This window comes from Camellia sinensis, chromosome 7 (genome assembly GCF_055761805.1).
Source record: "Camellia sinensis isolate YWXY chromosome 7, ASM5576180v1, whole genome shotgun sequence".
Classification (NCBI taxonomy): domain Eukaryota; kingdom Viridiplantae; phylum Streptophyta; class Magnoliopsida; order Ericales; family Theaceae; genus Camellia; species Camellia sinensis.
In genome coordinates this window covers 154,529,732-154,601,820 of record NC_138967.1, presented here as the reverse complement: position 1 = coordinate 154,601,820, position 72,089 = coordinate 154,529,732, and the positions used below count along the sequence as shown (strand labels likewise).

The window sequence follows — 72,089 nt, the reverse complement described above, 5'->3', positions numbered from 1 at the left end:
ATTAGAACTTCTAATCATCTCATCAAAAGGCTACCATTGGGTTATATTAAATTTTCGTTACTTTCCCACCTATTAGTCAGAATAGTTGGCTAATCAAATACAAATACTAGTGAAATTAATGATCACAAAGTGCCTATTAGTCAGAATAGTTGGCTTATCAAATACAAATACAAATACTAGTGAAATTAATGATCACAAAGTGCAATGATTTTTACCCAAATAATGTTATATGTATCAATTAATATATACAGTAGTGTACTAATAGATAATATAACATCATTTGTATGGTTTTGAATATTTATAACTTATATAATAAATGTGATCAATAATAATATCATAACACTAGTTAATACACTATTGTGTACACTAATTGGTGCATATAATACCACTGTTTTTACCCTCTACATTAAATCTCTCCTACTCTAATTTTTTTTTTTTTTTTTGGTCTTTCAACTTCTCACAAATGAAGTGGTTGTTAAGTTCATTTGGTTGTAGTTATGAAGTCAATTTATGGACTAAATAAATTATTTTATTAAAAGCTCATTTTAATTATTTTAAAAAGGTTTTAGAAAAGTCAAAAAAATTAAAAATATGCCAAACAAACTAATATTTTTAACATTAATTTTTTTTTTTTTAAAGTTTGTTTTGACTAATAAATTAACTTCTTAATTAACTCTCCAAACAAACCTTAAGGCATAAACTTTAAAAAAAGAGCTTTGCTAGAGAGCTCTAATTAGAGCTGCCCTCAAACACTCTAATGAGCTGGCATCATTTAAAAAAAAAAAGAAAAAAAAAAAAAGACAAAACATGAGTAAGAAAAAAACAATTTAATACCTGTTTAGAGCTAAACTTTTAATGCTCTTACTCATTTTTGTTAAAAAAAAATGTGAACTCCATTACTCAAAATAAAAGGTAACACGTCTACTTGATGGTTAATTCCAAGTTCCTCTTGTTAATAACAACTAATTGGGAGGTTCGAAACTCAAATATGCTACAGTTAAATGTCTACTTCACTTAGCCTTCATTTGGAAAGTGGATTGACTTTTTAGTTTTTTAATTTTTTTTTTTGACTATTTTAACCTGAGGTTAATAAGTCCCGTTTGGAAAGGCCTTTTGATTTTTTTGACTTTTTTGTGAGAGAAAGAATGTAATGATTATGGGTTAGATGTGATGTTTTGTCTTATTAAACTAAAACCCTGTTTCGTTTTTTGTGGTTATTTTAATGATGTAACATTTATTAGTAATTGATTGTATCTACTTGTTTACATGGATTGTATGAAGACATATATATCTATACTATATATTAAGCAAAATGAGATTTTTAACCCCCAAGGCCTATAGGAGATTCAATATCCCAAACTGAATTTTCTAAATTATTTATTATAAAAAAAAAACCAGCATTTATTGATTTAGTCAAAATCCCCTAATCAACATTTATTAACTTTTTTCAATCCATATGTCTTTCTAGATACCTGCATTTATTGATTTGGTCAAAATCCCCTGATTAGCATTTAAAATCCCCTCATACAAATAATTATACATACAATCTATGTATAGTTACTGCAGTATCATTTTCAACTCCTCTTACACACTATGGTTAGTGATAAGGTTGTTAAATTATTTTTATAAAAAATCTTTAAAAACATAATTTATATATTAAAAAAAATCTAAAACAAATACAAATATCTATAATTATCCCGTGCATAGCACGGGTGATAGGCTAATATATATATATACAACAAAATTAATTCTGGTGTAACTATCTTCATAGTTTTGGGGAATTATATATATATATATATATTTTTTTTGAGTAATGCTAGAGATCTACAAATCCGTCCACAATGATGTATTACTGGAGTTAGACCCTACATCATTGATTGCGTAATGAATTAAAAGTTCACATATATCATATCACATCATTATAGATACAACTGTAGGAGTTTTTTTAGAATCTCAAACATTTTATTTATTTATTTTTTAATATCAGAAGCCGTAATTAAGGGGAAGGATCTTGCCAGACTTCCCTTAATCATAATGTGTAAAAAAAATTATCAATTGGCTGATACCATGTTTTGATCCTCTATTCACAAGGGGGAGTCTTGATTGACTTGAACCCTGATCTCTTATTAACAGTTACGAATTTTGATAAATTAATTTTGGTAACTGTGTTTGTTGAGTTTTTAAAATTTCTTTTTTTTTTAATTAAAAATTAAAAATTAATTTGATAAATACAAATCTCAAAAATGTATTTTAAAATTTGTTAAAATTGTTTTCACCTCAAAAACTAAAATTAAAAAAGCAATAACAAGCATTTCTATTTTTTCATCGAATTAGGCCTCATTTGAGAACAAGTTTTGTTAGTAACTTTTTGGTTTTTGACTAAAATATAATGTAAAAAAAAATTAGTATATTTGGGATGAATTTTTAATTTTTTACGAAAAGATATGCAAAAAATAGAGAGAAAATGAAATCTTTGACTTTTTAGTATAAGTTATTGGTTTTTTTTATTTTTTTTGTGATTTTTTAACTTTTTAATTAAAATCACCACTTACCAAACGATATCTTAATTTTAAAAAAATTGATTCTGAAAACTCAATCCGATTGTTGCTGCCACGATACCACTACAGTTACAATCCATTATGTATGCAGGGCCTAGAGGAGAAGTTATATGGGTGGTTTTAGAATTTTTATGGTAGGACACACTTGTTTTTGTTGTCTTTTAAAAAAGAGATATAAATGGTGAATTTTATTATTTAAGTTAATAAAATTTTATCAACAATGATTCATCCCACTAAAAACATCACCACTAATAGTACTAATGCATTAAAAAAGTAAAAAATATATATATATATATAACTCCAAGAATAAAACATCACATCATTAATGACGGGACCACTGCCACCTAATTAGTGGGAGCACTAATTAGTGCTCCCAAGCATTTTTCAAATTCTATTTGGGACGAGAACTTATTGGGGAGTACTGAAGCATGGCTGGGTGATTCTGTCCCATGAGTATTGGATTGGTGGAGAGGGTGAGGGTCATGACTTTGTGTTGGGTATAAAAAAATACAACAATAATATAGAGTTTTAATAGAACTTTAGTGATGTGATAAAAAGTAAGATTCACATGTGATGTAATGTATGTATTTTTATTTTTATGTTTAAAACTCTAAAATTAAAACTCTTAATTTTTATTTAAAAAAACAATAGTGGATTTGTCATTTAGTGATTGATGAGAGGCGTGGTGTTGGTGAGTATCTCCAACCTGGACACCCTAATAATTTTTCAAGCTGAGACACACTATATGTATTTATCCATGAAATAGTATCTCTCTTTGGTTTAGTTTTGGAATTTATTTTTGAAATTTTTTCAAAAATTAATTAGTTTAAAAGATATCAAAAATTTATTATTTTTATATGATTTTATTTTTGCTTTGGACCATGATAATTTTTTAAAAAGTTAACAATGCAACTATCTATCTAATCTTTTATAAAGTGAAAGCTTTTGGTGGTGTTGACACAAATGTGTCTCATATTTTGAATTTTCCCAAAATATCTCTATATTTAGAGTTTTCGTAAAAATTATGCAAAGAGGAAGACATGCCTTGAACTCATGACCTTAGGTTTAATATAATATAGATATATATAATAACAATTATGGTTTAAATCCGACCTGTTCAATGTTTTGGATCAGGGATTCCTTGTCTTGATGATTGTTCGTGTCTTATTTCGTCTCATTCCTTATTGAGTATGGTTATTAAAGTGTTTTGGTTACGTTTAAAATAGGCCAAGAGTTAGTTTTTCAAAACTGTTGCTGCCCAGATTTTGGTTTGTCCGCTCGAGTGAACTTTGAGAACTTCCAGTACTTTTGCAAGTCTACAAAAGTACTGGGAGTATGGTAGTTTTCACTCGAGCGGTTTTTTTTGCGCTCGAGCAGTCCTTCTTATGCTTAAGCGGTCTTTTGAAGTTCTCAATACTTTTGAAGATCTGCAAAAGTATTAGGAGGGTGGTGTTCTTCGCTCGAGCGGTACTTTCTTCACTCGAGCGGTGTTTTGATTGCTCGAGCAGTCTGCTCGTATATCAGTTCTGAAAAGTCACTTTTTGAGTCATTTTCTCATCTCTCTCTCTAAACATTTCAAAACCCTAATCTAGACAATCTCTCTCTAAAACTCATCTTCAACCCTCAAATACACTATCATCCATTGGTTTCTACAGCATTGTCCTTTAGAAAAAGAGTAGAGCACACCAAGAGCTTCCATTTGATCGGAACAAAATTCGTTTTCAGTTTTGTCGAGTTTCAACCCTTGTTCTTCATAGTTCTTGTCCTTGAGGTAAGAATTTCTCCACACTTTAGTATGATTTTTAACTTGGTTATTTGTCTTTTTAAAGAAATCTTGATATTTGGAGATTTTTGAACAAATTTAGGGTTTTGGTTTGAAATCAAAAGAGGGATTTTCAAATGGGTTCTTGAAAAGGGTTATGAAATTATAAATGTAGTTAAGTTGCAGTAAAATGATGTATTTTTATCCTTGGAATTGATTTATAAAGAAAAGGAAATTTTGTCATAAAATGTGAATATTTGATTTTGTAAAGAGAAAATGAAAATGATATGGGTTTTATGGAATTGGAATGATGATGATAGTGATAGTGGATTTGGATATGCATTATCACTCCTATCTTGAGATTTTGGAAAGTATATATTTATTAGAAATTATCTATCTGTTGAGAGATATCTGTTTTGGACTATCGATTGAATATAACTATTATTGCTGTAGAGATTGCATGAGAATTAGGTGAATTGAAACTAATTTCTCATCTATTTGCATTGAGCATTATAACATACTTAACACATTGAAAATGTTTATTATTTTGAAAAAAAATGGGTGAATACCTTGGTAAATCTGAGTAGGAGTGTAGTTGTGGTATTATGTTGGCATGTATGTCCTTGGTGAAAGTGCAGAAACCTGCGCGAATAGGTTCCGAGCCTTCCGGTTAGTACTGGTAAAAATGACAATGGGTAGTGCTTGTAGCCTACTTGCAAACACATCCTAGAGATTCTCAATGTTGTATATACTGCCTTGTTTTTTATTGTAAAGGAAATGATTTTATGAATTGTGATATAAACCTGACATTACATGGCTTTTGGAAAGATATATAAAATGTTTTGGCATGAGCATTACATATGCATTCACCTTATAACTCTGTTAAGATTCATACACTGTGTTAGAGTATCTTTATTGGGTTTTGGCTCACCGTATGGGAAAAACCATTTTCAGGTCCTGATGATATGCCTCCGCAAAGGTCGTAACTTGGAAGGACTATGAGCCAAGAGATTTATTTTTGTTATTGTTGTATCTATTTTTGTACAAGCCTAGGGTTTTATATGTATTGAGTTTAAACTCACTTTTGTTGTAATCAAGTACCATCTTAGAAAGTTGTAGCCATCAGGGCATTAATTTCTCTGTTTTTACTTTTATTTCATATGTTTTGTTTATGGCACATGCTATAGATTCAAGATTAAGGTTTATGAACGTATAGTTGCATGTGTCATATTTTGTAACCATTGATTCATATGAATGTAAAGATATCGTATTCTGAAATGTATCGTTAATTGGTAAATATTGTGAGATCGTTTTATTGTTATATTTTTAGGGGCGTTACATATATCAATCTATCAATCTATCTATCTACACTATTATAAAGTCTATTTATCTATCTATCTATATATCTATCTATATTATTATAAAGTGAAAATTGCGGGTGGTGTTGACGCTAGGGATGAGAATTTGGCACATAATCCGTTAACAGGACTTGAATTGAACACGTAATTAGAGAGTTAGGACTAATCATTTTTTTTTACTCGAACTCGAAAATGACACAACCCAAAAATGCGAATATTAAATGGGTCGTATTTGGGTTGAACACACAAAATCTAAAATGGTAGACTATTATAAATAGTTATGTAGACTATAGGCTTTCTCTGAGAGAGATTGAGGTGAGGGAAAAACTAGGGATGTAAAAGGTGAAAGAAAAATTACCATGGGCACTAGGTGAGCGAGGGCTCAACTACCTTTGAGCATAAGGTTTAGGTAGTAGTGTAAGTTTCGAGGGTTTTAGCCATTTCACATATATTCTCTATTTTATTCATAATGAAAGCTTTCTTTCTCTCGTAGATGTAGGCAATTTGGGCCGAACCACGTAAATTTGTGTGTGATTATTTTTCTCTTTGGTGTGTGCGTGGATGTGCTTCTGTTTACGTTGGTTGGATGTGTTGGAAATGGTTTAGAAATTCTGGGTTAATAACAGAATTTTTTCCAAAGTTTGGTCTATTTTTTAAATGGGCCTCATACATCGATTTTTGCAGGTCAAAATGGTAACGCGTTCTATGCCGCGTTCTGATTCACATGTATATTTGGTTGCTCAAAACCATTACTGAGTAAATGGGAAATTGAAGCCAAAGTATGCTCCATGGAAATGGAGTTTTGGTAAAAAATCCTTAAAGGTTTGAATAAGGCTTGTTCCAGATTGATTTGGTGGGAAGTTTTGAATGGGTTTATAAGGCATGGGATTGGAACTTGGGGTGTGCCCAAGGGGTACCCAAGTGTTTTAGAGAGGGAGATTATGGGCAAAATGGGCTAGACCCATTGGACCCAAAAATCACCACACGCGCCACCGCCGCCGTCCGTCCGGTCGAGTAGGCTGGGCTTATGTGTGGTGTGAGGTTGGATTGGGCTTATTCGACCCAATGCCTGTCTTTTTATTTTTTAGTAAAATAAAATCCATAATTCAAATTAATTTCAAAAATAAACTGGTCCGGTTTTACTGTACACCCAAACAGGGCCCTTCCTGTTTTTTATCTGTTTGAATTTTTGAACAGGTTCAAATCTATTTAAATTCAAAACCAATCATACCTGTTAAAACAGGTTTGCACTTGTTTAATTTAAAGCCTGCAGCCACCACTACATCTATAAATAGGACAGCCCTCATTTGATGTTTACATATTCAAAAAATTCGTACTTCACCTCTGCAAATTTATTCTTCAATTTGCTGCATTTAATTTTTGTGAGAAAGAGTATAAACACTTAGCGTGTTCGTTAGGCAAACAATTTGTAGTACTGTTATTGTTTGTAGTTGATCATTTCATCTTGGGAGATAGACTTCCACACGCTGAAAGCACCGTGGAAAGGACGAATCTGTCTTAAGAATACAGTGTCAAACACTGGACTTGATCAGATATTTATTAGAAGAAATTAATCAAGTAAGTTGTTTAATTTATTATTCTGTTTCATTTGTTTATTAAATCAGATTTTAATTTTGTTTTTTGTAACAAAATAAAATCTGTTTTTATTTATTTATTTATTTATTTATAGTTTGATTTTTGTAATCAAACAAATTCTCTCATTTCCTTTATTTCTTTATATTCTTGTTATTGTTTAGTGCACAACAGAATTTAATCTTTTTAAATACAGTGAAGATTGTCCAACAATCTTAAGACAGACAATTTTTTGGTATCTTCATTGTATTTAATTTTCTATGATGTTATAAAGACATATTCTGGTTGGAAAAATAAGTAGTGATTTATGCTATTTGACAGATAGTAGTAATATACTGTCTCTTTTCTTTGACAACTAGTAGTAATATACTGGTGTCATTAACAATTGCAATAATTTTCTGTAACACATATTAATATTCTGTCTCTTTTCTTTGACAACTAGTAGTTATATACTGGTGTCATTAACAATTGCAGAATATTAATATGTGTTACAGAAAATTATTGTGGTATTTTATTTTTCTAGTTTTAGTAACAAGGAAAATAAAATTATTTTGCGTTATAATTTATTTTTTGGTTTTAGTAACTAGAAAATTAATTTGTGTTTTAATTTTTTTCTGATTTTTGTAATAAGAGATTATGGCTACTACAACTGAAACTGTAACTGGTAGTGGTACTCCAATTGTTACACCGACACCGGTCTCTATCCAGAACCATGTTCATGTACCAATAAATCATGGAGAAAAACCAGAAAAATTTAACGGTACTGAGTTTAAGAGATGGCAGCAGAAGATACTGTTCTATCTTACAACTCTTAATTTGGTCCGGTTTCTCCACGAAGAGGCTCCAACACTTAAAGAGGGTGAAAGTGATCGGCAAGTTGTTGCCGCTGTAGATACTTGGAAACATTCAAATTTCTTGTGCAGAAACTACATCCTCAATGGCCTTGACAACATGCTGTGTAATGTTTACAGTCCTTTGAAGTCAGCAAAAGAATTATGGGATTCTTTGGAGAAGAAATATAAGACAGAGGATGCCGGCACGAAGAAATTTGTTGTCGGTAAATTTCTGGACTTTGTTATAGTAGACTCCCAAACGGTAATTTCTCAAGTTCAAAGTTTTCAATTAATTTTACATGATATTCATTCTAAGGGTATGTCTCTGAGCGAGTCTTTCCAAGTCGCTGCTTTAGTGGAAAAATTACCAATGGCTTAGAAAGATTTCAAAAATTATTTAAAACATAAACTCAAAGAGATGACCATGGATGAACTTATTGTAAGACTGAGAATTGAGGAAGATAACCGAAAGGCTGAAAAGAGGAATGGAAAAAATCCCATTGAGTCCAAGGCTAATGTGGTTGAACAAATTCATAAATCACATAACAAAAAGAGGAAGTTTACTGGAGATGGTCCTAAACAAGGCGACAACAATGGCAACAAGAAGTTCAAAGAAAAATGCTATAACTGTGGCAAGACCGGACATCGAGCTTCTGACTGCCGCCACCCTAAGAAGGATCATGGAAGTACAAGCAAGAAGGCTACCAATCAGGCCAATGTAACTGAACTAGATTACATCTCTGACAGGGTGAATGACATCAACCTCTCTGCTGTGGTGTCTGAGGCTAACTTGGTTGGAAATCCCAAAGAGTGGTGGGTTGACACAGGAGCAACTTGTCACATATGTGCGGACAAGAAGATGTTCACTACCTACATTGAGGCTGCAAATGGTGAACAACTTTTCATGGAACATTCTTCTACTTCTACAGTGGCTGGACAAGGAAAAGTGATCTTGAAGATGACATCAGGGAAAGAACTGACCCTCAATAACGTACTGCATGTATCTGAAATCTGGAAGAATTTAGTTTCTAGTTCTTTGTTAAGTTAAAATGGTTTTAGGCTTGTTTTTTAGTCTGGTAAATCTATATTAACAAAGAGTGATATGTATGTTGGTAAGGGATACATGAGTGATGGTCTCTTTAAATTGAATGTAATGACAGTTGTACCAAAAGTTGCTATGAATAAGAATAACACATCTTTTGCTTATATTCTTGAGTCGAATTTATGGCATGGTAGATTAGGACATATAAATTATGATGCTTTGCGTAGATTAATTGGTTTGGATTATATACCAAAGTTTGAAATTAATCTTAATCATAAATGTGAAGTTTGTGTAGAAGCGAAACTAACTAAGGCTCCATTTAAATCGGTTGAAAGGAAAATCGAATCTCTAGAATTAATTCATACTGATGTATGTGATCTAAAATTTGTTCAAACTAGAGGAGGCAAAAAGTATTTCATGACATTTATCGATGATTGCACAAGATATTGTTATGTTTATTTACTTAGAAGTAAAGATTAAGTCTTAAAAATATTTAAACTCTACAAAACAGAAGTTGAAAACCAACTTGGTAAAACCATTAAAATGGTTAGAAGTGATAGGGGTGGTGAGTATGATACACCATTAAATGAATTTTGTGCACAACATGGCATTATTCACCAAACTACAACACCCTATTCTCCTCAGCAAAATAGAATTGCTGAAAGAAAAAATAGAACCCTTAAAGAAATGATAAATGCCATGTTACTAAGTTCAGGTTTACCACAGAACTTGTGGGGGGAAGCAATATTGTCTGCTAATTATGTTCTTAACAGAATACCCCACAAGAAAACCAACAACACTCCTTATGAATTGTGGAAAGGTCGACCGCCTTCCTACAAATACTTAAAAGTGTGGGGGTGCTGGGCAAAAGTTGAAGTTCCTGTTCCTAAAAAGACTAAAATTGGACCAAAAACAGTAGATTGTGTGTTTATTGGTTATGTTCAGAATAGTAGTGCATATCGGTTTTTGACTTATAAATCAGAAATACTTGATATAAATGTGAACACTATTATAGAGTCAAGGAATGCTGTGCTTTTTGAACATGTCTTTCCTTACAAGAAATGACAGGAATTAAGTTCACAGAAAATAACTTATGATTGTACACAAAGTCAAGAGACTAATGACAATCAAACACAAGAGACTAGTAATGATATTGACCAATAAGATTTAACTGATGATGAACGAAGACGAAGTAAGAGAACGAGACAATCAAAATCCTTTGGTGCAGAATTTCTGACATACCTGTTAGAAAATGAACCTCAAAGCTTTAAGGCAGCAATGACAGGTCCTGAAGCACCTTTGGGGAAAGAGGCTGTTAATAATGAAATTGAATTCATTATGCAAAATCATACTTGAGAATTAGTGGATCTTCCACCAGGTTCTAAACCTCTTGGATATAAATGGATATTCAAGAGAAAAATGAAAGCAGATGGTTCAATAGACAAGTATAAAGCAAGACTTGTAGTAAACAGTTACAGACAAAAGGAAGGTCTGGACTATTTTGACTCATATTCCCCTGTAACAAGAATAACATCCATTCGCATGCTTATTTCTATAGCAGCGTTGTTTAATTTAGAAATACATCAAATGGATGTTAAGATAGCTTTCTTAAACGGTGATCTAAATGAAGAGATCTATATGGAGCAACCCGAAGGGTTTATAGTGTCGGGGCAAGAAAAGAAAGTTTGTCGGCTTGTAAAATCTCTTTATGGATTAAAACAAGCACCTAAGCAATGACATGAAAAATGCGTCTATGTTAAAAACACTGACCAAGGATATGTCATAGTTTGTCTTTATGTGGATGACATGCTTATCATTGGAAGTAGTCAAAACATGATCAAATCAACTAAGCAAATGCTTAACAAAAGATTTGATATAAAAGATATGGGGGTCGTAGATGTTATATTAGGAATGAAAATTACTAAAACATCTGACGGATATGCATTATCTCAATCACATTATATTGAGAAAATTCTTGGTAAATTTATCAAGAATGATATGAATTTAGCTAGAACACCTGTAGACATCAATCTTTATTTATCAAAAAATAAAGATGATGTAGTGTCTTAGTTAAAATACTCTCAAATCATTGGAAGCCTAATGTATCTAATGAATTGTACTCGTCCTGATATAGCTTATACTATTAGTAAATTGAGTAGGTACACTAGTAACCTCGGAGAAGATCATTGGAAGGTGATCATTCGGGTTTTTAGATATCTAAGATTCACCCGTGATCATGGTTTGAACTTTACTCGATATCCAGCAATACTTGAAGGTTATTGTGATACAAATTGGATATCGACTACTAAAGATTCAAAATCCACTAGTGGATATGTCTTTACTCTGGGAGGCGCTGCTGTTTCTTGGAAATCCACGAAACAAGCATGCATCGCATAATTCACAATGGAATCCGAGTTCATTGCTTTAGACAGAGCAGGAAAAGAAGCAGAATGACTTCATCACTTCTTAGAAGACATTCTAATGTGGCCAAAATCTGTACCAGCTATTTGCATTCATTGTGATAGTCAATCTGCAATAGGCAGGGCACAGAATCATATGTATAACGGTAAGTCACGACATATTCATCGTTGACATAATACCGTAAGGCAATTGTTGTCAAACGGAATAATCTCAATAGATTATATAAAATCTAAAGAGAATATTACGGATCCGTTAACAAAAGGTTTGACAAAAGAGCTAGTGTATAGTTCATCAAAGGAGATGGGATTAAAGCCTATTACATAAAAGTCGTCATAATGGTAACCCTACTTATATGACTGGAGATCCCAAGAACTAAGTTCAAAGGGACAACTAAGTTATGTGTGGCTTGCCAGAAATCACCAAGGGATTTAAATTCCCTACCCATTCCTATGGTGAGAGTGATATCTACAACATATGTTGTATGTAGGGGTGTAAGGATAAACTTTGCTTTTAATGATTACTTATATCTTGATTTAGGTATAAAAATCAAGACAAGTATAAAAGATACTTACAATAAGAATCACCTATATAAGTGTCGAACTGGGGCCAGTTCTATGAGAATGAAAAGGCTAAATTCTCTAGAAACACTCATGAAAACCAGGAGCGTTCAAGGCCAAAATGAACACAACAGTGAGAACCACGATGTGTTAGAAGATATTTTGTGTGAAATCTATTGTCTTGGCTTACACAAACGGCTACACAATTCAAGGCATCGCGTTCATTGGTTAGCTAGTAAGTCTGATAGGTTATCACTAGGGAAGGTTTAAGGCCGAAAGCTACCTATCCTGATGCAAAATATTTTCGACTTATACTTTTTCGATATAGTTTGCATATTGTTGCATTTCCGTTGTCATCAAATTCCATTCATGTGGGGGATTTTTGGAAATGGTTTAGAAATTCTGAGTTAATAACAGAATTTTTTTCAAAGTTTGGTCTATTTTTTAGGTGGGCCCCGTGAGTCGATTTTCGCAGGTCAAAGTGGTAACGCGTTCTATGCCGCGTTGTGATTTACATGGTATATTTGGTTGCTCAAAACCATTACCGAGTGAATGGAAAATTGAAGCCAAAGTATGCTCCATGAAAATGGAGTTTTGGTGAAAAATCCTTAAAGGTTTGAATAAGGCTTGTCCCACATTGATTTGGTGGGAAGTTTTGAATGGGTTTATAAGGCATGAGATTGGAACTTGGGGTGTGCCCCAAGGGGTACCCAAGTGTTTTAGAGAGGGAAGTTATGGGCAAAATGGGCTAGACCCATTAGACCCAAAAATCACCGCACACGCGCGCCGCCGCTGCTGTCCGTCCGGTCGGGTGGGCTGGACTTGTGCGTGGTGTGAGGTTAGGTTGGGCTTGTTCGGCCCAATACCTATTTTTTATTTTTTGGTAAAATAAAATCCAGAATTCAAATTAATTCCGGAAATAAACTGGTCCGGTTTTACTATACACCCAAACAGGGCCCTTCCCATTTTTTATCTGTTTGAATTTTTGAACAGATTCAAATCTGTTTAAATTCAAAACCAATCATACCTGTTCAAACAGGTTTGCACCTGTTTAATTCAAAACCTGCAGCCACCACTACATCTATAAATAGGACAGCCCTCATTTGATGTTTACATATTCAAAAAATTCGTACTTCACCTCTGCAAATTTATTCTTCATTTTGATGCATTTAATTTTTGTGAGAAAGAGTATAAACACTTAGTGTGTTCGTTAAGCAAACAATTTGTAGTGCTGCTATTGTTTGTAGTTGATCATTTCATCTTGGGAGATAGACGTCCACACTCTGAAAGCACCGTGGAAAGGACGAATCTGTCTTAAGAATACAGTGTCAAACACTGGACTTGATCAGATATTTATTAGAAGAAATTAATCAAGTAAGTTGTTTAATTTATTATTCTGTTTCATTTGTTTATTAAATCAGATTTTAATTTTATTTTTTGTAACAAAATAAAATCTGTTTTTATTTATTTATTTATAGTTTGATTTTTGTAATCAAACAAATTCTCTCATTTTTTTTTATTTCTTTATATTCTTGTTGTTATTTAGTGCACAACAGAATTTAATCTTTTTAAATACAGTGAAGATTGTCCAACAGGATGTTGTATAAATCTCAACAAATGGTATCAGAGCTAAAGGTTACTGATCCTAAGTATAGTTGGCAGAGGGTGTGGTTATTACAAACAGAGGACTTGCACAGGAGAAAGAAATTCTAGTGATATAGAAAAGAAAAAAAAAATTATAGCAAAGTAGATCTCAAAGTTTTCAGGGGTTGATGATTCATCGGTACAGTCAGAATTTTCATATTCTGAACAGATTTAAAGAGATTAGACATATTCAGCGGTGATCTAGGTGATTGGGTTTGACCGCAGGTGATCAAGGGTAATCTAGGAGTAATTTGATTCAATCAATTAGGAAGTTCATTCATTGCAGGGATAATCAGACAGTGTTTTCTGATTGGGCATCATGATTGGCAACTTATACAAGCTCTTAGAGTATGTTGTGACAAAAGGCAAGGTACGGTCAAGCATCAGACGAGTAGTATGAGTTACGGGTGAACAGTTGTGAGCAACAGTTGCAATAATATTTCGTGGCCACCAAGAAGAAGACAAGGTGTTGTTAGATAGTTCACAAAAGAAAGTTTCAGACATAGAAATTAAGATAGTTTTGTGACAAGATAGTATACACCGAGGGAGGACGCGAGCCTCTATTCTATGAAGGTTTGGTTTGTGGCAGTAAAGACACCTTGGAGAGGTGCAGCAGTTCTCATGGGCTTGATTATGAAGACAAAGGAAGCTACAAAGAACACATTTAAGCACTATTGTGTGAGGTGCAAATAACGTGAGTACTTATTTATAGAGGTGCTACATCTTTTAGGTGAAGGTGGAGTGTTTCTCAAACCAAGGCATCTAGGTTGAATGATGCATATAACATTTACCCCACATGAGTGAAGGGGTAATTGTTAGGATTAGTCCACCTTTGTGATAAAAGTGGGTTCTAAACAATTATTTAGTTGGTTTATACATGTATTTGGGTTATGATTGTAAAGTCCAGAATCTACTAGAAAACCTAATATGTGTAGAATTTGGTTTATCTAATTGTAAGAAATTAGGATTATTATGGATAGACTATTATAAATAGTCATGTGGACTACATGGTTTCTCTGAGAGATTGAAGGATTGAGGTTTGGTAAAAAATAGATATGTAAGGGGTGAGAGAGAAAATACTGTGGGTACCGGATGAGTGAGGGTTCAACTACCCTTTAGTATGGGGTTCGGGAAGTAGTGTAGGTTTTGAATGTTTTAGTCATTTCACATGTATTCTCTATTTTATTCATAGTAGAAACTCTATCTTCTATGGATGTAGTTAGTTTTAACCGAACCACGTAAATCTATATCTAATAATTTTTTCTCTTTGATATATACGTTGATGTGCTTCCATTCGCATTGACAAAATATAGAATACACTCCAAAAATAATCAATCCAATCCGAACCATGTTTACCTCTGCTCAACAGTTATAAAAATGAAGCCCATATGGATGTAAAAGAAAAAATTACACTACCATAATAGACTCGTTACATTTTTTTTTTTCTCTCGAGAGCAAGTGATATACATGTACCATTATCTTACTTTTTCCTTTAAAAATAAATAAAATAAAAAATTCCTCTAGTGGTTTGTCCTGTTTTTTATGTAGCTAGTGGAAGCACATGATTCAGCATTCAGTAGCATGAATGCATATCGCTTGCGTTTCCTTTCCCCTTCCTTTTGTACTTCGAAATATTTCCTTAAGTTTGTTTGATATTTTTGGCTAGTGATATTATTATAATGAAGACACGTGGTAAAAGATAATGAAATGCATAAGCAAAAAAATAATGCTAAGTAACACAAAAAAAAATATTATAAATTTTTTTTTATGAAGATTTTTTATTTTTGAAGTAGTTTGTAATGTTTATTGCATGTTATGCAATTATTTTTGAATTAGTTTTATGAAACTTTTCATAATATTTATTTCACGATGTGTAACATTATTCTAATCAAAAACCAAAATAAAATAGATTATCGGATCAATTTAATTGTTTTTATAGATGATATACACAGAAAGTCATGAAAAATAGACGATTCAAATCATTTATTTTTTTTAGACAAACACGATAAAATGAAAATGTTACCATTATTAGATCGATCTAACTTTTTCATTAATGATATAGAAGGAGAGTCCTAAAAAATTGAACAATTCATATTATCAAAATAGGAAGAAGCTTCTCTCCAGTCCATTGTGTAGACTAGAGCATACTGTTAGACTCGTGGAGTCCACTACGGGTCCTGTTTCGATGATCGAAACCTGTGTAGTACTCGTCGATTATTTCATGTTTGCAAAAAATCACGTTGATTGAATATTGGAAGCCTCTTGATCGGAACACATTTTGGTTAACAATTTATTTTTAAAATCATATTTACCATTGACAAAAATATGTTTCGATCAATGGGTTATCGATATCCGCTCAATATGATTTTTTGTAGACATAAAATAATTGACGAACTCTATACATTAACGGTTCAACTTATCTAAACGGGACTCGTGGTGAATCTCACGAGCTCAGCAGTACGCTCCAATCCACACAATGGACTAGAGAAGTCTCTCCTATCAAAATGAGACTTGTGATCGACCAGAGAAATCCAAAAATGACAATCAAATTCAATTTTGAACTTGAAATACATCTAACTTTTGATTAAATATGATCTTAAGTTACAAAATTCTTTCCTCTTTTTCCTTTTTTCTGTTTTCAGGTTTTTGAGTGGTGAAACACATAATTATACATCATTCATAAGACCATACCTCAAGCAACGTACAGGAAAAAAAAGCTAGTTTTTAACTTTAAGAAATGGTTTCATATTTGGTGCCACGAATGCATCTCTTTAGCATGGAGGTACTCATGTCACGTGGGAGCCTTTTTAGCCTTTTATTTCTTTTTTAGCAATGTTGTTCAAAATATTTAATGTATAATCTAAATTCATTCAATATGCGACTAACCACATATTTTTCATGTAAGTATATTTTATGTATAAATTTTGTGCACATAACTCTAACGTTTCTTTTTAGCTGGCTATAATAGTGATAAGTAGTTGTATATACACAAGAATTGATGTGACATTTTATTATTAAAAGAATATATATATATATATATATATATGTATATAACAAGCAAATTTGTTTATTAAAGTCTATAACATTATTAATATATTTTTTAAAAAAAATATTAAGAACGAATCTGTATAATTTGAAAATATTTTAAACTAATATCATTATAATAAGTGAGTTCATGAAATTTTGAGAGATAGTCGACGCTAATTTCTTTCCTTGATATGGTAATAGTGGGATGTAGCTCTTTTATATCTCTCCGTAGTCTCTATGCACACAAAGGACTTGTAGTCAAAGAAGCGTTGTTATTGCTTTAACCAAAGCAGTTATTTTATCATTTTTTAAATTTAAAAATAATTTAGTCACTTAATGATTAAATTTATCAGTGTTAGATGCCACGAAGGATAATATGAATATTGTCAAAAAAATAAAATTAAATTAAAAAGTTAGTGCAATTAGCAAAAGATTAATATTACAAACTCACAATTTAAAATTCACAATTCACTCGCAATGGGATAGTAATAAAATTGAATCTTACCTAGGCAACTGCACAAGTTAGAGGCTGAGCTTTGGAGCATCTAGAGAGGCTTAACTATTATGACGCAAAAAGGAATGGCTAACATTCAGGCCTAGTTTAGAAAGACTAAATGAGTGTATTTTTTGACTTTTTATAAAATATGGGTTTGGTTTGGATTGGGTTTGAAGTGATGTGTTAGAGAGGTGATGTGACTTAAATAAGATGATGTGACTTAAATAGGATAGTGACTTTTTGACTTTTTATCTTTTTTCAATCATGTCAAACTTGACCTCAATTGAGACAGGCTCCCAAAAGGCTATGGAGCTCATTCCAGATGGAGCTGAAGCAAATTCATGATTGAAAGCACTTGTTAAAGATGCCAACTTCCTCCTAAGAAGATGCCAGTGTTCAATTGAAGCCATACCCAAGGAAGCTAATTAAAGCGCAGATGCTATGGCAATATAGGAGCTGACCAACAGGAACACCTCATCTTCCTAGAAGATCCACCTAGCTCCATATCTTCTTTGTTAATAGCTGATATGATGAATGTTGGCTCTAGTAGGAATTAAATTATCCCAGGTTTGTTTTGTTAAACTTTATCTGTGTTAACTCTTTCTTATGAATCAAAAAATAAAAATAAAAAATAAATAAGAATCTTACATGATTAAATTTATAATAAATTAAAACTAATATGAATATGTCATGTCATTATAAATAAACTAAGAGTTAGCACACACGATACGTATACATTTCAAGTAAATAAAAATAATTGTTAAATAAATTAATGTCATTATATGTATGTTGCTCAAATAGAAAAAACTCTCTTTTAAGCTAAATGTTAAGGTTTCAAATCTCGTGCATTTCTCTATATAATTTTTTTTTTATTTTTCAAAAAGAAATAAGATACATCACATATATAAGGAGAAATACGCAAAGACTTGGACTTCTCGTGCACTTCTTTATATAATTTTTTTATTATTATTATAGAGAAACGAGAGACGCGTGGCATAAGGAGAAGGAAGTAAAGGCTTGGACTTCTCATACACTAGCTATATAATTTTTTTATTTTTCATAGAAAAATGAGATATACGTGGCATAAGAATAAACAAGCAAAGACTTGGGCACCATGTCCAATCTCTACTTAGGGCTCATTTGGGAAAATGGTTAAAACTAGCTTTTTACTTTTAACTCATTTTTGGTCACATCACCTTTTATATTTTTTACCCATTAAAAGACAAAAAAGCCAAAACGTCAGCTTTTAACCAACTTTCCAAAACACCCCTTAATATAGTAGTATACTCAATAGGGGTGTTTATGGGTCGATTTGGTTCAGTTTGACACAAAATTTAGAACTAACCCAATCATGATCGGTTTTAAGTTTTTAGACCCAGAATCAAACCAATCATACACTAGAATCAACCCAATGTAGCTCGGGTTAGTTCAAGATGGAACACGATTCCATTATATTAAAAATAAGTAAATTAATCAATAAAAAATAATTAAAATAAATAAATTTTTTACATTTAAACACAACACAAACAAAGAGAAAAAATTTATTTAATTCAAGTCAATACAAATTAAATCAAACTAAAGCATAAATGTAACCAATAAAAATTAAATTCATTAATACGATCAATACAAATTAAATCATTTGTGAAATGTGACTCAAGTTTTTAATACTTCCTTTGTTTATGTGTAATTAAATCCATTTTAATAGAGTAATTAGGTAACCAACCTAATCCTATCAATTTAATGATTGGAAAATCTAGAACCAAATCAACGCTCTCAAAAACTAAACCAACCCAACCCAACTCAAAAATGTCGGTTTAATTCGATTTCTTCGGTTGATCGGATAATTTGAACACCCCTAATACTTAATATCACAGTATAGATTAAAAAAAACTATCAATCTTTTTTTTTTAGCAAAAATATAATACTCATTCCATTTTAAAATATCAGTTATTTATTTTATTTTTTATTGTCTCAAAATATTAGTCTCTCTTCAAAAAAAAATGACTAAAATAACATGAATTTCTAATTTTGTCCTTTTTTTAAATTCATTAATTATGACAATTGATATCCTTAAAAAAAGTTAAAAGATAATTAGCTTGTTTGGTTTTGGTTTCCAGAAAACACTTTTCAAAAAACTCTACTTTTTTATTTTTCGTATTTTTTTTTGTTTTCAATGAATTTTTTTAATATTTTAAGTTTTTTTTTTAAATTTTTTGACACACCTAACATAAATACACTTAAAAAGTATAATATTTATGAAAAAAATCTTTAAAAATTCACTAAATACCAAAAATATATATATATATATATTCAGTATATTTTTTATATTTTTGTGTATTTATTAATTTTTTAAAATATTTTTCATAAATATTAAGATGCATTTAAAAAAAAGTAGAAAAATTGTTTAAAATTTTAAAAATATTCATTATAAACAAAAAAATACAAAAAATAAAAAACTGAAACCAAATACACTATATACTTTTGAAATGTAATAATTATACTATTTTAAAAAATTAATTTTTTTAAAAAAAGTAATATTTTAAAACGGATAAAGTATGTAATTAAAATGTCGACCATTCTAACGGGAAGCTAAATATAAATATATAGTATTCCCAAAATCTTTTTCCACACTCGTTGCATACATTATAAAACTAGAAAACCTATAATAGTTTGATAAATAAATAAATATTTACTTTAGTTTGATAAATAAATAAATATTTACTTTAAAGGGAGCATCTATTTGAACACACCTATTCCACTTTTTATATATTATTCTCAGTTCACACACCTTAAAAATAAAAAATAAAAATTTACTTATTACACACACTTTTATTCCAATTATATCCTCATACACACAATTTTCCAACACTCCCAATCCACACACCTCCACACCAGCGACCAGCGCGCCGGCGCCGGCGACGACGCAACACCACCGTTCCCTTTCCCTTTCACTTCCAGTCGCCATCCTCACCCCTTCCTCCACCCACCGGCGACACTACCGTGACCCCCACCTCATCCCCTCAATCTCTCTCTCTGAGTCACGAAAATGGGGTTTCGGAGGTTGATAGTCGAATCAATATGTTTTGTTCGGATGTTGATGGTTGAACCAAATTCATTGGTTCGATGGTTGATTTCCGAATAGAGACCATTTTTTCGATGGTTGATTTCCGAATGAGTCTTTTTTCAGATTTAGGTTCTCCTCTCTCTCTCTCTCTCTTTCTCTCTCTTTCTCTGTGGGTGTGCAGAATTGAGGGTCACGAAGGGGTGGGAGCTGCAGGGGCAGTGGTGTTGTGTTCCGAAGTGAGGGGTTACAGGGGTGGTTGGGAGGGTGAATGAGCGACGAACGATGAGGTGGAGTGGAGCTTCGATTCGAGAAAAGGGAGGCGACGGAGGGAGGCGACGAAGGGAGGGACGGTGTTGAGGAAAGAGATGACCGGAGGGGAGGGACTGTGTTGGGTATTAGGGTTAGGGTTTTGGTTGAAGAAGAAAGGGATACTTTGGTAATTTTATTTTAGGATGGAAATGTAATAAAAAAAATGTCATTAAGGGTTGGTTTGGGAAGTTAGTTGGCTTTTTAGTTTTTTGGCTTTTTTAGCTATTTTAGCCTAGGCTAAAAAACTTGGTTTGGGAAGCATTTTTTTGGCTTTTTTGGCTTTTTTTGTGAGAGAAGAGTGTAATGATTATGGGTTGGATGTAATGTTTTGTTTGTTATGGCTAAAATAGCCTATTTTGTCTTTTGTAGCTATTTTAGCCAAAAAAGTCCAAAAAGCCTCTTCCCAAACAGAGGCTAAGTGTGTAAGGAAAGGGGAAGTGGTGTGTGTAACGGAATTGCTACGTAGCTCAAATTGTCGAGCTCGAAATTGGCTCGAATCCAATTTCAGAAACAGAGAAGGAGAAGAGAAGGAATGAGGAGAAGGAGAAGGAAGAGGAAGAGGACTGGAGGGGGCATAATCACAGGGGGAAAAGAGAATGAAGGAGGAGGAGGAAGGGGAGGAGCTCGGCTGACAGCAGTGGTGCTACGACGAAGGAGAGGGGCTTGGCGGGACCGGAGGCGACGGCGGTGGTGCTCCGACGATCGCTGATGTTGCGACGAAGCAGAGGGGCTCGGCCGACGGCAGAAGCGGAGGGACCCTCTCTTCTCTCCATTCCCTCTTCCCCTCCTCTTTCTCTTCTCCTCTCTTCTTCCTCTCTTCTTTCCCTCTTTCTCCTCTGTTTCAGACCAACCAAAACGTCCAAAATGACATTCGAGCCAATTTCGAGCCAAGATTTTCGAGTTACGGCTCATTTTCCTGTATGTAAATAGAAGCTCCCTACTTTAAAGGGAGCTTCTATTTATCCACACCAAACTTACTATATACACACTTAATGAAGAGGACGTGCAAAAAGTATCTATTATGTGTTCAAATAAAAGCTTCCTATTTTAAAGTATTTAGAAATCGGCAACAGTGAAATAAGACAAAGCATTCGTCAAAATTACAATATACGACCACCGCTCTCCGTAGACTGCATTACTGTACGCACACGGTAACATACCGTAGACTCTTTCTCTGTATAAAGAAATCAAAACCGAAAACCCCAACAACATTTTCCCCTAAGTCCTATAAAGAACCTCTCTCTCTAACGTCCTTCTCTCTCTCTCTCTCTCTCTCTCTCTCTGATCTCTGGATCTCTCTCCTCCGCCATCAGATCTTCCAAACCCTAGGGTTCCAACCCTCTCTCCCTCTTTCTGTCCTTCGAATTCCTTCTTGGGAACTTGAATAGTTTTCTTGACGATGCATGTGTAGTTGGGAGGAAGAGTTTGAATTTTGTGGTATGAGAATTGGATGAGTAAGGTGGTTGTGGTTGGTGGCGAAAGGTGTGTTGTATGTTTGAGAGTGAGAATTGGGAGAGAATAAGGAGAGATTGCGGTGATTTGGTCATTCGGACCTGTCGGTGGGGCAAATGCGGCTGATTCGTTAACTCTTTCAAGTTTTTTTGCACTGAATTTTTCTAGGGTTTTCTGATCTGATCGGAAGAGGAAGACGAGAGTTTGTTTCTTGTGGCGTTGAATTCAGAGAGGTCTTTGAAAGATGCAGCAAGATCAGAGAAAGAAGGTTACTTTTTCACACCTCTCTCTCTAGAATTTTATATTTGGTTAAAGTAAGAGGAGATCTTGATTTTCTCTCTCTGAATTCGTTTTTCTTCAAATTTGTTGGAAGAAAGATGAGATCTTGGTTGCATTTCTGCATTTGTTTGTTGTGTGTGTGGTTTAGGGTTAGTGAAGGCATATAAGAATCTTTATGTGTGTATATCTTGGAACTTAATATTAGTTTTATTGTAGATTGAGAATTTCGATCTTTTGGTTATATTGATTTGATCTGTTTAGTTGCTGAGATTTTTGTAGGTAATTGGGATTTTGATTCTTTCGCTATAAAATTTAGAAAATCTAGAACTTCTTTGACTGAATTTAATGCAAAAACTCTGGTTTTAAGTTTAGTTAGAGTTGATGTTATTTAACTTTCTCCTGCGTGAATTGGTCCAGAAAAGAGTTGGAATTATTTACTAATTTTGAGTGTTTTTCCAGCTTTCTTGGCTACCAAAATGAGCATAATATATATCTATATATATCTGGTTTGTATTTTTATATTTTGTTCTTTGTCGAATAAAAGAATTATTTATTAATGCAAAATATCCAGTATATATAAGTGGTACCCTCAAATACCCATTAACTGTACTCACAAACACAAAGCGCTCACTGACTGGATGTATTGCACAAATCTTTTGCTCACTTACAAAAGACTAGTAATTAAAAAATACTGTAAGCATTCAAAATTGTGTACACCCTTGGAATCCAAAGTTTTCCATCCTTTTGGAAATAAACTTATAGTGCTTAGTAGTTAGTGCAGTTTAGGGGAGCGAGCTTAAATTTGTTTTGGCTCTTATGAAAGCTGCATATGGCATGATTTGATCAAGTAAATTATCTACTCTATTTGTTCTGCAAAGTGAAAGTTTGGACAATGGGTGTAATTTTATTCTCTTTGGATAATTAGCTATGTTTGAGGTTTATTTCCGTACTAAATAATGTTATGCATTTAAATATTTTACTTGAATTCTCAAAATTACATGATCAACATATTTAAGATGATTTATATTTGCTTTGTGTTTATATGATTTACCTTGCATTATACTTCCCCCCCCCCCCCCCCAAAAAAAAAAAAAAAAAAAAGAAGAAGAAGAAAAAGAAAAAGATTTATCATATATTTTGTGCATATATAATCAATTATCTTTTTATCATATCAAGCAGTGCTTATTAGTTGTTTTATCTAAGTTTTGTGTGACTCACCTTTGGTAACTCGTAGGTGATGGCAATGCATGAATGTGACTCATTTTTGTTTTTTATCATTGTACAGAGCCCAAAAGAGATGGACTTCTTTACTGAGTATGGGGATTCAAATAGATACAAAATTCTAGAAATTATAGGGAAAGGAAGCTATGGAGTTGTTTGTTCAGCCATTGACACACATACCGGGGAAAAAGTGGCTATAAAGAAAATTAATGACATTTTTGAGCATATCTCTGATGCTATTCGAATCTTACGGGAGGTCAAATTGCTTAGGCTTTTACGTCATCCTGATATTGTTGATATCAAGCGCATCATGCTGCCACCTTCAAGGCGAGAGTTCAAAGACATTTATGTTGTTTTTGAGCTGATGGAGTCTGATCTTCACCAAGTTATCAAAGCAAATGATGACTTGACACATGATCACCATCGGTTTTTCCTGTATCAGATGCTACGTGCAATGAAATATATGCATACAGGTGACCATTCTTTTGTAATGTGTAGGGTGACTAGTTATTGTCTCAGCAGCCCATCACTGATTATTCTCACATAATGAACCCATATAGTTTATGCAAAACACATTTTTTAGTTTTGTCCTTAGCATTTAGCACCTCTCTTTCTCTCTCCATGCATGTCTATAGCTCTCTCCTTTTCTGAATTCTGCCCCCACCCCCCTCTTCCTTCTCCTGTCACATCAGTTATTTGTGGGATCTAATCTGATTCAAAGCTGTTTGGTTGCAGCAAACGTATATCATCGGGATCTTAAACCAAAGAATATATTGGCAAATGCAAATTGCAAACTTAAAATATGTGATTTTGGACTAGCAAGAGTTGCTTTTAATGATACACCAACAACAATATTTTGGACGGTATGTTATTTGTATAATTTAAATACCATGTGACTTTGATATCAAAATGTTTGCCTTATTTGTAGGGCTGCAAACGAACCGAACCAAACCTATCCGAGCTTTGTTGAGCTCGAGCTCAGTTCGAGCTCGGCTTGACTCGTTAATATTAATGAAACTCGAGCTCAGCTCGATAAATTTTTTTAAATATTATTTATATTATTTAAATAAAAAATACTATTTATATATTATTTAATATATAAATAATATATTTATTATATAATTTAAATAAAGTGCTTGTTTGGCATGTGCTGAAATAGCACATGCTATTTTAGCACATTGTCTTATTTGGGTCACATCGCCTCTCTACCACATCACTTCAAACCCAATCCATATTTCACGTTTTTTTTGTAAAAAGTCAAAAAGTATATTGATCTAGCACCTCCCAAATAACCCCAAAGATAAAAGAGCTGAGTTTATGTGAGCTCGAATTCGGCTCATTTACTAAACGAACCGAGCCAAGCTTGTTCATGAACAGCTCGGTTCATTTGCAGCCCCACTTATTTGGTGACATTGGGCTTGTTTGACATGCCTGTAAGGAAGCATACTCTTTAATTTTCAAACTTCATTTTGAGAATTCCTCCTGCAGTGTTATATCCTTTCTGCTGTTTTTTTTAATTTTATTTTATATTTTCCTTCTTAATATGCTTTGCAGGATTATGTTGCTACAAGATGGTATAGGGCTCCCGAGCTGTGTGGATCATTCTTCTCAAAGGTATAGCTCACTTAACCATGTCTTGCATGCTTTTATTCAGATCCATTAGCAACATGCTTTGGGGCATGGTCTATGCTGTGTGGTTTCTAATATTTTGTACCTCCTATTGTGGCTTTTCTCATAGCATCAGGCTTTCAGGTCTTTCCTTTGTCCTTATTTAAACTGATTCCTTTCTTCATATTCTTTTTTCTACATGGCAGCCAGCCTCATTTTTTAGAGGCCTTCTTATCCTCACATTGCACAGATAATTATATCCCTGTAATGGTAAAATCTTTTTGTTGGTTTTGTTCCACGTGATCAAACCTTGTAAAACTGCCACTTCCACTTTTTCATTCATGTGTTTGTTGTTTTTAAGTGCCGTCTCTTCTCTTTTTTTTACCTTCCATTGGAGCTACATCTAATTCTTCATGAATGTTTAGATATTAAATTATGTTATTTTGTTGCTGCTGTTCCTGCTTATCATCCCATTTGTTGGTATATTGATGTTCTAGGCATTTTCTTGACTACTTAGCATCGTCTATCATAAACCATTTTCGATCTTGCAGAATCTATATGATTTTTTGTTGACTTGATACACGACTTATTATCGACTGGGTGATTGATCTGCTCTTTTAGTCTAAATATTTTAGGGCCTTGAGGCATACACAGGGAATTCTATAGTTCTGTAAACAAAATCTTAGATGGTTTTTGAATTTCATAATTTATAACATATTATTGCCTTTGTTTGGTTATTAACAAAGTTAACAATTTGGCGTTTTTACCATCTGTCACTAGTATGAGCTATGGCTTGAATACTGTAGTAATGCATTAATTTATGTGTAAAAAGCGTTCTGAGTGCCTTAACGAAGTAGTAATCCCTAGATTAAAATAATTCTTGTTCAGGGAGGACTATTGAATTCTCCTGGAAGTTGAAATTTCTGTCTTCCAGGTAACTGTGTCAGGGCTTATGTCATTTCTGTGAAGGGATTTAATCGATGTGTGATATTTCTAATGCTTGTAACATAGTCTGATTTGTGTTGCCATCTGGATTGCAGTATACACCAGCTATTGATATTTGGAGTATTGGCTGCATCTTTGCTGAAGTATTGACAGGGAAGCCATTGTTTCCTGGTAAAAGTGTTGTTCATCAATTAGATTTGATCACTGATCTTCTTGGGACTCCATCCTCAGATACCATTTCTGGAGTATGGCACATTACTCTTCTTCTTTGTTATTTTTTAATATATATATCTTTAAAATTTATAGCTATAAAATTTTCTTTAGAAGGTATTTTTTTAAAAGCTTTCTTCTGTAACCATTGCAGGTTCGAAATGAGAAGGCAAGGAGATACTTGACAGGTATGCGTAAAAAGCAACCTGTGCTATTTTCTGAGAAAATTCCAAATGCAGATCCTTTAGCACTTCGATTACTGCAACGGCTATTAGCATTTGATCCAAAGGACCGGCCAACTGCCGAAGAGGTATGTTGTGTCTTGACAGCTGTAGCTTGTTATGTAAATTTCTCGTATTGTTTGATTGAGTTTGTAGAACTTGTTTTTCGAAATTTTTCTGAAAAATTAAAAATTAGTTTGACAAAAATAAACGCAAAATGTATTTGTAAATTTTTAAAAATTATATTCACCCTGAAAAAAAAAATCACGTGAAAATAATGGCCTTGTTTGGTTTGTTTCTCAAAAAAAAATTTGGAAAAAATTCTCTACAAACAAATTTTCAAGAATAATCAAACCAAACAAATTTTTTCAAAAAAAATCTCAAAATTTTGTTTGGTTACCTACTTTCCAAAATCACTCTCTCTCTCATACACATCAAATCAATCATTTTTTTTAAAACTTTTTCCAAAACAATTTTTCAAAACTATTTCTGAAAAAAGGCAAACCAAACAAGTTTTCGTACTTTTTATCTCAAAAACTACTTTACAAACACAAACCAAACACACCCAATGTGTTTCTTATTTTTTTCTTCACCAAATTAGTTTTTTTTTTTCTTTTTTTTTTTTTTCAGAAACCAATTCTGAAAACTCAATCAAACACTTCTTTATGGTAATATTTACCTACAATTTTGATGTATTTGTTTTGTTAGGCATTAGCTGATCCTTACTTCAAGGGGCTAGCCAAAGCTGAGAGGGAACCTTCCTGTCAGCCAATCTCTAAGCTAGAGTTTGAGTTCGAGAGGCGACGGGTAACGAAGGAGGACATAAGGGAACTAATATTTCGGGAGATACTCGAATATCATCCACAATTGCTTAAAGATTACTTGGCTGGGAATGAAGGCCCCAATTTTCTTTATCCCAGGTTCCTGAATTTTTTAAACTAAGCACCTTTGAACTGTAATTATGCTTTTGTAGCTTTATTCCACATTTTATGCTCTTTTCCCAGATTCTTAACTGTTATATCAATTGTCTGCAGTGCTATTGGTCAATTTAGAAAACAATTTGCGTATCTTGAGGAAAACAGTGGTAAAAGTGGGCCCGTAATTCCTCCGGAGAGGAAGCATGTGTCACTCCCTCGGTACATCTCTCTCTCTCTCTCTCCCCTTCTCTCTCTCTCCCCTTCCTTTTGCCAAAGCTGCCTTCCTAGTGGGAAAAGGCCGCAATGGAAGTTAGTTACTGCAAGTAGAACCTATAGCCTTCTTTAATTCTTTTAAGCAGTGGTGAGAAGGTTTTTATACTAATTAAATATGGCCAAGGCATGATATAGGGCTTGTTTGGTGTAGCTTTATTAACACTGAAAGTCTATAATCAGAAGCGAAAGCTAAAAAGTATCCCTTCCCCAGCTTCCAAATAATCAGTTTTTTTCAACTTATTTATATTTGCCTCATAGCTAATAAGTAGAAGTGGTATAGTGGCAGAGACTTCCAAAAGAAAATTTTTAAGAAGAAAAAAAGCTATAAGCAGCCCCAAACGAGCCCAATCTCTTTCCCGGAGATTATATCAATTCTGAAAGACATAGTTCTTAATCTTTGTTTTTTGTTTACAGGTCTACAGTTAACTCGAGTACAGTTCCTCCCAGAACAAATCAAAATTTGGCTTCATGTGGTAGTCGGCAAGTTACAGAAGAGTCGTGTAATAGCATTAGAGTAACGGATGCAATTTCTGGTGGAAATTTTGTGAAACCATCACGCCCTCCACCTAAGGTGCCTGCAGGTATGAATTTTAATTTTTTAACCATACATCGTAAACAAGTTCTTCTGCCAATTGTTGTCAACAGGTAGCCCAAAGAACTTTATGTTTTTAAAGATCTGGATTGTTTGAAACAGTATTGGGATTGCTTGATTTTAACTTTGAATGACTGGAAATTTGATAATTAAAAAGCAGAACACTCTTTCTCCAATTTCTAAATAATCTATATTTTTTCATTTTATTTAAGTTATTTGTGTCTGACAAGTTGTAAATGGAAGGTGCTATTAGAAAACACTAGAAGGTGTACTAAGTAGGGCCCCGGACCTTAAGTATCGTGTTTATAATTTTAGAGGTGAAAAATTCCTGGTGGGCCCTAGTACCAGACATTCACATTTATGCTTTTGGAAATGGAGGAGCAAAAGTAGCTCTTTTGTTAGTGGAATCGGAATTTGATTGTTGTATACCCTGTTTTGCCAACTTACATGCACCTTTCTAGCTATGTTTTCCATTGTGTGTTTTGTTTTGTTGTTTTCTTTCAATTATTTCCATGTACGTGTCGGGTTTCTATCAATTGGGGGTATTAAAGGAGTTGTATTTCTTTACTTTTAGCCAAACCAGGAAGAGTGGTAGGGCCAGTTCTACCTTATGAAAATGGCAGAAATATCAATGATGTGTACGATGCAAGAGCGTTTCTTCGAAACGGTGTCGTCCCTCAGGGCATATCCCCACAGTATGCTGCGAGGACCAACACAGTGAATCATGCAAAGTCAAGTCCAGAAATTGACAGGAATTCTGCACAAGCCAGACAGCTGCCCGCACAATGCAACGGGGTCACCAAACAATCACCTCAGATAGCCATTGACATCAATGCGAACACGTATTACCAACCGCAAGTCAAATCAAGCCAATTAAATGATCAAATTGCGATCAATGCAAAATTATTGCAGGAGCAATCACAGTTGGGGGCAATTGGTGCCGCGGCTGTTGCTGTTGCTGCTCGGAGAGAGGTTGGAGCTGTTCAACTCGGATTGTCTTAGAGGAGATTTGTTTGTCTTCGCCACCCTGCCCCGCTGACACGGAAAATTGAAGAACAAGAGGGAGGGGCTGTTACTTTTAGTAGTTAATTTATGTCCCTGTAAAATTATTTGGATTGTTGCATTACTGAATTCGTGAATGAAAATTGATTCGTTTCTTGTCTCCCCTTCCAATTGCCCTCTCTCTTGGTTAGGTAGTTTCCAATATTTCGTGTACAGAGATTTTATTATTTGTAAAGGAAAAACTGATTAGGTGATCATTGAAATAATGTGCTCTCTTTTGTTGCATGGAATTCCAAAATCACTTAATTGTTTTTTTTTTTTTTTTTATTGGGCATATTACACTGAATAATACAGTACGTTTTATAATTTTAACATAATTATATTTGATTTTCTTAAAGTTTTAATTTACATAATTTGTTAACTCTTTTTTTATCAATAATTTATTAGTTATATGAATAGAAATAAAAATAATATAATATTTTTTATACTTAAATATATATCTTTTTTTATTTATCTTTATTTTTTAAAACTATTTGTATTAATTTTATTTTAATCTTAATAAAAGGAATTCGTATAATTATATTAAAATTATAAAATTATGTATTTTGTAGAGGAATTATAAAATAATTATATTTATAAACGAATTAAACAAAGAGTTGAAGCATATTAAGGAACTAACAGCCGTAATTAGAAGAGAATTTTGGCCATTTTTTATGTGATTCTTCTATTCAATGCGATAGCATAGACTTATTGGAGTACATAATGGGTGCAGCTGTCATATTCAGTGGTCACATCACATGATATTAGTGATTAATAAGTAACTTTAAATGAGATGCTTTACGCAAAATTAATTATATATATAGGTAATGCATCTTTATAGATTCAATTATGCTGATTTGAATATGATTTCAATAAGAAAAATGGTATATAAATTTATTTTCTAAATTTAATAATAAGAAAATTTGTGTTTTTCTCATGTTAAAATCACAACATATGAAAACTTGAAGAGCTTGTAAAACTCATCACGAGTTTCGTTTTAATAATTCAAACTATTTATTTTGTAAGATCCTCGATATATTATATTCATAAAAAAATTTAAACCAATTCTTTTTTGGGGGAATATTTTAATTTAAACCAATTCGATAATTATAACTTTTTCATTTTATAATTTGTCTGTAAAAAAAAAATGAATAATATTTTTCAAAAATATATTTGTCATTCATTTTTTTAAAACAAATGCAATAAAATAAAAAAATTACAATTGTTGAATCGCACTAATTTTTTCATGAATATTATACATTAAAAACTTTACAAAATGAACAATTAAAATCATCAAAACAAGACTTCTAATAAGTCCTATAAGCTTCTCAAATTCTCTCATGTTAAATTTTCAACAGGAAAGAAACCCAACTGATTAGAAAATATGTAAGAAAGAATATTGCATTTAATATCATAATTGATTGTCACATCACTATACTTGAAATTTTAATTTAATTTTTTTGTCTTGGATAACAATACTCTTTTGATAATATCAATCATCTATCTCATTCTACTATGTTCCTTTATCCCAAATCTTCTTCTATCATTGAATGGTGATACCAATAATATAATATCACACTATCTAATAAAAGTTCACTATGAGTGGGGTTCATCTTATATTGTTGATTAATAATACTAGGTGTCATTGACGACATGATATATATCTATTTTTAACTCTAATGTTGGGATAGATTTGGTACAGAAAATAGTCAATTTCGACATAAAATGAGATTTCAAAGAACAAAATGCAAAATATCAACCAACATCGAATCAATATCCATGATACCACATGCATAAAAATCATCCTAACACAGAACTACACCAAAATAACTAAACTAGAATAAGAAACATCTCTAAACCCCATTTCCAAATTTCTAGCAACAGAAAAACAAAATAATAATAATAATAATAAAAACCATTGAACCTCACAAGATCTTGCTATTTCTTGTGCTCATCCCTAGCCACAATCTTGAACTTCCCTGTTTGTTGTTCCTGCAAACCAAGAACAAAACATCCAAAAACACACATTAGACAACAATTTCAATCACCCAAAAAAGAAAAAAAACTAATTAGAACCCATTAATTAACCAAAAATTGGGTACCTTCTTCCACAGCTCACTATGGTCTTTACAGAACCCAGCAACAACACCACCACCCCCTTTGTTCCTCCCTCCTTCTCTGTACTCAATACAAAGCTCTTCCTTCAACCCACAAGTCACATGAAAGGCCATTTCACACTTGCGCTCAGAACAATCAATAGCACACCCTTTTGCACATTTACAAACATAACAACTCTGTTCCCACCTTCTCTTAGGAACCTTAGAACAATCAATCCCATCTCTTCCATCTGGGTCAGTGAAGAACACCTCAGGAACAAAAAGGGCACATACAAGGTGAGCCCACCGGCCGTGGATGGTGGGCTTTAGGGCACCACCGGCGACCGGGCAGAGACAGCAAGAGAAGGACTTTTTATCCCCAGTTTGGGGTGATTTAGAGGAGGATAAGCATTGGGTACAGAACCAATCACCTTCTGGGACACCCTTTGTGAGGGGTGAGCCATAGCAAGTGGTGTGGACCATTAGGTCACAACCATCACAGAACACAATTGGGTTTGATGGATCTCCATCTGTGCTTTGACATACAGCACATTCAATCCCATCTTCATCTTCGTCTTCATCTTCTTCCTCATCTTGTGCTTTCTCTGGGCAATCTTCAGTGATTTGAATGCTATTATTGCTATCAGTTGCAATTGGAACATCATTTACTTCTTGTGAATCGCTTTCTTTGTCGTTAGATTGTGGGTTGTATTCGATGTTGAGGTCGAATGGTGAAATGGTTTTTTCTGGGATGAAATTGGGGTGAAATGCAAAAACCCTTTTCTTGGCAGGCAAACAGAAAGTGGTGGTGAGTGGTGAATCTCGGCATTCTTTTCTCTTTTTTGCTGGAAGATGTGATGAAACCAAGACGGTGTCTTCGAGTCGTTCTTCTTCTTGTTGTTGCCGCATAAGCTTGAATCTTTTGAGAGGAGGCAAGCCATGGAATTTGTTCTCCATTTGTGGGTTGAGAGAGAGAGAGAGAGATGAGATTGGATTGGGTTGTGAACGTTTTTGGGGGAAATTTTGAAGGGTTTTGAGGCTTCAATAGAGAGAGAGAGAGGGAAGTTTGAAGGTGGGAAGACCCGGGAAAGAGAAAATAGAAATGGAAATGAAGAAGTTTTTTGGTTTTGGTTTTTAGTTTAAATTGGGCGGGAAGTTAAATTAACGGTTGCCCTCTCTAATCCTATGAATCATCATTTCCATTTTGTCAAATTAGGATAAATTATAAATACTTCTTGGAGATTTATTTAAAATATACATTGTTTTTTGTGATTTAAAAAATTATAAATATTTTGTCGTCAAGATTTTTTATTGAAAAGTATTAACTAAAAAAATAAAATTACATGAATTATTAATTGAAATAAATTTCTAATATCATTAAAAATTATTAATTGAATTTATGATTTATTAATAAAAAAAATTATTTGTTATGAAACTATAAATTTCAAAGGCGTGATTTATTTTTAGAATTACATGGGACACTTTGCCTCTGTTTGGCAATATGGTTTTCAGGTTTTTTTGGCTATTTTAGCCACAAAAAACAAAATAGGCTATTTTAGCCATAACAAACAAAACATCACATCCAACCTATAATCATTACATTCTTCTCTCACAAAAAAAGTCAAAAAAGCCAAAAAGCCAAAAAACCCTTCCCAAACCAAGCTTTTTAGCCCAGGCTAAAATAGCCAAAAAAGCCAAAAAGCCAAAAAGTCAACCAACTTCCCAAACCAAGCCTTTGTATTTTAAGTAAACCTTAAGAGTGTATTTGTAATTTATCCTTGAAATTAAATGTAAGGTAAATTACACTTATCTTTCGTGATATTTAAAAAAATGATAAATTATAGATATAGTTTTGAGATCTATTTAAAATATAAATTGTTTTCTGTGGTTTAAAAAATTACAAATATTCCTTTGTTAGAATTTTTTATTTAACAGAATTAGCTGAAAAAATGAAATTCTTAACTACTCTCCTCTATAATGATAAAATTACCTGAATTATAAATTAAAATAAATTTCTAACATCATTAAAAATTGTTAATTGATTTTATGATTTATTAATAAAATTGGCTATTTGTTATGAAATAAAAAATTTCAAGAGATGGGATGTAATTTTTAAAACTGTAGAGGGCAAATCGTATTTTAAGCAAACCTCATAAGCTGTATTTGTAATTTACTCATAAAAAAAATACCATAAGCTTCATAAATTTGGCATAATCACACTAAAATCTCTGAAGGTTATGATTCATATAATACTTTATTCTATTTTTATCAAAAATTCGTAAGTTGTATAAATGAAAAAATGATATTATCATTTCTTTTATATTGAAATGTACAATTTATGTTTGTATCATTGTATCTTCATATCACTCATATTAATTTTGATTTTTTTAACCTCATTAAAAAGGAGATTTGTATAATTACATCAAAATTATGATATTTGTATTTTTTTTTTCAAATCTCAATAGATTAAATGTATATAATCACCAATTTAAGAGATAATAGCATTGGCAAACACCAACAGGGGTTGGTTCAGTGGATAAGACCTTCGAATCCTTCGCTCAAGGCTTGGGTTCGAGTCTCCATAGCCCCTTGTTGGTATTAAACATACTCCTTAGCGCCTGGAGCACGCGGAGGGCCTAAGCTTCAGCCCCGATGTAGGTGCGATAGAATTCCCTGCAGATATGTTGTAGATGCTAAAGGGCAATACTCCCTGACGGATAAATTGGAGTAGCCTATTTGCATATCCATTTTTTCTAATAAAAAAAAAAATAGCATTGGCAATGCTTATGTCTAAGAAAACAAGATTTTTAAAAGATAAAACACAAATGTAAGACACAGGAATGAGACCCACAAAGGTGGAACTCATATGAGATTCATTATTTATGTCCCATGTGTATCTTATTTTATGAAAATTTTTGTGGACGTAGATTTACTCTTTTCAACATTAAAACACACACTACAGAGAGCATTTACAAAATTGCAAGTCTTTTACAAAGGATAAATTTAGGATCAGCAATAGTACATGTCTAGAAAAAAAATACCTAGACAATTACCTAGTGGGTAGGATTTAAATGAAAGAATTACATTCCAATGAGACATAGTTTTTTTTTTAACACAAATATAGAGAGATGCAATTACTTGCACCCCCACAACATTTCACTTGCACTCCACATATTTTTATAATTTTTTTTTCTTATTTTTACTGTACTGTAATTTTTCCAATTTAATTTATATGAAGCAGATTAAAATGTAATGTTGTTAGCCACACAACACCTCAAGTTTCAATTTACACTATAAACTCACTTCTTAGACCGATTTCAACCGAAAAATTATGAAGTTGTATCTTTTCAAATTTAAAAATTCTTTTTGGATGAAATTTGAGATTGCTAAATTAAGCCTTATGTTGGACTAGACGAACTTAAGATGACACACGCTTACTGTGTATTCCTAGTCCAAGGTTGAGACAAAAAAAAAAATTGGTGGTTCTGGGGATCTATATGGTATCCTAACTTAATATCTATTAAAAGAGTGGGATTACTATTTTTTGTTAAGTTTTTAAGAGGTAACTTAACAAATATAAAGTGATAAATGATGTAAAATAATGCTTCAAGATCATCAAACAACCACTCAAGTTGAAACTGACTGGGAGGTGATAGTTCTCTCAATATGATGAGCGGATATCGATATTGAAGAGGAAGAGGAGAGGAATGAGAAGATTTGGAGGGGGGAGAGTAAATCAGTAAAGAAGAGATGACATAGTTTTTTTTATAGAAAAAGTTACGAGACAATTATATTAAAATAAAAATAAACAGTATACAGAATAAGAAAAATAAAAACAAGAAAATCCCAGATAATCAAACAAGAAACTCTACACAAACTACAAACTACAAACAACAAACTACAAAAACCGTTTAAAAAAAAAAAAACCAAAAAACAAAAACCAATTGTGGTTCTAAGAAAACAAATAAGATCGATATCAAAATAAAGTCCAAACCCGCCATCATCGTCATCGTTGTTCTTACCACCACTACCCAACTCCACCGTTATCTTCTTGAACTTCGGTCACAATCAAAAACCAAAGTCAAAGAATAGGGAACCATTTTAGTGCTCGTTCGGTTATCATCCTAGGTTAAAAAATCACAAAAAGACAAAAAAAAAATTTGTCATTCGAAAGCCAAAAAATCAAAAAATCTAAACAAGAAAATCAAATAACCAAAAAAGTCACAGATTAAAATAATAAAAAAAATTAAAAAATTAACTAAAAAAAATTATTACCAAACGAGCCGTTAGTTGTAGTTGTACAAGTGATTTTGCCCTTGTGGGGTTTTTTGTTTGGTGTGCGGTTAACATCTTCTGGAAGTCGTTGGATTGATGAGAGTGATGTCAGAGGTCAGCGTCCATTCTCTTTTAACAAGGTCTCTCTAGCTAGTTAAAAATATATCACATTGATAGCAACTGCTACCGACCCTAAAAAGCCATTTCTAAAAACTTTCAAGTCAACATAATATTTTAAATTTTGCAGTGAATTTGATCCGTCCAAGATTAGATTGAACCGTGATATTGGGTTCATGAAAGCTCACCACGAGACCCGTTTTGATAATTCGAACTGTTCAATGTGTAAAACTCATCGAGTACTATATGTCTATAAAAAATCACGTTAATCAGATATCGATAGCTATGTGAACAAAACAATTTTTTATCAAACGTTATTTGTTTCACTGTCCATTTTTTTTATACAAAACTGATTTGATCACATAACTATTGATATCCAATCAACATGATTTTTTACAAGCATGTAACACTCGACGAGTTCTACACATTAAACGGTTCGGATTATCAAAACGAACCCAAAAAATGAGCCCCATGAGCCAAACTAGACGAGTCCAGTCTTGATCTCAACTTAAGACAAACTAGACCTTTTAAATTTAGATATCAACAATAGATTTAAAAGCTTTACAATGACAAATTTATAGATTTCAAATAACTTTGTAAAGGTAGTTATAACATAACATACCAATTATTAACTAGTTATAAAATTAATATTTCAAGTCTCTAGCACTACTATAAAAATAATATCAATAATTGCAAGCCCATCTCATAATAATGGGGAGTAAAAAAATATGGGGAAAAAAGGTAGAAAAAAAATAAACTTATATACCATATTCATTTGTTCTTTCCCTTACAAATCTCTGCAGGAGTACAAGATCCAAACAGTTCACATCAACCAAGATGCAAGATCATATGAGATTCATGTTAGGCCAAAGAAAGGAGAACACAAATTTGATCACATTTTGATGTATAAATCTTATGTAAGATCATATGGTGCCAACCAACAGTAGGAGAAGAAAATACTGATGTCTGGCGGGTGCATGTAAAATGAAATGATCAAATTTTAACGTAAAAAGTCGTCAAGAAGATCATCACATTCACATTTTGGGGATTGATTGGGATGCATTATCAACCTGAACAGCATGAATTGGAGCAGCAATAGCTCAATCCACCATTTTTTCAGCTTGCAACAATGCTTTAACATCCACTTACATATTCCACCAAATCTTCGAGCAAAGTGACACCGTACAGATGCACTCAACATAGGGAAAGTACAATGAGAGAGTTCATTCCCATTTGACTGCTTCTACTAGACGTGAACTTTACATGACATGGGGTTGTGGAAACTTGGTGAAACTCGAGCTCAATCAAAATTCAGCAAAACACGCACTTAAATACTCCTAAGCGTGGGCTCAGCTCAGTGTAATCCAGAAATCTGCAAAGCCGCTGGCAATTTTGTCCCTTTTTCCCCATAGAGAAAGAAACCATTCGTACACAATAGTTCGCACGAACACTTCTGCCATGAGAATTTTGGAAGATCAACATCAGGGTTCTAAGTAAGCAAAACTCATCATACCAGTGAGTATCATACAAGTCCGCCCATTTAGTACTTGAATGGGGCCTCTAAAGCCAAAAGCTCCATAAAGATGAACCTAATATTGAATTTTTGGGAGAACACACAAAATCAATCCCTGTTCATATAGCAGTCACGAACTTGCCAATAACAAGCTAACTGATGTGCGAGACTGCCTAAAAGTTCTGCAAAGAAATTTGCCAACCAACAGGTGTGGCTGCCATAGAAATAAAGCAGCACTCATATTAGCAAAAAAACAAGAACTAATAGAAACCAAATCAAGTAAAACATCACATATATATATATAGGACTTCAATTACAGGAAATAGTGCCAGTACATATTGGGCATATTTGATTGACAGGATTAGATTGGGATTATTAATCTGTAAGCCCAATAATCCTGTGTTTGTTTTGAAATTTTGTTTCAGGATTATTAATCCAATGGATAATTGATCCAACAAATTTGTAAAATTAATAGTAATGGAGTAGGGGTGGGATTATATATCCTGAGCTGGGAAATAAAATAAAGACTCTTTTACATTCATATATTTTCTTATCCAATGCAAATCAAACAATGGATAAAGGGATAATTTATCTAGCTAATTCAATTGGATAATGAATACCACTAATTTGATGGGATTATTAATACCTTCACTATTAGTTTTGTGAATCAAACATGACCGTTAGGTTCATTTCTGCCAAGAGGGCACAGCGAATGAAGTGTTACAAGTTCCAGTGTAGATCCTTTAAAGAGCAATTGCACATTGCAAAAGATAAACAGACCAATATATTGTAAACTAGTAAACAGGATGAACTCTATCAGAATTCAGGACAAATGGCTTGAAACTGATAGTATAGCAAAACAGGCTAATATCAAGGCAATAGTGCAAGTTTATTAAGGGATGGCAACAGGGCAAGTTTGAAATGTGTTTGTAGTGTCCTGGCCCCTCCTTGTATCATATCGGGGGCGGAGAAAATCATGGAGATTATATAGTGCATTACAGATAATGATTTATAATTAGTGAAAGTTAAAACGAAGCAAGATGAGAAATAAATAAGTGAAAATAAATGTCAAATGTATATTTTAGTGATTTAATCTTATTATCTTGAAAAAAAATTAAATTATATATGTTATATACATATAAATATATTTAATGAATATAATTAGGGCTGCGGTGGGATAGAACCGGGTGCAGCGAGTAAAACCCATCCCCATCCCACTTCCTCATCAGGTGGAAAAAACCCAAGCGGGGGATGAGCATGGCCAGGGGAAATTGCCATTTACTAGTCCCTCCAAGCCTAGCCAAGGCATGCCATATTTAAGATCCTAGTGGACCATCTAGCAAGGCAGCTACCAACTGAGGCAACATGGTGTAATGCAAGGTCCACACATATCAAAGATTCAAAGATCAAAGACATTAGCTTAAGAATGATGTAACCATATAATGAGGCAACTATGTACCAAAGTAACATTAGAGATTATGGCCCTTCTGAACCAAGGATAACAGAATGTAGAGCAAGAACGAGAGGAAAAGTACCTCAGAAAATTATAAAGAAACAACCAAAAACCCAGAATTAAATGACAAATGCACAAACCTCTTCAAAATAAGATACTGATGAAAAATGGCACAAGTGTTTTGTTTGGAGCTCCCAGTTGCAACCTAGAAATCAGAACATCAAAATGAGAATATACGAAGGCACCAACACAAATAATTGGAAAAATAATAATAATAATAACATCGATTACAATTGAAAAATAACTTGGTTTAATTTCCTAGCAACAATAATGTAAAAAATAATGGAAAGAACCCATTATAACAAGATTAGCCAACCATCAAGATAAGATATAGCAAGTCATTTAGTTAACCATAAGAAACAAAAACTTAACCTGCAACTAAAAAATGTTGAATCTCCAACGTCACACAAATGATGCAACTCTAGAAAGCAATCAAACATTAAGTTCTTCACGGCTGCCAAAACGATGACAAAACTAGCCTGCTGCCACTTCACCACCTAAACACAAGATATACACAAAGGAGAAGAGAAGGGGTGAAGGAACCTTCCTAAAAAGCCCAATAGAAGGGCATGAGACTTGCAACAAAATTTATTGAGTATGTTATGATTTACTCGTGTAAACATAAGTGGACTGCAGGCACTATAGACACTGATAGCAGGTGACATCTAATTGACCTGACTGGGGTCTATGAAGTCTACTTTGGTATAAATGCTTTTGGCAACAATGAGCAAAAAGGCCAGGAATGAAGAAAGAAACTAGTCTAATTAACAAGGTAGTGCTAAACAAACAAACTAAGCCTTGAATCCTTTTTCAATAAAGTAGGGTAAGTTACATGAATCTTCTTTCGCCATTTTTCTCTATCAAGGACTATACACTAAGGCACTATTTGGCATCCCTTACAAAAGTGCACTTTTTTTATCTTTTTATCTTTTTTGGGTCACATCACATCTCTACTTTTTTGCACATCTTTTCGTAAAAAGTCAAAAAGTATACTTATTTAGATCATTCCAAACACCCTCTAAATAAATTCATATATTTTTTCACTACCACATCCCGTGTTAGCTTAAGTCTTCCCTTCCCCCAAACATCTCCATTTATGGTGATCATATCACTCTCTTACAATTGCATCTATAGGTCTACGTTGAACATGAGCAAACCGTATTATTACTTGTTCTCTCTCAACTTATCTTCTATAGGTGCTATGCCTACCATTTCATAAATATATTCAGTTCTAATTCTATCTTTCCTAATCTTACTACACATCCATATAAGTATTCTCATTTCAGCTACACTCATTTTATACACATATTTCTTAGTTGGCCAACATTTTTTTTCTCGTAAGGCATTACTGGCCTAATACTGAATGTGTTTAGTTAATTCATCCATGACTAAGGCAAATAGATTAAAAAAAAAAAACTTAAAGCTAGATGCAACCCTATAATGATTGGAAATTTGCTAATTTTTCTAGTAGGTGATCTAATTGTAGTCACAACTCTACTATACATGTCTTTTATCACATCAATATGCCCTTTAGTCACACATTTTTCTCCAACACCCACCATATTATATCTCTAAGAATCCAATCATAGGCTTTTTCTATTTATCTTCTTAGTACATAAATCGCTTCTATAGTTGACCTACATAAATCGCTTCTATAGTTGATCTACCAAGCAAAAATCCAAATTGATTCTCTAACATGGTTGTTTCCCTTAAGTGATGTTCAATCATTCTCTCGCACAATTTCATTGTATGCTCCATTGACTTAATGCTTCTACGATTGTTGCAATTTTGGATATCTCTTTTATTTTTATATATAGGTGCTAAAATACTTTTTCTCTACTCATCAAGCATTTTTCTAGTCATTATTAGCATCTTATTAAAGAATTTAGTTAACTCCTTACCTAAATCATTTCCAAGCCTCAATAAGGATAAAATCTGGCCCTAAAAAAATGAATAATGTAATCACACAAGATAGTATAGAGCACAAGCATAAGATTTAGTTGACCATCAACAACAAAAGTTCCAACCCACAACCAAAATTTTTGACCCTTCGACTTAGACATTATTGCTCCAACAAAGATGCTGGCTAGCCATATAAAAATGGTAGGCAGACACTATCATCTACATGTACTGCACAAGCATGCAAAAGATTCTCAACAGAAAGAGCCACTATACGATGGCACTATACCTTATAACATGCTTATGCTATACGTATTTCTATTCAATCCTATGAACATGTATGCCAAACAGAGGCTCTAGATGTATGCACCAAACGAAATTTTAGTGGATTCCATGCAATCCACATTCCCAATAAATGTGTCAAATAACCTTTAGTAGAAAGGCAATCTATATAAATTGACACCCAAAAAATACCAAACTAGCATGTAGCCCCAGATATACGTGTTCATAGCATGCATACACACAGACTCTTGGCCATAATGATGAAGTCCTTGAAGTCATCCGTGTGAATCAAAACTTACATTACCACCCGCCACCCCCCCTCTGCGGGTGAAATCCTAATTTCCATTTAGTATGCACTGCTGTTAATCTTGTGTAAAAGTAGTTTCAATTATTTTTCTATAGTATCACCATTGACGCTGTCACCATTACACCACCAATGCTTCCACTAAAATGCCATTAAGAAACTAAAGCACATGCAATAAGCATGCCCCATCAGCTGATTATTCGTGATATATAGAACTGCACAATTTCTCATATAGAGCACCGCAATGAAGAGAAAAGTAGAAAAGGGAAGAGTTTACCACGCTAAAGATAGTAGTTATCAACGCTATACATTCCAAGACAAAAGGAATATCTTGGTTTTGTGAACTGGGAAGGGCAAGAATTGGTATTTATAACTACGGAAGAACACAACATCTATGCAATACATCAGCCAACAAAACAAAATCAGTTTGAACAAGGTAACCCACCAAAATAACAATAAATTAGCATGTGCAGGTACTAATTTAAGACCTTCGCTCAAACTATAAAACAATCCTGAAAAACAACACAAATGATGGTAGTCTTCAAAATAGCTCCTCCACGCTACTTGATCCAGAATCCAAGGATGTTACTAAGGAGAAACTACAGTAAACGAACAATTTACCAATCATTATGAACAAGAGGAGTTGCCATCCACCCGAAAGACTAGCACATGTAAAACATTCAAAAGAATTCTTGAATAAGCACAGTTGGCAGAGGAAAAATGAAGCAGAGCAATATACACAGAAAATTATATCACTTACTTCAACTTGAAGAGATCAAATTGCAGCTCAACTGTCGAACATGTCTTGCCAACGCCAGTATACTTCATGCAATCAATAAGATTCTCCCAGTACTTGACTGCTGTACTTCTAATCAAAATTAGACTATTATTGAATTCCTTTCAAAATTAGACTATAAAACAAGCCTCTTCCTTGAATTCCAGCCCCAAATAACAAACCCAAAAGAAGGAAACTGCCTTTTCCATTCCATACACCAAAACCTGCACTGCTACTGATTTCGGTATCCTAGTGTTTCACTTCTGGCATCGTCCAATGACGAGCGTACTTAATTCACAGCAAAGAATGTGCAACTAGTAACTTTCCCTATCACATTTATCCGGTATATGTCAATGAACGGAATCTTTTATGCAAGGTAGAAGATTCCATAACCGAAGCAAAGCAGATTCAGAGAGAGAGAGAGAGAGAAACATAACCATCCATTATACAAGGATTTGCAGCACAAAGGAACTCATCATCCTTGGAGATTGTAAAACCATAACATAGGGAAATGGAACTCAAATGGATAGCATGCTGAGATGAAGTATATCTATATTGAGCCAAGGCTGATTAATGAATGGACAAGAACCATTTAGAAATCTAGTGAGGATTGACATTAGTGCTAAACAAAAGGACAAGACAACATAGAGATAACTGGACTCTTATTTGAAACTCCTTGCACCAGCAAGGAATACAACTTAGATCAAACATTCATCCACTTCCTGCTTCAAAACTCTTACCAAGCTACATACCAATCAAAACAACCAATGAAACAATAAAATATAAAATAAGGATTGATCACCAGCTTCAAAACAATGAAAACAGAATCAATCGTCTAGCTTGTGGACAAAGGCTTACATGACTAACCCCAGGCCAAAAATCTAAAAGTCAAGAGGTCCACTATAAAGCTAGAAAGGTTCCATATAAACCCATTAAAGTACCTTTTTTTTGTAGAAACCCCATGAAGTAATTTCACTTTTGACGAAGTGGCACCAATTAAGCACCAAGTCGTGCCAGATGCACAAGGCGAGAACATCATATGTGGCACAACTAGTATTAGTTCATAAAATTTGTCGTGATCTAGGTGAAACATATATTATGAAGCCATACATACTGTTTCTTACGTCAGCTTGGCCTTTTTTTTTTTTTCTTTTTTTTTTAACCTTAGTCATACAATTTTTTCTCACTCAACAAATTAACTCTTAAGAAATATAACCATATACTTCAAAATCAAAAGGGCTGCCCATAATGTTATCTCTTCTAGTCATAAAGTAAGATATATCATGTATTCTCTTTAAAGAGTGAGAATAGATATCATAAATACATTAGAACATTATCCAAGAAGATAATGATCTACGAAGCACGGGTGCGGGTGCGGGTGCGATACGAGTACGCCGATACAGAAAATTCTTAACAAAGTAGGATACGGGTACAGCTGGGGTATGTCAAATTTTTTTTTTTATAAAAAATTTAAAACTAAACATCCAACATACAAATCAAAGTTTCAATATCAAAACTAAAAGAAGAACAGCTTGTTTAAAAAATTATATGATTCTTTCTTTTTCTTTTTTGATTGTCTAAAACATGATGCAAAAAAGAGCAAAACCATGACTCATGGATAAAGGGTGTTGAAAACAAATGACTTGATGATTTTTGAAATTGAAAGAAAAATAATAAAGGGCTGCAACAAATTCTAGCAGCTGCCAAAACAAAAACAAAAAAAAACACACCCCGTTGTCCCCAAACGTATTTATCGTACCCGGCATGTATTTGGTGTACCCGGTACGCATACTGCCGTACCGGTATGCATACCCACACCCAGTAAGTACCTAGTACTCATACGACACTATTTTTGGAGTACCCCATACTTCACAGATAATGATACACACAATGACATAGATATATGCATAAAAACAAAAAAACAAAAAAAACAAAATATCTAAACAAATTTTAAACATGCCTTGTGTTGCAAGGAGTCTTCTACTTACCCTAGTGTACCCATGTCCATTGAATATAACACGGGTAAGAGTGTGGGATATGTGTCCCGTACCAGTAGCCAATTTCAACACTTGGACCCACTAATTTTATATGATGTTTCAACAAGAAGACAGTTACATTTGCTAGTAAAAGAAATATTTCTAGCTACTCACACAAACGGTAGATATAAGTTCCATATTTTTCATAATATTATTTAATTCGAAGTACATTTCTAAATAATTTACAACAACTTATTTAAGAATACTATACAATATGCAATACATATAAGTGTTTGAGACGTGTCCCCATAATCATAACTAACTTTTGGATGCATATCCCAATATTTAAGTTTAGGAAGATCTAACGCTTGAATATGCTCCAGCAATTGATAGTTATATTTGCATTGAACACCATAGTCCAACTGAAGAGGGAAACCTTGGAGGGAAGGTTAGCATTCCCAAAACTCCTCCAAGGGGAACCCACATCTGACTCACTCACCAAAAAGCACCCAACAAAAGGATCGCACAAGAAGTACCCATCTACAATCCAATGAAGGGCATCCTCCCAACCCAAATGCTCTCTCTACCCAACAAAAGGATCACACAACAAGCACCCATCTCCAATCCAGTGAAGGGCATCCTCCCAGTCCACACACACACACACACATATCTCTCTCTCTCTCTCTCTCTCTCTCTAGCACCAATCCTGCAACTATTCTAATCTACTTACACAGGATAAAAACCATCTCAAATTGTCAAGTACTTCTACAAGCTTCTTTTTTTTTGTTTCCAACTACGCTACACAAGGCCACATGCACCTCCCTTGATCATTACCAACCATGAACAAATTTATTGGAATGATCCTGCTAACCCATTCTAATGCCCATCCTCAACCCTACACCATATGGAACTTTATGCTATCCCAAACATCCGATTCCCACTCTCCAAACCAAAATTCCTTTCAACCACCACCCTCCATGAATTTCATCATTCCAAAGCATATCCCAAAAACTATTTCCTCATAAAAAAAAACTTGTTGAAACATTTGAAAAGCCAAATAATTAAACCCCTATTTCAAAAGGAAGAACACACTGAATTCCTCCAATTCTCGCAAACCTTGTTGAGTTAAATTCAGATATATTTCCTCTTTGGCTTACTTACTTTTTTTTGTAGGCTAATAAATTAATGACATCCTGTCAGATTAAGGACAAAAAATGTAATGCCTTCAATCATAGCCAAACACGCCACCCAATAAATAAAAATAAATAAATTCCAAGAAAAAAAAAAACAAAAAAATCTGACGTCCCATAATTTACTTCAAGATTTTTTTTTTTTTGGGATAAATACTTACTTACTTCAAGATTGATCTATCGAGTACGGAAGCACCAACAAAGATCCAGAATACCATCCCTGAATTGTTTCATAATTTAATACTATTTGTAATTTAATGAATTTAAAATCATCAGTATCTTCGGACATGACTCTTGGGTGTAGGAATCAATAAGCAACTTTAACCCTAGCCATCTTTTGTTTTTGGTTTTTTGGTTGATGGGAAAGAATAGTGAGTCCTAGAAGAAAATTTGTGGCTTATATCATACGACATGACTAGAAAAACATGGCCAAACCTAGGAAACAAACCAGAGCGTAGAGTAGATATTTGTAAGATACATGTAGTCCAGAGCACAACCTAAGTGGCAGTATGATTTGAATGCAAATATATACATATATTAATATAATAATGATATCTAGTGAGAAAAACAAAATGCACTAAAATAGTTACAAATAACTTTAGCCTAATAACTTTATTCATTGCCAGACAAATAAGATATTCTTTCAAAGTACATACCTAACAAGCATTTTTGCACCCTAAAGATTGAAAAATATTTTTAGAAAATTTGAAGTACAATCCTGGGAAATAGTTCATGTCCAAAACATTCCCCTACCAATATTAGTTTGGTCATAAGATAAAACTTTGGCAGGATTTGTTCCAAATTAAAGAGTTATGGGTTAAACTGAGTTTAAATTTATTCCCAAACTAGAGGGGGTAAAGAATCAAAAATTCAAATAACCCTCACACGATCTAAACTTGGTGCCTACTAGAAGGATACTAAGGTTTGACCTTTTAAACATTTAAATTTCTGGTCAAATTTGCATGGATGAGCTAATTCACGAATCATGAATTGATTTGTTTGAACAAGTCAATTCATGAACTCGACTAGAAACAATTCGGTGTATTTGTCAACACAAATTAAAAACTTGACCAAGTCCATTTGTGAATTCTATGTAGAAATCATGAATTCACAAATTAGAATGCAATGTCGCCTAGGTAGGCAAATTGGGTAACCTAGGGCTAAACCCAAGTAAAACAGACAAGAATGTTTTCAACGGGAGTCAAATAATAAAATGTGTGCCAGATTCACAAATCAGTGAACAAGGAAGCCTTTGTGCTATGACTCCAGATGCCAGATAATGGAATGTGTAAGCAATCAGGGTCAGAAAATCAACATCACAAGTGAGTCATGATTAAGGGCAGACATAACATCCGAAATGGCAACAAGGATCTCAAGCAAAAGCTAAACTAAAAACAACTATCTTTAAGAGTTCAAATGAGAACACTACAATTTCACAGAATCACTGGACTCAATCCCCACTTTATGCTAGACCTATACAGGCCCCAACTAGTGGTTGCCTGCCAGCACTTTACTTCCTCACCAATATGGAAATTTCAGCAAAGTAGCTGATTTAAACAAACCAACATATTGCATCTCATGCAGTTTTGAGGATCACAAAAGTAGAATCAAGTAAACCTGATGCAACTGTGTAAAGTTAAACCAAATGTAACATGGAAATACACTAGAGGCTAGTAGTGTTGGTGCACAACTTTTCATTAGATTAATATTCAAAACAAACAAAAATATACCACAGCAACAATGTAATATGAACTGTCACTATTTGAAGCAGGATCCCAATCTCCATAATAAGTGAGCATATCTTCCACAATGTCTATCATAAGACAATATTTCATAACCAAAATTAAGCATCTACCAAGTGCCAACCTAAGTAGCAGCAGAGAAAAGCAAAATAACAGTCCACAGCATAGCATGATAATCATAATACTCTATCTCTGTCCGTGAGCTCGCTGCATGTCATAAGCACCCCAAGAACCAGGTCCAGATCCATACTGAGGATAGCTTTCTGCACCAGCCTGTCCCTGAAATGTCAAGACAACAAAAAATAAAATTGGTTTCCAAAAGAGGCAGCTATATCAATACATAAAACTTAAGGCTATAGAAAAGGAAGGATGTCTTTTTGTGTCTTTGTGAATGCGTCTCAGTTACATATTGTAAGAAGCATGAGAAAACTTACAGGATTCATGGGATTCATGCCATAACTGGCAGGATAAGGATTTCCTGCATACCCAGCTTCAGGATTACCATAAGTTCCATTATAACCTGCACTTGCAGAAACAGAATATGGAGTGTTACAAATTAAAATTAAAATTAAAATCCCAGATAGGGAAACAAGTATTCCCCTTCATATGCTGAAGGCAGTGGAGAGAAGTGCTAAAAAAAAGTTAGGTATCAATCAACCCATCCATCACACACTCAAAGAAGTGTAAATTACATTGACCTCCCATGAGGTATCCGAAAATTACAATGGGCCCCCTTTCGCATGTAAAATTACACTGTTCTCCCCCGAAGTTTCTTAGTAGCATAACAGTTATGCACATACCATTAGACAGCCATCAGCCTTGTGGATGACTTAACCATTAAGTCATCACATGCAATAAATTGCCTTACCCTTGATTGACTGAAATATAGTCTTATGATTGATAAATATGCGAATAATACATTACATTTGACTAAAATACCCTTAAAACACAAAGCCACACTCTTCATCTACAATCCCTGAAATCTATCATTCTCTCTCTAAAACAAGACCCACTTGCAATCTCTCACTCTACTTGCAATCTCTCACTCTCCTCCTCTATAAAACATAACTCACCATTGTTTTACTACCACAACCGGACATTTCTTTTTATTTGTCCTTGTGTTGGGTTAGTGATGTAAATTTGGATTTCTTATGAGTTTTTGTATATAAACACACATAAATTGTACGTGTATGTGAGGTTGGAGTTTTGAGGAATTGAATCTAAGAGAAATGGTGATAGCCATGGCAGCGGGTGGGTAGGGGAGAGAGATATAGCAGTGGGTGATGCAGTGTGGTGGGTGGGGGTGAAGGTGAAAAGAGAAGTCATTTTTCTTTAAGTTGGTTCCTAATTCTTCATTCATTGAGCATCCAGTTGAGAAGAAATTTTCTTGCCCAAAGTTGTGGCCGGCCGCAATCTAGGATTTTCAAAAATGGTTTGGAGAAAATTTTGTTTAGTTCTTTCATCCTTCTATTACTCCTAAATGTAGCTTCTTGCCTTCTTCCCATATCTAAATATTCTCCATATTATTCCTACTGCCATTACTTCTAAATCTAACTTCTTCTTACCTCCTTCCCGTATCTAAATATTCTCCATCTTAAATATAATTTTACTTCACGGATAAAAAATAAACGTGATTTCATTTTGGGGAAAAAATGCACACACACACAAGCAAACAAAAACTTTCATTGAATTCGAACTAATCATTTACAAGTTAATAAGCCTTGAAGAGCATACCTGGATTCCCAACAGCGGCAGCAGCACGTGCTCTCTTTTCCGCATTAGCCATTTCTGCACGAAGTTTTTCCAACTCCCTAGCCATTGAGATCAATTTGTTCTCCATCACCTGACCATGCTCATAGTTCTCTGTGTATCCCTTCTTCTCATACTCAATGGCAGCCCTGTAAGCCATAGAAAAGGGTCAGAAGTTCAGAAGCCAAACTTACATAACAAAGCTATGCACATTATTACCTCGCCCGCTGCAACTCCTGTTTCAGAAAATCAATTTCTTCCTTGAGAGCTGGGGCCTGTTGTAAATCTGCAGTAACCCTGGCTAAATCCTGAGTCATTGCTTGGACCTGAGCTGTAAGCTCTTGTCTTGTGGCAGTTAACTCCTTAACGTCAGCATGAACTTGCTGTAGCTCAGCCCTCATAGCTTCTGCTCCACCAAGATCCATTTCCATTTTAACAGACTTCTCGTACAATTCCCTCATCTGCATATCCTTCTCCGCGTGCAACGAACTGGCATAGTGGGCCATTCGTTGAAGCTCATGCCGGGCAGCTTCTAATTCCTGCTTGAGTGCCACATGGGTCGCCGCTAGTCGCTGATTATCAACCAAAAGTCCTTGAATTTCTTGATGTTGGGATGCAAGATGCTCCTCAATGATAGCTGGGTGAGGAGGGACTTGTCTGGGCCCCATACGGAACTGGGATTCTCTCATTTCTTCAAGTAATGCAGGATGAGGAATTGGACCATGGTCTCTACCGAAGGGAGGTTCATGAACAGGGGGTAGCCCTCCATGTGGAACACCTTTCATTGGAAGTGGAGGCCCACGATTTCTTCCAGACATTTTTCTTTCAAAATTTAATAACAACAAAGGACCAAATTACTCGGTGTTGATGATAAAGCTTCCCTAATCACCACACCTGAAGGAAATCAAAATCAATAACTAAACCTTCCTATAACATAAAATGATAATCTGAAAAGTTGCAATTTTTAATTACTAATGATAACTTTGGTTTGATGGAATGAAATGCTTATTCCTTACTATAATTAATGATGATTCCATGTGCAATGTATTTTTCATTATTTTTTTAGCGAACCAAACATGAGAATTCTAATGAAATCATCACAATATTCAACCTTCTTTCCAACAAACCAAACACTACCTAACAGTATAATTTAACAATTAACACTCGGACTTGCCAACCCAATGAACATAAACAATATGCCGAGTTCAATCATCAACTACAAAACAGAGAGAACAACCCAGAAAACCAAATCCATCAAATCCTGAAATTGAATAAGGAAAAAAAAAAAAAATCATTCGGAAAATGAATTGTGAATCTGCGATTCACTTGTTCTGTTCTTTTCTTTTGTTATTATTTTGGATTGTGTATAAATATGTGTAATTTGACATCGATTAACCAAAACCTTATGAAATTGAATACAACAATCAACATACAAGGGGACCAAACGAAGAAACAAACCCTAGAACAAGAAAGAAGAGGAATTTTGAATGAACAATGTCGAACCAAAAAGAAAAACGAATTACTAAAAATCCTAGGGTTGAAGAGAAGATCGTGAGTGATCAGAGATATACCACAACTGAACCTTACCTAGCATGTACGAGCAACCAGACCACGAAGACGCAAAGTGCGTATCATCGACACAGAAACCCTAGAAGAAGAAGACGACTAAGAAGAAGCTTTGATTCAAATCAAAAATCGTACCTTTGCGAGTCGTTGTTTGGCGGACGTTCTTTTGTTGCCTTTTTCTTACACTCACCTTGGCTTGTTTGGGGAATCAGGCTAAAAAAAGGCTAGCGTATGCCGTATGGCATTTTTTTTTCTTTTTTTTAAGGAAAAAAAAAGTGTAAAAAAATAAAAAAATAATATAATTTTAATAAGTCGATAAACTTTTTTTTTTTTTAAATTGTCAAAACAGCAATGCTGCAGACCCCAGTGGGGTGACCCCAGTGACCCCCAGTGCCACGTGTCGGCCTGGGGTTGGCTGAAAACTCAAAAAAAAAAAAAAAAAACTGTTTTTTTGGACCAATGGGAGGGGACCCCAGTACCTAGGGTCCAAAGCTTTATTCTTGTCAAAATATGTCTTTATTTATTTATTTTCTTTATATAATTTTTTTTAAGGACTAAATTTTAAAATTTTTAAAACAATAATCAAGTTTTATTGAGGCGTTGAAGTTCAACCCAATAGTAGGGGTGCTTGCGGATCGATTTTGTGCGATTTGTGGTTCGATTTTGACCCGCCTGCATCTATGCAGTTTGGAAAAAAATCAACCCGCAACCGCCCGCAGTGCGATTTGCGGTTTGTGTGGATATGGTTTGCAGATGTACCGACGGTTTGCGGTTTACACTTTTTTTAAAAAAAAATAATTTTTGAGTTTTTTTTTTCATCGAATTTAGGCATTAGATTCACTTTATATATTTGTAATCATTTGACAACATTTTTCTGATGAGTTTACAAATAAAAATTTAATATCAATGCATTAAATGAAAGTACCCAAAACAAAGAGACCTTACATTAGCATTTTTGTCATGAAAAAAATGTATATCAATGCATTAAAAATGTATATCAATGCATTAAAGGTTATACTCAATTAGAATTGCCAACCAAACTAGAAGTTCCATCAACCATGAAAAGGAAAATTTTATTAGAAAAAAGTGGATGAGTCACCAATAAAAATCATATAAGAAACCAAGTTTAAGAATTGATAATTCTATGGCATTAAGAAAGTTGAGAAATACTTAAAAATAAGGGTCCTAGTGTCATAGAGAGCATAATGGTGCTCCTGTTACAGTTACAAAGTTGGTATATAAAAAATAATAATAATAATAATTAAAGTGCAGGCGGTTTTTGCGGGTTTAACCCACAATCCGCCCGTAACCTGCAAATTTGTCATATTTCAAACCGCATCCGCCCTCATTATATTTGCCAAACCGCCCATTTATATGCAAGTTGAGTGGATTTAGTGGTTTGAGCGATTCGGATAAACCGTTACCCACCCCTACCCAATAGTCTAATAGCTACACTATATAATATGGTAAGAAGAGGTCAAGAATTTGAATTAATGAAACGATAGTAATACTAGTGGATGAATCATTTCAATTATTATCTAACTATGCTAACATACTATTGCTATCTTTGTTTTAAAAAAATCAAATTTATTTTTTGAGGTCAAAATGATAAATTAATTTAAAAGATAATATTACCTCTACCAATCTATCTATATGTTTGTTGTCTACCTATTCGTGCATATCATTCATCTATCGACCAACCTATTCATATGTCATTTCATATTTGTCCAACCAGCAACTTTTACAATTACCTTAAAAGTAAAATAAAAAAATCATTCAAAGTAATAATTTATTTTTTTCACTAAATAATTTTATCAATTATATTTTTATCACAAAAAATAAAAATAAAAAATAATCTAGACCTAGTGTATATTCTCGTAGACATAGACTTATCATCAATAATTTTTTTTTTTTTTTATGACTTTTGTTAACCGCGCTTAAGAATATCAATTTACAAAATAATTATTTACTTAAAAAAATTAAGGAATGAATGAAATTGAAGGCACTGGTTAATCCAGACAGTTTTTTTTAATTTTTTATTATTGAAAATACGTAAGTGAGTTAGTAGTGTTACAGCAACTCTAATATTAATAGACGTTTTGTTTAATAAAAAATAAGAAAAAAAGGTTTATTAATGTATGTTGTGTGTATAATTTAACAATGCTCTTTACGTTTTGAAATTGGTTTGTTTATTATGTCGTTGTTTGGCAAAAAAAAATTTAATTAATTTTTTAGAGTTGAGATTGTTAGCTTGGAACTAAAAAATTTGTTTTGGTTGACTTTTTTTTTTTTTTTTAAAAAAGTAAAATAATTATGATTTGAATATGAAATTTTATCTTATTAATTTTTTTACTTATTTTATTTTTTAGTGACTAATTTAATTCCAACCCCACTCACATAGCCAAACGAAGCCTAAGGCTTTCCAAATGTAACTAGAATGAGACAACGCCCACCTTGTTACCTTTTTTGTTCGAGCTTTATTTTGTAAAGAGATTAGACGTACCTTAAATATTATACAACAATGATTCATCCCTCCTTTTTCCTCCACCCCTTTGACCCCCTCTCTCTCTCATTGGTTACATTTTCTTTTTCTTTTTCTTTTTTTTTCCTGCTCCTCCAATCACCACCTGCCACGTGGCAAAGGGGGGTGAGGGGTGACCTCCAAAAGGGGGTCCCAAGCATTATTCAATATTATAAATATGTTTCTTGTTAGAGGTGATCTTAGTAGGAGAGGGAGATGGGACTATTGGAGTTAACAAGGCATGTTTTTTATTCACTATACCTTGTGAAAAATGTGATCGAACAAATGACTACTTGATCTGGTTGAAAGAAAAGCTTAATCATCAAAATCAAATCAAATCAAACCAAGTCTTAAATCTCATCAAATTATGATGATTTGAGTCAAGCTATAGGTCAATTAAAGCCTAATCCGAAAAGCCCAAACCAAAACTCATGTTAAGCTCGATTCTCTCTCTCAATATGGATTATATAAACTACTTTTGAATTCTTATCTCAAATATATAAACCAAAACTAACAAAATAACAAATCTAACTATCTAGAATGTTGACCCCAAAAAAAAAATCCCCAAAACTAAAAACAAAAGAAAGAAAGCAATAAAAATATATATTCTTTAATTGGATTGAGTAAACTCACATTATATTGTTAAATATGTTTGATATATATATATATATATATACAGTTAGTGTCTTTACATATAAATAAAATATATACGACACTATACATTCGATTGCAAGAAAGGGGTGTTTAGAAATAAAGTAGTGAAGCTTGGTAATTCTTGTCATCGATGGAAAGTGGAGAGAGTGATTGATGGTTAAATTGGTCAATACAATAAGATCACGTTTGTTTGACGGATTAAGTTGGATGAAATTGTTAGTGAAAGGATAGGTAGTGAAGAGATTGTTAATATAGAGATTGTTAGTGAGAAAATTAAGTAAAAATGTATTTATTTTAATGATAGTATTGAAGATGATTAGTGATGGGATTGTTAAATTATTTTTATATAAGATAAATAAATAAAATATTTATAGATTAAAAAACCTAAAAAAAATATTAAAATTGTAAGATGAATTGATAGAGAGAGAGAGGGAATAAATTGAGTGTATTGATTATATTGAATGTGTATGTTCTGCCTATTACACAAAAGGAAGCTCACTCTCTTTTATAGAGAGAAGAATACATAGGATGCTAAAGGGGCACCGAAAGCAAAAAGCAGAAACAATAATAATGGTTTGCTTTACTTTACATAAATGTGCTTTATTTTACATAAATGTATGACAGCTATTTACACTAACATCCCCTCGCAAACTCAAGGAGTGTAAGCATCAATCAGCTTGAGTTTGGAAACGAGATCACTGAAGCGACCATGAGGATGAGCCTTGGTGAAGATATCAGCAGGTTAATCGACAGAAGCAATAGGGCGAAGCAGAACAGTGCCACGGGTAACATGTTGGCGAATGAAATGACAATCAATCTCAATATGCTTGGTGCGATCATGAAAAACGTCATTGTGAGCAATTTGAATGGCACTCTGATTATCACAATAGAGGGAGGTAGTACCAGAAGAGGAAACACCCATATCAGCAAGGAGCCAGCGAATCCAGAGAAGTTCCTGAGTAGTATCAGCAAGAGCTCGGTATTCAGCTTCGGTACTAGATCGAGCAGTGAGGGATTGTTTCTTGCTACGCCAAGTAAGAAGAGAATCCCCTAAGAAAAAACAGAAACCCGCGGTGGAGTGTCAATCCGTAGGATCCCCAGCCTAATCAGCATCAGAAAAAGCACACAGTTCAAGAGAGGAGGAAACAGAGTAGTGGAGGCCATGGAATAGAGTGCCTTTGAGGTAGCGAATGATGCGGAGTAGAGCAATATAATGGGGAGTGCGAGGAGCCGACATGTACTGACTAACAATGTGAACAACATAGGCAATGTCAGGACGAGTCACGGTGAGATAGACAAGACTACCAACGAGCTGGCGATAAAGAGTAGCATCTGAGAGGATATCTCCATCGAGAGGAGTAAGACGAATCTGAGGATCAACTAGAGTAGAGGTAGTTTTGCAATCAGTAAGACCAGCACGGGCTAAAAGATCGAATGCATATTTGACCTGGGACAAATAGAAACTAGTAAAATCATGGGAGACTTCAAGGCCTTAGAAGTAGTTAAGAGTACCAAGGTCCTTCATCTCAAACTGACGGTGGAGAAAACGTTTAAGGTGAAGAATACCAGTTGCATCATTACCAGTGATAATCATATCATCCACAAAAAAAAGGAGAATAGTGGTACCATGAGGAGTAGTCCGTATAAATAAAGCAGAGTCATAGGAGCTAGAGGTGAACCCGGAGTCATGAATGGTAGAACTGAACTTAGCAAACCAAGCGCGGGGTGCTTGCTTGAGGCCATAGAGGGCACGCTGTAGTTTGTAAACCTTATGAGGTGGAAAAGTAGACCCAGGTGGAGGTTGCATGTAGACCTCCTCAAGAAGATTACCATTGAGGAAAACATTTTTGGCATCCATCTGAAAGAGCTCCCAGTGGCGAGCAGTAGCAACAGCAAGCAAACTGCGAACAGAGGTAAGCCGAGCAACAGGGGAGAAAGTCTCCTCATAATCAATACCATATTCCTGGTTAAAACCCTTGGCAACAAGACGAGCTTTGTAGCGTTCAATAGGGCCATCAGAATGAATCTTGATTTTGTAAATCCATTTGCAGCCAATCGCAGTCTTGCCAGGAGGAAGATCAAAAAAATCCCAAGTATGATCAACAAGATCCCAAGTATGAGTTTTGTCCAAAGCCTGGAGTTCATCAATCATAGCTTGCTGCCAAAGAGGATCAGTACAAGCCTCACGGTAGGAGATAGGTTTATAAGTAGAAAATGCAGCAGACCCAACAATATAATCACGAAGATGGATAGGTTGTTGAGTTACCCGGTGTGGTTGACCCGTAGAAGGATCGATGGGAGGAAGAGCCGATGTAGAAGGAGGAGAAGAACGAGGTGGCGCAATAAGAGGTGGACCTTCAGGGAGAGCAGTCTGGACGTGATCAGGGGTCAACAAGGACGTCTCGATGAAGAAGGAACCTGTATCAAAGTCATCAGAGAAGAGATCTATGGAAGGATTAGTAAATAGAACATTAGTGGAAAGTACGGGTAAGTGAAATGAGGATAGGGAGGAAAACATTTTATGCTCCCAGAAAATGACATGTCGGGAGATACGAAGACACTTAGAGAGAGGATCCCAATAGCGAAAGCCTTTATGTTCAATTCCATACCCAAGAGAGCAGCAAAGACGAGAACGAGGTTCAAACTTGGTGTGTTCATGGGATTGAAGCAGAACAAAGCAGGCAGAGCCAAAAAACCGAAGATTGGTGTATGGAGGGGGAGTTCCATGCAGACATTCAAAGGGAGTTTGATTATTGATGACAGGGGTAAGAGCACAATTGATAGTGTATACAGCAGTAAGGGCAGTTTCCCCCTAAAAGTTTTCAGGGTAGGAAGAAGAGAGAAGGAGAGCGCGAGCAATGTCAAGAATATGCCGATGTTTCCTTTCAGCACGACCATTTTGTTGGGACGTGCCAGCACAGGAACGATGAGTCTGTGTACCATGACTTTGAAGAAAGGAAAGGAAATCAGAATCCCGATATTCCATAGCATTGTCAGAGCGAAAAAGTTTGATGGTTTTTGAAAATTGGGTGTGGACCATTTTGGCAAATCTATAATAAAGGTGTTTAAGTTCAGACCGAGTTTTCATGAGAAAAAGCCAAGTAAACCGGGAAAAATTATCAATAAAAACAACAAAATAACGAGATCCCCCCATAGTAGTAGTAGGGGATGGCCCCTAAATATCCGAATGTATAAGATCAAAAGGTGCATGGGAAACAGAAGTACTTTTATTGAATGATAAAGCAGATTGTTTTGCAAGTTGACAAGGTATACAATCGAAAGTATCTGGAATTACATGGCCCAATTGTCCACTAGAAACCAAAGACTTTAAGCGACTAATAGGAAATATGCCCTAAGCGACAATGCAAAAGATGAAAATGAGATAATGAGGAAGCAGATGCATGAGTAGCAATCTGAGGGGAGTCAGGAACATAAAGGTGAATGAGTTCATAGTGACATTCGTGCTTACGGCTGATCCCAATAGTCTACCCTGTCTGAGGGTCCTGCACCAAACAATCAGTAGCAGAAAATGTGACAGTTAGGCCAAGCTCACATAATTGACCAATAGAAATAAGGTTTAAGGTGAGAGTAGAGTGTAGACGTCCCCGAACGCTCCCGGGAGGAACGAGCTCCCGTTCCGTTCATTTGGGGTCACTACAGCTCAGGACTCTCAATTTGTCACGGTTCTTAATCTGAACCAAAGAGTCCAAATCCGGCAAATCGTTTTGAGAAACAGATTTTTTAAAAGAAGTGCCAAACATGGACTGCTTTGCCAGATACAGAGTCGCCACCTAAATATTTTTTATGGGGGAATTTAGGAAACCCTGACTCGGTGCCAAAGGCTACGTGTCCGTCATCACCAAAGTTGCCTCGGCTCGGGAACTTGGGTACGATTGGGGAAGGTCACTTCGTGAGCACCCCCGCTCGCCCGATCAAAGATCGGCCTCTACTAACCATGATATCTATTTTTGAAAACATTGTGTGTTCTTATTCCGGTTATTAGCTTAGATTACTATGTGATGCGCACAGCATACAAGTATAGACTGGATCGCCTGAATTGGAACAAAACATTTCATGTTTGTTTGTTTGAAAATGGTTTGATGGTGCTACTCGCAAGTAGGCTGAGACGTGGATTTGCCACCCTCAGGTGGGCTTAGAAAACATGATTTTTGCCACTATCTAGTGGGCTTAAAACACACATTTGATGATTTGTTCCAATCCAAATAACCCAACCTTCACCCACAGGCATTCAGGCAGTTATATCACATAAGCAAATAGACTCATGGTAAGCATGCTATTCATGGCAGTCACTCACATGCATGCAAGGATGCTAAAGCATAAAACTTACCGAGTACTCCAAGCCAAAACAGAAACTATGTTAGAAATCATGCATGGTCCTAAACATACAGAAATGCCTAATGCAACACATGCAAAATGCAACTATAGTAGGCTCGGCTATTCTAAACATGGCATATGGAATGCTACAACTAACATGTATTCAACTTGGAATTGAAAATACAATGCAGTTAGTATGATGCGCCGAGCCCGGTGCATGCAATACAGATGAATGAATGCAAACATGCTGTCATACTGTATGCTAATTGAAACATGCCCTAATCTAACCATCATAAGCGGATAAATAAAAGGGAAGAAAGACGTGGGGTTGGAAGACATACATCACACTCACGCACACTTATTACAATTTTGCCCTCGCTTGGAGGGTCCGAATAAATATACGGTCCCGAATAAAAGAATAGTACAGTCTAAATAATACAATCCAAATAATGTACAAATTTCTAATTAATTAACAAATTAACTAAAAAAAATAAATAAACTGGCATGCAAGCCAGGGACTGCCTTGACTCTTCTCCGGGTGATGAATGATGCATGTGCGGGTTGCCTTTGCGCGGAAATCCATGGCGATGCCCCGATTAGCCTCTGTTTGCACTTTTTCTTGAAATGCGTGCCAAACTCCGGAAAGTTGCTGATTCTTGATTTTTGCTGCAACAGAGAGTAGGAAAGGGGCATAGCAATGTATTTCACAAATATATGCATGCCTCGATCCTCGTGCCACCAATCACGCATACCGATGCATGATGGCCGAGGAGCCGAATTGCGCAATTCAATGTAGAATGAATGTACATGAAAACACAGAAAAACCTAACTCCATCATGGATGATCCGGAGTGTCGGTGACTGGGGAATTGAGACGCGTTCCGTCACTCGGAGTACGAAACGCACCTCGTTTCCCGCACCTGGGCTAACTCCTATTCCGAACACAATGCAATATGCATGACATGCATGAATGCAACTAAGATACAGCCTAGCATGCACAATGCTATGAAAATGAGATGCCTCGAAATGCGTGCACACGGGCACGTAAATCGAGGAAATGCATGAATGCGATCTAAGATACAGCCTAGTATGCATTATGCTGTGAAAATGAGATGCCTCGAAATGCGTGCACACGGGCACGCAAACTGAGAAAATGACATACGCAATGCAAATGACATGGAAATATGATATGGGCTTACACTAACATGAGAGAGCCTCAGCCACACTCACATAAGAGGCCGATGGATGAAAATGAAGTGCCTCGAAATGCGTGCACATGGGCACGCAAACTGAGGCAATGGCATATGCAATGCAATATGGCTAAAATGGCATATAGAATGCAACATGGACTTATACTAACATGAGAGAGCCTCAGCCACACTCACATAAGAGGCCGATGGATGAAAATGAAGTGCCTCGAAATGCGTGCACACGGGCACGCAAACCGAGGCAATGGCATATGCAATGCAATATGGCTAAAATGGCATATAGAATGCAACATGGACTTATACTAACATGAGAGAGCCTCAGCCACACTCACATAAGAGGCCGATGGATGAAAATGAGGTGCCTCGAAATGCGTGCACACGGGCACGCAAACCGAGGCAATGGCATACGCAATGCAATGGCATGGAAAATGATATGCAAACATGCTAATGGAATTTCAGCACTGAAATGTGGGGGAAAACAACCCCGAAATGAGGCGAAAGTGCACCCGATGCATGGAATCTCTCCCGAAATGCAAAATTAGGCACATGCAATGAATAGACAGAAGCAAGGCAGCCCCTAAATAAGCACTTTTCCAGTTTATATCATGGCCAAACAGCAAGCAAAGATAGGGCAACAATGGCATGCAAAAATGGCCCTAAACATGAGATTGTGAAGCAACTCATAGCTGCTAACTCCGAATAGGTTAGGGCCCTTCAACAACATTGAAGAGGGGCAAAAAATAAGCCACTTTACAGAACTGTAAAAACCCCCAAAACAAACACAAGTGTGGCTGCACTCCCATGCAAGAAAAAGGGCCAAAAGGTGGACAAAGAGGCAAGTGGTATATGCAAAGCCCAAACTGAAAAATTACCTTCTACAACATTGAAGAGGGACCAAAAATAAGCATATTTAATGAACTGTAAAAACCCTAAAAAAATATACAAACATGCTAGAAATGCAATGCAAAAATGAGGCTCAAAAGAGGCTATAACACAAAGTATGCAAAATATTCATCAAACAGCCAAAGACCCTTAATGAAACATGTTAAGAAGGTCAAAATAAGACTATTTCTAGGCCTGTAAATCGTCCAAAAATGGAAGCATAGTGGGCTGCCAAAGCATGCAAGAATGGGGACCAAAAGAGGGATATTGAAGCAAGTGCAATATGGGGGCCTCAAACAGGGTTGAGCCCTTAATGAAACAAGAAAATGAGCTTAAAAGAAGGCCACTTTCAGTTTTGGTCGGAGCTCAAATCAGCAAGAATGTATGGCTTAGAGATGGTGCAAAAATGAGCTAGAAAGGAGGGCAATTGGACTTACCTTTGAAGACCAACACTTTTGTTGCTTCTTGGACCAGATTTGGTGACTCTAAGCTACTGGAATTCTTCCCCTTGCTGCTGGAATGAAGGGGTGATGGTAGAGCTTGAAGATGATGAAGAAATGGAGCCCAAAACTTGAAGGAAATGGGGTGCTATGCATGTATCTCCTCCAAGCAACTCTTGTAACCCCTTTTCTTGAGTTGGGAGGCCAGCAATATCCAAGAGAGAGAGAGAGGAGTCTAGCCCAAAGTGTAGCCAAAATGAAGCCTCTTGTTCCCCCACAAAATATCCCCCGGATATAGATATTTTTTGGGGGAAACAGCTGCACAGCTGTAAAATGGAAGGAGAAAGGAACATGGCCGGCCCATTACTTTTGCTGCAGGTGGCTGGCCGGCCACCACCCCTAGCCGGCCGGCTAGGGGTCAAAAAGTTCAAGAATAATTAGTGGCCAGCCACCACAAAAAGGTGGCCTCCTAGGTCTCCTCTTCACAACCCTGTGGTTCGAATTTGGAAACTCTAAAACAGGAGAGAGAACAAGCCATTTTGAGGAGGGGTTCAAAAGGTTCAAATGGAATTAATGGCCGGCCACTAACTTTTAGGGTCCTCCCATGTGTGTACAACACAAATATGTGGTTTGGGTTTGAAGAAAATGGCTCCAAGGTGTTCAACATTGGCCCGGAAGTGCGAAAAACGGGTGTCGGAGGGCGAAAATGGATCATAACTGGTTGCCAAGATAATTGCTGGCCTCCCACCTTCCAGTGACCTCCCTGGTGATGAAACAGAGGCACCTGCCAAAAATGAACGAAAACCGTTGCAAAACGAATGTTCGGGGGCCAAAACGCGCAGTTCGGGGTCCCGAAAATGGGCTGTTAAGCACCGAAAGTGGCATTCGGCCACGAAGTGGGTTTCTCAGACCCCAGTGTCCCTCAAAAGGGGGTAAATAAGATGTATGCCAAAAATCAGAGCAAATGGAGATGGTTAAGCGGTCCCGAACCGGGGCACACGGCCAACGATTTCGAAAAACCGGAAACCGGACTCCGAAAAGGGCAAAATGGCCTACGGCCACGAAATGTAGCCTACGGACATTGAGAGAATGGTCTACGGAACCTCTCCCTTTCCTCAGGAAAAGAAACCGAGAAAACCGAGTCTGGTTCGCAAACCGAGACAAGGCACAGAAGAGGGTTCGGAAGTCTAGAGGTAGGGCTCGCAGCCGCGACTCTGAAACTTCTGAACGAGCACATTATGCAACATCACCAAGCGCTCAATCGGTGATGTCTGAGTCTTAAGGTCGGTCAAAAATGGGGTGTCTACACAGAGATATAATAAACTCGAGGTAAAGATAAAGAAGATGTGGAAACAGTACCAACATAACGGACAACACACGAGAGAACCATCAGCAGTATGAATTGAGGGAATATGAGTAGATGAAGAGATGGAAAAAAATATAGTAGAACTGGAAGTCATATGATTACAACAAGCGGAGTCAAAATACCAAGAAGAGTTACCTGAGATCACAAACAAAGCAGTAGGAGGAGGTGTATCAGAGGTGGAGAGAAGTTGTTTGAACATGGCCTCTACATCAGTTTGAGAAAAAAAAGAAGTAGACGGAGCAGGTGACTCGAAGAAATCCTCAGAGGCAGCAGCAGCAGTGCGATGAGACTGATTCCCGGAACGATGAGACTGAGTCCCGGAACGATGAGAGCTCCCCCAGGAAGAACCACCGCGAGAGGAGTGGCTAGTGGAGGATGATCGGGATGGATTGCGAAAACAATCATGCTGCAGATAACTAGGACCAAGTTTGTTGCAGTATCGGTAGGATTTGACAGGGCAATGGGCCAGGAGATGAGTTGAAGGAAGGCCCGGATTCTGACAATAAATGCAGGCAGTGGTCCACTGGGTCGATGATGGCCGTGACTGAGGAGTGGCAAGAACAGAGTCCATATGATGAGTTTGGAGAGTACCAAGACAAGTCTCCTCAGATAGCAGCTCAGAAATAGCTTGTTCAAGAGTGGGCAACGGAAGACGATGAAGAAGAGAGGCACGCACGGGCTCAAAAGAGAGAGTGAGAACCATGAGAAAGTGAACCAACCGTTACTAATTACGATATGTAGTAAATAAAGCAGCATCTTCTCGGTGAGGCCATGCCAGTTTTGAGAGAGCAAACTGGTCCAAAAAAGAATACATTTGAGAAAGAAAGTTATTAATAGACTGACTGGATTCTTGGCACATGCGGTGAAGTTGGCTCTGAAGTTGATATTGATGGGCAAGGCCAGTAGTCTGGTATTGTTCTTTCAAAAAATCCCAAATGTCTTTTGCAGGAGTGGTTACAGAGTCAAGCTGAAAACGACCAAACTGAAGACTGTTAGAGGGAACAGAGATATTTCGAAACCAGGTAATGATTTGGTAGTTCTTACTGTCCCATTCCTCAAGTCGGTCTTCATATGTAGCAGCAGTAGTAGCAGTAGCAGGAGTAGCAACAGTTGCATTGGTGTCTTTCACCGGTTGGGTTATATCCCCGGTGATAATATGCCAGAGCTTCTTTCCTTTGAGGAAGGAAGACATGGCTTGGGCCTACATAACATAGTTGGAATCATTAAGAATAACAGAAATTGGATGGGAGGCATCATAACGATCCATAATAATAGTTGAGAAGGGCTAAATAAATAGGAACAGACCTGCAAGAGCAAAATTAGGTAAAACAAAGTGTACCAGTGAGTCCGGAAGGTCGAAAATAACTAGGAAATTTGTGTTGTGCAGAGATGACGTCAGCAGAGGCTAAAATGATGTCAGCGGAGCACAATAGCAGGTTATAGTGACAAGCATGATAGCAGGAAAGGCGTGCGACGCACCATTCAGATTGACGCACGCGCGGCGCACTGCAGTAGACTGGCGCACGCGGGTGCACAATAGTGGAACGGTGCACGTGAGGCGCACAGCAGCAGGCGCGACGCACGAAAGAGCAGGACTGACGTCAGACGCTAACGTGAGTAGGCAACGGAGGGCGCGTGAGGGCGCGTATGCGAGTGACAGCGGAAGCTGAGACACGCTGAACACAAAGGTGGCGTGTGGAGGCGCGTGACAGCGTTTCTGGTGACGGGCGTGGTGCCGTTGGAATCATGAGGTGATTCCGAACTATTTGGTGTAGTGCCACTATGTACGGGACTAAGCACCAAAAACGAAAAATGCCAGAAGTGTATAACTGGGCTCTGATACCATGTAAGATGAATTGATAGAAAGAGAGGGAATAAATTGAGTGTGTTGATTATATTGAATGTATATATTCTGTCTATTACACAAAGGGAAGCTCACTCTCTTTTATAGAGATGAGAGTACATAGGATGCTAAAGAGGCACCGAAAGCAGAAAGCAAAAATAATAATAATGGTTTGCTTTACTTTACATAAATGTGCTTTACTTTACATAAATGTATGATAGCTATTTACACTAACAAAAATAAACAGGTTCATTTGATTAAAACAAAAAATTAAAAAAATAACATTTTTGTATAAAATAAACTCAATCCACTCACTATTTTTCTAATCTTATCCAAGATCCAACCAACCTAATCCACCTATATAGAGGGATTAGTAATCCACCTGGAGTCTTAATCCTCCAGTATGCCCAAACCAAACGTGCCATTGGTGGACATACACAATCCAATCCCTTCTTTTATGCGCCCAAACAAACGTGCCCTAAGAGTATAAAAGCTAAATATGCCTACATATTCAAAACATAAAATTTGGCATGGGTTAATCATATTGTACACTAATGAACAAGTGAGAGGGTGTTATAAAATGCATAAATGGCTTTGTTGTGGACAACAATTTCGGCAAGCACTAATGTGTATGGTGGTGTGGTTGGGAGCCTAGATAACATTGGAATATTGGACCATTTGGTGGGATGGATGCCTTGCTTGTGAGCAAACTTGGTATAGTGAAATAACCGATTAGTTATATGAATGTATAATTTGGGACAAACATATCTCTCGGTGACATTTGACGTGCATGACGACTAGAGAGTTTTTCTTATTAGTAAAGTTTATGGTTTTGAAAATTATCAAAATAAGTGATATTGAAAACTCGAATAGTTTGGTGACTTTAAATTTGATAAATTTTATGGAAACAGTTCTCCTGTCCTATAAAGTGATATGGGAATTGACAAATTTTTTTTTTTTTTAATTCAAAACATTAATCCATGAAGCATGCTAAGCAGTAGAAATACTTGCAGGCCCGGCCTGAGATTTTTGGGGCTCAAAATTGATAATCAACTAATAAATTTTTGAAGCCCTTCACATTTTTTTTTTCATTGAATGAAAAAAAAAAAAAAATTGAAGGTAAAAGACAAAAGATTTGTGTCAAAATCACAAAAAATATTTAGTATTACATTATAACAACTAATAAGTGTTGCTTGATCCTCGCTCTTCTTGCATTTTTATAAGCAAATAAATCAATCATACTTGCATAATCTAATTTTTTTGTAAAATCATTTTCAATAGATAATAATGCTTGTTAGTTTGGTAGAGAGAGAGAGAGAGACTGAATGAGGTGTATATTGATATATTCAGTATATGTTTATAATGGGAAGATTACTCTTCTTTATAGAAGGGAGATGACCGAAAAAAGAAAGCACAAACGTGTGCATTAAGGGAACAACATAATGAAAGCTTTACTTTACAACTAATTATAGTTACAATACAGATACATTAACATCCCCTCGCAAACTCAAGGAGGGTAAGCATCAACCAACTTGAGTTTGGAAACAAGATCACTGAAGCGACCAGGAGGATGAGCCTTGGTGAAAATATTAGCAGGCTGATCGGCAAATGCAATAGGGAGAAGAAGAACAGTGCCACGTGTAACATGTTGGCGAATGAAATGACAATCAATCTCAATATGCATGGTGCGATCATGGAAAACATCATTATGAGCAATCTGAATGGCACTCTGATTGTCACAATAGAGAGAGATAGCACTAGAAGAAGAAACGTCCATATCAGCAAGGAGCCAGCAAAGCCAGAGAAGTTCCTGAGTAGTATTAGCAAGAGCTCGGTATTCAGCTTCGGTACTAGAGCGGGCAGTGAGGGATTGTTTCTTGCTACACCAAATAAGAAGAGAATCCCCTAAGAAGAAACAGAAACTCGTGGTAGAGCGTCGATCCGTAGGATCCCTAGCCCAATCAGCATTAGAAAAGGCACGCAGTTCAAGAGAGGAGGAAGCAGAGTAGTGAAGGCCATGGAACAGAGTGCCTTTAAGGTAGCGAAGGAGGCAGAGTAGAGCAGTATAATGGGGAGTGCGAGGAGCCAACATGTACTGACTAACAAGATAAACAGCATAGGCAATGTCAGGACGAGTCATAGTGAGATAGACAAGACCACCGACTAGCTGGCGATAAAGAGTAGCATCAGAAAGGAGATCCCTATCGAGAGGAGTGAGATGAATCTGAGGAACAACTGGAGTACAGGTAGTTTTGCAATCGGTAAGACCAGTATGGGACAGAAGATCGGATGCATATTTGGCCTAGGACAAATAGTAACCAGTAGAATCATAGGAGATTTCAAGGCCTAAGAAGTAGTTAAGAGTACCAAGGTCCTTCATCTTAAACTGACGATGGAGAAAACGTTTGAGGTGAAGAATACCAGCTGCATCATTACCAGTGATAATCATATCATCCACATAAAGAAGAAAAAGAGTGGTACCATGAGTAGTAGTCCGAGAAAATAAAGTAAAGTCATAGGAGTTAGAGGTGAACCCGAAGTCATGAATGGTAGAATTGAACTTAGCAAACCAAACGCGGGGTGCTTGTTTGAGACCATAGAGGGCACGTTGTAGTTTGCAACCTTATGAGTTGGATAAGTAGACCCAGGTGGAGGTTGCATGTAGACCTCCTCAAGAAGATTACCATTAAGGAAAACATTTTTGACATCCATCCATCTGAAAGAGCTCCCAGTGGCAAGCAGCAGCAACAACAAGCAAACTGCGAACAGAGGTAAGTCGTGCAACAGGGGAGAAAGCCTTCTCATAATCAATACCATATTCCTGGTTGAAACCCTTGTAGTGCTCAATAGAGCTATCAGAATGAGTCTTGATTTTGTAGACCCATTTATAGCCAATTGCAGTCTTGCTAGGAGGAAGATCAACAACATCCCAGGTATGAGTTTTGTCCAAAGCTTGGAGTTCATCAGTCATAGCTTGCTGCTAAAGAGGATTAGTACAAGCCTCACGATAGGAGGTAGGTTCACAAGTAGAAAAGACAGCAGACCCAACAATATAATCACGAAGATGAATAGGTGGTTGAGTTACCCGGTGCGGCCGACCCGTGGGAGGATCGATAGAGGGAAGAGCTGGGAAAGAAGGAGGAGACGGACTAGAAGGTGCAATGAGGTGTGGACCATCAGGGAGAACAGTCTGGACAGGATTAGGGATCAACAAGGGCGTCTCGATGAAGGAGGAACCTGTATTAAAGTTATTAGAGAAGAGATTTAGGGAAGGATTAGTAAAGATGACCGGAGTGGAGAGTATAGGTAAGTGAAAGGAGGAGAGGGAGGAAAACATTTTGTGCTCCCAGAAAACTACATAGCGTGAGATACAAAGACGTTTAGAGAGAGGATCCCAACAGCGAAAGCCTTTATGTTCAATCTCATATCCAAGAAAGCAGCAAAGATGAGAACGTGGTTCAAGCTTGGTGTGTTCATGGGATTGAAGCAGAACAAAGTAGGCAGAGCCAAAAACCCGAAGATCGGTGTATGGAAAGGGAGTGCCATGTAGACGTTCAAAGGGAGTTTGATTATGGATGACAGGGGAAGGAACACAATTGATAGTGTACACAGCAGTAATGGCAGTTTCCCCCTAAAAGTTTTCAGGGCAGAAAGACGAGAGAAGGAGAGCGCGAGTAGTGTCAAGAATATGCCCATGTTTCCGTTCAGCACGCCCATTTTGTTGGGACGTGCCAGCACAAGAACGATGAGGCTGAGTACTATGACTCAGAAGAAATGAAAGGAAATCGGTATCTTGATATTCTATAGCATTGTCAGATCGAAAAATTTTAATGGTCTTTGAAAATTGGGTGTGGACCATTTTGGCAAAGCTATAATAAAGATGTTTAAGTTCAGACTGAGTTTTCATGAGAAAAAGCCAAGTAAACTGTGAATAATCATCAATAAAAACAACAAAATAACAAGATCCCCCATGGTAGTAGTAGGGGATGGGCCCCAAATATCCGAATGTATGAGATCAAAAGGAGCATAGGAAACATAAGTACTTTTATTGAGTGATAAAACATGTTGTTTTGCAAGTTGACAAGGTATACAATCAAAAGTATCTGGAAGTACATGACCAAATTGACCACTAGAAACCAAAGACTTTAAGCGACTAACAGAAATATGTCCTAAGCGACAATGCCAAAGATGAAAATGAGACAAAGAGGAAGCAGATGCAGGTGCAGCGATCTGTGGGGAGTCAGGAACATGAAGTTGAATGAGTTCATATAGACGTCCATGCTTACGACCGATCCCAATAGTCTGTCTCGTCTGAGGGTCTTGCACCAAACAACCATTAGCAGAAAATATGACGATTAAACTAAGCTCACATAATTGACTAATAGAGATAGGGCTTAAGGTTAGAACAGGGATATGATAAACTTGAGGTAAAGATAACTGAGATGTGGAAACAGTACTAGCATGATTGACAGACATGAGAGAACCATCAGCAGTATGAATGGAGGGAAGATGAGTAGAGGGAGAGATAAAAGAGAATATAGTAGAACTGGAAGTCATATGATTACAGCAGACGGAGTCAAAATACCAAGAAGAGTTACCTGGAGTCACAAACAAAGTAGGAGAAGGAGGTGTACCAGAGATGGAGAGAAGCTGTTTGAACATGGCCTCAACATCAGTTTGAGAAAAAAACAGGGGCAGACGGAGCAGGAGACTCATAGAAATCCTCAGAGGCAGCAGCATCAATGCAATTAAACTGACGATGAGAGCTCCCCCTAGAAGAGCCACTGCGAGAGGAGTGGCTAATGGAAGATGACCGGGATAGATTGTGAAAACAATCTTGTTGTAGATGACCAGGACCAAGTTTGTTGCAATATCGGCAGGATCAGACAGGACAATGAACCAAAAGATGAGTAGAAGGAAGGCCCTGATTCTAACAATAGATGCAAGCAGTGGACCGTTGGGTCGGTGAGGGCCGTGATTGAGGACTGGCAATAACAGAGTCCACATGATGAGTCTGCAGAGTACCAAGACGAGTCTCCTCAGATAACAGCTCAGAAATAGCCTGTTCAAGAGTGGGCAATGGAAGATGATGGAGAAGAGAGGTACGTACGGGCTCAAAAGAGGGAGTGAGAGCCATGAGAAAATGAACCAACTGCTGCTGATTACGATAGGTAGTGAATAAAGCAGCATCTTCTCGGTGAGGCCATGTCGGTTCTGAGAGAGCAAGTTGGTCCTAAACAGAATACATTTAAAAAAGAAAGTCATTAATAGACTGGCTGGATTCTTGGCGCATGCGATGAAGTTGACTATGAAGTTTATACTGATGAGAAAGACCGGTAGTCTGGTATCGATCTCTCAAAAAATTCCAAATGTCTTTAGCAGGATTAGAAACAGAGTCAAGTTGAAAACGGCCAAACTGAAGACTAATAGAGGGAACAGAGGTATTCCGAAGCCAAGTAATGATCTGGTAGTTCTTACTGTCCCAATCTTCGAGTCAGTCAGCATATGTGGCAGTAGATTCAACGTCCTCTTTCACCGGTTTGGTCACATCCCCGGTGATAATACGCCAAAGTTTCTGTCATTTTAGGAAGGTAGACATGGCTTGGGCCCACAGTACATAATTGAAACCATTGAGAAGAACAAAAATTAGATGGGAGGCATCATGGCGATCCATATTAAAAGTGGAAAAGGACTAAATAAATAGGAGCAGGCCTATAGGAGCAAAATCTGGTAAAATAGAGTGTACCAGTGAGTTCGAAAGGTCGAAAAAGAGGCTGTTGTGCAGAGATGACGTCGGTAGAGGGCCGGATGATGTCAGCGGGGCACAATAGCAGGCTAGAGTGTGGCACACAATAGCAGGAATGGCGTGCGGTGCACCGTAGCAGAACGGTGCGCGCGCAGCGCACAGAAACATAATGGCGCACCCTGGTGTACAATAGTGGAACAGCGCACACGCAACGCATAAGAGTAAAACGGCGCACGCTGGTGCACAATAGCAGATCGGCGTACTCTAGGCGCTCAGTAGCAAGCGCGACACACACAAGCGTAGGGTTGACGTCAGATGCTGACGTGAGCAAGCAACGGAGGGGCGCGTGAGGGCGCGTGTGGCGGTGGAAGCTGAGACGCGCCGAACACAAAGATGGTGCATGACGGCGATTCTGGTGACAGGAGTGGTGCTGTTGGAATTGTGAGGTGATTCTGAAGAGGTTGGTGTAGTGCCACTGTGTACGGGACTAAGCACCAAAAACAGAAGATCCCAGAAGTGTAGAACTTCGCTCTGATTAGGAATGACAACGGGGCGGGGCGGGGTCGGGAATCACCCTCCCAGTCCCCGATCCCCGATGGTGGAAACTCCCTCCGTCCTCGGTCCCGACCTCGACGGGGAGCTCATCACTGCCCTCGCCCTCGCCCTCGCCCCCGCCCTTTAACGGGGATCGGGTTTCCTCGACCCCGAAAAGTCCCCGACCAAAAGAAAAAAAAAAATCAGTTCCATAATTTCTTTAAACTACAACAACAACAATTAAACAGATCTAACAGAGAGAATGTCATCAACAACAACAACAATTATTAAATCAGCTCCATATTGTTACAACGTAGAGAGAGAGAGATCGGATGCTCAAATGTAAATAAAAAAAAAATCAGATCTAATAGATTTGTTCATCACCATTAACAATCTAATGAGCTCAAAAAAAAAAAAAATTTCGGATCTAACATATATATATATATATATATATAACAAATCAAGAGAGAGAGAGAGAGAGAGGAAAAGTGCTCAAACAGTGGTGATGGTGTCATTGCCGGACTGCCGCAAACAGTGGTGGAGTTGTGGTGGCTCAATCAGCGGAGGAGGGAGAGAAGGGCGATCGGCGGAGGAGGGAGAGGAGGGCGATCGGTGAAGGGTTTGAGAGAGAGAGATGAGAGACAGTGATGAGTGTGTGAGGTGCAGTGTTGTGTGTGAGTGAAAGGGGTGGTTTATATATCTATATAAAGAGGGGTAAAATAGTAATTTTATTTCTGGAAAATTCGGGGCCGGAAACGGGGACGGGCCAGGGCTTGAACACTGATCACCGTCCCCGGCCCGAAACTGGTCGGGGATTTAATTTCAAATACTATCCCCGTCCCCACGGGGGTATTTTTTGGGAAAAAACCATCCTAATCGGGGTCGGGGGATCGGGTCCCTGTCGGGCCGGGTTCAAATTGCCATCCCTAGCTCTGATACCATGTTAGTTTGGTAGAGAGAGAGACTGAATGAGGTGTATATTGATATATTTAGTATATGTTTACAATGGGAAGATTACTCTTCTTTATAGAAGGGAGAGGACCGAAAGAAGAAAGCACAAAAGTGTGCACTAAGGGAACAACATAATAAAAGCTTTATTTTACAATTTACTTTACAACTAATTACAGCTACACTAACAATGCTAATTATTTTAAATGGGCATTTCAATTTTTTAATGGGTCAATTTATTTTAAATTAGTTTGGGCTTTCTTTATTTTTGAATTTAAAATATACCTAATATATTACACTAAACTATAACAGAAGGGACCCTTTTTTGGGTCTATTTTCAATAGATAATAATGCTAATTTTTTGAATGGACCTTTCAATTTTTTAATAAGTCAATTTATTTTAAGTTAGTTTGGGCATTCTTTAAGTTTTTTAGACTTAAAACATACGTAATATGTTACACTAAATTATAATAGGAGAGGCTCATTTTTTGGATCTATTTTGAGAGGCCCTAGGACATGGCCTGGTGGGCCTATGCCTAGAGCTGGCCCTGAATACTTGTGATATTCTTAAATAAAATAATAATAAGAATAATAAGAATAAGCCATTGATGCTTGGGGTGATTGTGGTTCGGTTTTGGACGGTTTGTGCATGTATGCGGTTTGAGAAAAATTCAAGCCGCAACGGCTTGTGTGGATAAGGTTCGCTGATGTGCGAGCGGTTGCTAGCAGTTTGCGGATTGGACTTTTTTCTTTAAAAATTTATTTTGGAGCTTTTTTTTCCCATTTTGTAAATATTTATTTTGGGCCATTTTTCCCTCATTTTCTAAAATGCTGCAATATTAATAATTAATGACTTAAAATTTATAAAATTAAAAATACAACAAAATCAATTTAACACAAACAAACAATTTAAAATCCTAAACTTTTAAATCAAATTATAAACTAACACAAGCACATCTTTCAAAATCCTAAACTAAATTATCAATCTCATTTACTATTTACTACTCAACAATACAATTAAAGTAAAATTATTCACAATCCTAAACTTACCTAAAAGTAATTATTCATTAACTTTTACATTCATCCAAAATGCAATAATAAAATAATAACGGTCCAGGTTTTAAAAAAAAAAAATCTAAGTGCAGACGGGTGCTGTGGGTGCGGGGGTGCTGTGGGTGCGGGTTAAACCCGCA

General features: G+C 35.8%; 3 protein-coding genes across 8 annotated transcripts; 1 reads left to right on the top strand and 2 right to left on the bottom strand.

Moving 5' to 3' along the window:
* The first annotated feature begins 21,798 nt into the window (after positions 1–21,798).
* On the top strand, positions 21,799–29,674 carry MPK19 (MAP kinase 19). The gene is made up of 10 exons (XM_028251042.2): positions 21,799–22,384; positions 23,681–24,089; positions 24,352–24,479; positions 25,171–25,230; positions 26,265–26,414; positions 26,534–26,689; positions 27,309–27,520; positions 27,635–27,736; positions 28,205–28,371; positions 28,957–29,674. Exons 1-10 carry the CDS (start codon positions 22,361–22,363, stop codon positions 29,382–29,384), a joined length of 1,836 nt encoding a protein of 611 aa, XP_028106843.2. The 5' UTR covers positions 21,799–22,360; the 3' UTR covers positions 29,385–29,674.
* Positions 29,675–31,169: 1,495 nt separating this feature from the next.
* LOC114305910 (RING/FYVE/PHD zinc finger superfamily protein) lies at positions 31,170–33,000 on the bottom strand. The gene is made up of 2 exons (XM_028251044.2): positions 31,526–33,000; positions 31,170–31,415 (listed from the first exon to the last, which is right to left on the bottom strand). Exons 1-2 carry the CDS (start codon positions 32,474–32,476, stop codon positions 31,362–31,364), a joined length of 1,005 nt encoding a protein of 334 aa, XP_028106845.2. The 5' UTR covers positions 32,477–33,000; the 3' UTR covers positions 31,170–31,361.
* A 3,657-nt stretch (positions 33,001–36,657) lies between these two features.
* LOC114305911 (structural maintenance of chromosomes domain protein) lies at positions 36,658–50,663 on the bottom strand. Of its 6 annotated transcripts, none has more exons than XR_014336252.1 (8): positions 50,556–50,663; positions 49,074–49,748; positions 48,840–49,003; positions 47,540–47,625; positions 47,230–47,384; positions 39,310–39,434; positions 39,018–39,082; positions 36,658–37,638 (listed from the first exon to the last, which is right to left on the bottom strand). XR_014336252.1 is itself a non-coding variant. In XM_028251046.2 (5 exons), exons 2-5 carry the CDS (start codon positions 49,670–49,672, stop codon positions 47,292–47,294), a joined length of 942 nt encoding a protein of 313 aa, XP_028106847.2. In that variant the 5' UTR covers positions 49,673–49,748; positions 50,556–50,663; the 3' UTR covers positions 47,043–47,291. The 6 variants fall into 6 exon arrangements, 2 of the variants coding, with proteins under 2 accessions (XP_028106847.2, XP_028106846.2); XR_014336251.1 differs by having other exon boundaries at positions 50,442–50,608; XR_014336250.1 differs by lacking the exon at positions 39,310–39,434.
* Between the last annotated feature and the right edge of the window lie 21,426 nt (positions 50,664–72,089).

Bases quoted from the DNA above. Each gene is read 5' to 3' on its own strand.
- MPK19 (XM_028251042.2), top strand. From the start codon at position 22,361: ATGCAGCAAGATCAGAGAAAGAAG. The intron at 24,090-24,351 runs GTGACCATTCTT...GTTTGGTTGCAG, and splicing joins AATGAAATATATGCATACAG to CAAACGTATATCATCGGGAT. The intron at 26,690-27,308 runs GTATGTTGTGTC...TTGTTTTGTTAG, and splicing joins ACCGGCCAACTGCCGAAGAG to GCATTAGCTGATCCTTACTT.
- LOC114305910 (XM_028251044.2), bottom strand. From the start codon at position 32,476: ATGGAGAACAAATTCCATGGCTTGCCTCCTCTCAAAAGATTCAAGCTT. The intron at 31,416-31,525 runs GTACCCAATTTT...CTTGGTTTGCAG, and splicing joins ATAGTGAGCTGTGGAAGAAG to GAACAACAAACAGGGAAGTT.
- LOC114305911 (XM_028251046.2), bottom strand. From the start codon at position 49,672: ATGTCTGGAAGAAATCGTGGGCCTCCACTTCCAATGAAAGGTGTTCCA. The intron at 47,626-48,839 runs GTATGCTCTTCA...CTGCAAGTGCAG, and splicing joins TGCCGCTGTTGGGAATCCAG to GTTATAATGGAACTTATGGT. The intron at 47,385-47,539 runs GTAAGTTTTCTC...TTGACATTTCAG, and splicing joins GCATGAATCCCATGAATCCT to GGACAGGCTGGTGCAGAAAG.